The sequence below is a fragment of the Lepisosteus platostomus genome, chromosome 24, assembly GCF_059453375.1.
Source record: "Lepisosteus platostomus isolate fLepPlt1 chromosome 24, fLepPlt1.hap1, whole genome shotgun sequence".
NCBI classification, from domain to species: Eukaryota; Metazoa; Chordata; class Actinopteri; order Semionotiformes; family Lepisosteidae; genus Lepisosteus; species Lepisosteus platostomus.
Genome location: NC_142634.1, coordinates 2,290,151 through 2,362,239, shown reverse-complemented (window position 1 = coordinate 2,362,239; position 72,089 = coordinate 2,290,151).

Below are 72,089 nucleotides of genomic sequence, written 5' to 3'. Positions count from 1 at the left end.
CGCGTTTATTTCGGGCTGAAAAACACGTTTTGAAAAGTGTGATGTTACTGCCCCATAACTTACATGGGGTTGACCAAACTTGCAGAAACATGTTTATTTCTGCTGAAAAACACGTTTTGACCCTTTCTGCACACTGGGGTTAAGGGCTGAGTGTGTGGGCTCTTCTGAGCCTTGCTGTTACAAGGAGATTCAGTAGTCTGAAAAAACGCGTTTATTTCGGGCTGAAAAACACGTTTTGAAAAGTGTGATGTTACTGCCCCATAACTTACATGGGGTTGACCAAACTTGCAGAAACATGTTTATTTCTGCTGAAAAACACGTTTTGACCCTTTCTGCACACTGGGGTTAAGGGCTGAGTGTGTGGGCACTTCTGAGCCTTGCTGTTACAAGGAGATTCAGTTGTCTGAAAAAATGCGTTTATTTCGGGCTGAAAAACACGTTTTGAAAAGTGTGATGTTACTGCCCCATAACTTACATGGGGTTGACCAAACTTGCAGAAACATGTTTATTTCTGCTGAAAAACACGTTTTGACCCTTTCTGCACACTGGGGTTAAGGGCTGAGTGTGTGGGCACTTCTGAGCCTTGCTGTTACAAGTAGATTCAGCTGTCTGAAAAAACGAGTTTATTTCGGGCTGAAAAACACGTTTTGAAAAGTGTGATGTTACTGCCCCATAACTTACATGGGGTTGACCAAACTTGCAGAAACATGTTTATTTCTGCTGAAAAACACGTTTTGACCCTTTCTGCACACTGGGGTTAAGGGCTTAGTGTGTGGGCTCTTCTGAGCCTTGCTGTTACAAGGAGATTCAGTTGTCTGAAAAAACGCGTTTATTTCGGGCTGAAAAACACGTTTTGAAAAGTGTGATGTTACTGCCCCATAACTTATATGGGGTTGACCAAACTTGCAGAAACATGTTTATTTCTGCTGAAAAACACGTTTTGACCCTTTCTGCACACTGGGGTTAAAGGCTGAGTGTGTGGGCACTTCTGAGCCTTGCTGTTACAAGTAGATTCAGCTGTTTGAAAAAACGCGTTTATTTCGGGCTGAAAAACACGTTTTGAAAAGTGTGATGTTACTGCCCCATAACTTACATGGGGTTGACCAAACTTGCAGAAACATGTTTATTTCTGCTGAAAAACACGTTTTGACCCTTTCTGCACACTGGGGTTAAGGGCTTAGTGTGTGGGCTCTTCTGAGCCTTGCTGTTACAAGGAGATTCAGTTGTCTGAAAAAACGCGTTTATTTCGGGCTGAAAAACACGTTTTGAAAAGTGTGCTGTTACTGCCCCATAACTTACATGGGGTTGACCAAACTTGCAGAAACATGTTTATTTCTGCTGAAAAACACGTTTTGACCCTTTCTGCACACTGGGGTTAAGGGATGAGTGTGTGGGAACTTCTGAGCCTTGCTGTTACTAGTAGATTCAGCTGTCTGAAAAAACGCGTTTATTTCGGGCTGAAAAACACGTTTTGAAAAGTGTGATGTTACTGCCCCATAACTTACATGGGGTTGACCAAACTTGCAGAAACATGTTTATTTCTGCTGAAAAACACGTTTTGACCCTTTCTGCACACTGGGGTTAAGGGCTGAGTGTGTGGGCTCTTCTGAGCCTTGCTGTTACAAGGAGATTCAGTAGTCTGAAAAAACGCGTTTATTTCGGGCTGAAAAACACGTTTTGAAAAGTGTGATGTTACTGCCCCATAACTTACATGGGGTTGACCAAACTTGCAGAAACATGTTTATTTCTGCTGAAAAACACGTTTTGACCCTTTCTGCAAACTGGGGTTAAGGGCTTAGTGTGTGGGCTCTTCTGAGCCTTGCTGTTACAAGGAGATTCAGTTGTCTGAAAAAACGCGTTTATTTCGGGCTGAAAAACACGTTTTGAAAAGTGTGATGTTACTGCCCCATAACTTACATGGGGTTGACCAAACTTGCAGAAACATGTTTATTTCTGCTGAAAAACACGTTTTGACCCTTTCTGCACACTGGGGTTAAGGGCTGAGTGTGTGGGCTCTTCTGAGCCTTGCTGTTACAAGGAGATTCAGTTGTCTGAAAAAACGCGTTTATTTCGGGCTGAAAAACACGTTTTGAAAAGTGTGATGTTACTGCCCCATAACTTACATGGGGTTGACCAAACTTGCAGAAACATGTTTATTTCTGCTGAAAAACACGTTTTGACCCTTTCTGCACACTGGGGTTAAGGGCTGAGTGTGTGGGCACTTCTGAGCCTTGCTGTTACAAGGAGATTCAGTTGTCTGAAAAAACGCGTTTATTTCGGGCTGAAAAACACGTTTTGAAAAGTGTGATGTTACTGCCACATAACTTACATGGGGTTGACCAAACTTGCAGAAACATGTTTATTTCTGCTGAAAAACACGTTTTGACCCTTTCTGCACACTGGGGTTAAGGGCTGAGTGTGTGGGCTCTTCTGAGCCTTGCTGTTACAAGGAGATTCAGTTGTCTGAAAAAACGCGTTTATTTCGGGCTGAAAAACACGTTTTGAAAAGTGTGATGTTACTGCCCCATAACTTACATGGGGTTGACCAAACTTGCAGAAACATGTTTATTTCTGCTGAAAAACACGTTTTGACCCTTTCTGCACACTGGGGTTAAGGGCTGAGTGTGTGGGCACTTCTGAGCCTTGCTGTTACAAGGAGATTCAGTTGTCTGAAAAAACGCGTTTATTTCGGGCTGAAAAACACGTTTTGAAAAGTGTGATGTTACTGCCCCATAACTTACATGGGGTTGACCAAACTTGCAGAAACATGTTTATTTCTGCTGAAAAACACGTTTTGACCCTTTCTGCACACTGGGGTTAAGGGCTGAGTGTGTGGGCTCTTCTGAGCCTTGCTGTTACAAGGAGATTCAGTTGTCTGAAAAAACGCGTTTATTTCGGGCTGAAAAACACGTTTTGAAAAGTGTGATGTTACTGCCCCATAACTTACATGGGGTTGACCAAACTTGCAGAAACATGTTTATTTCTGCTGAAAAACACGTTTTGACCCTTTCTGCACACTGGGGTTAAGGGCTGAGTGTGTGGGCTCTTCTGAGCCTTGCTGTTACAAGGAGATTCAGTTGTCTGAAAAAACGCGTTTATTTCGGGCTGAAAAACACGTTTTGAAAAGTGTGATGTTACTGCCCCATAACTTACATGGGGTTGACCAAACTTGCAGAAACATGTTTATTTCTGCTGAAAAACACGTTTTGACCCTTTCTGCACACTGGGGTTAAGGGCTGAGTGTGTGGGCACTTCTGAGCCTTGCTGTTACAAGGAGATTCAGTTGTCTGAAAAAACGCGTTTATTTCGGGCTGAAAAACACGTTTTGAAAAGTGTGATGTTACTGCCCCATAACTTACATGGGGTTGACCAAACTTGCAGAAACATGTTTATTTCTGCTGAAAAACACGTTTTGACCCTTTCTGCACACTGGGGTTAAGGGCTGAGTGTGTGGGCACTTCTGAGCCTTGCTGTTACAAGGAGATTCAGTTGTCTGAAAAAACGCGTTTATTTCGGGCTGAAAAACACGTTTTGAAAAGTGTGCTGTTACTGCCCCATAACTTACATGGGGTTGACCAAACTTGCAGAAACATGTTTATTTCTGCTGAAAAACACGTTTTGACCCTTTCTGCACACTGGGGTTAAGGGATGAGTGTGTGGGAACTTCTGAGCCTTGCTGTTACTAGTAGATTCAGCTGTCTGAAAAAACGCGTTTATTTCGGGCTGAAAAACACGTTTTGAAAAGTGTGATGTTACTGCCCCATAACTTACATGGGGTTGACCAAACTTGCAGAAACATGTTTATTTCTGCTGAAAAACACGTTTTGACCCTTTCTGCACACTGGGGTTAAGGGCTGAGTGTGTGGGCTCTTCTGAGCCTTGCTGTTACAAGGAGATTCAGTAGTCTGAAAAAACGCGTTTATTTCGGGCTGAAAAACACGTTTTGAAAAGTGTGATGTTACTGCCCCATAACTTACATGGGGTTGACCAAACTTGCAGAAACATGTTTATTTCTGCTGAAAAACACGTTTTGACCCTTTCTGCAAACTGGGGTTAAGGGCTTAGTGTGTGGGCTCTTCTGAGCCTTGCTGTTACAAGGAGATTCAGTAGTCTGAAAAAACGCGTTTATTTCGGGCTGAAAAACACGTTTTGAAAAGTGTGATGTTACTGCCCCATAACTTACATGGGGTTGACCAAACTTGCAGAAACATGTTTATTTCTGCTGAAAAACACGTTTTGACCCTTTCTGCAAACTGGGGTTAAGGGCTTAGTGTGTGGGCTCTTCTGAGCCTTGCTGTTACAAGGAGATTCAGTTGTCTGAAAAAACGCGTTTATTTCGGGCTGAAAAACACGTTTTGAAAAGTGTGATGTTACTGCCCCATAACTTACATGGGGTTGACCAAACTTGCAGAAACATGTTTATTTCTGCTGAAAAACACGTTTTGACCCTTTCTGCACACTGGGGTTAAGGGCTGAGTGTGTGGGCTCTTCTGAGCCTTGCTGTTACAAGGAGATTCAGTTGTCTGAAAAAACGCGTTTATTTCGGGCTGAAAAACACGTTTTGAAAAGTGTGATGTTACTGCCCCATAACTTACATGGGGTTGACCAAACTTGCAGAAACATGTTTATTTCTGCTGAAAAACACGTTTTGACCCTTTCTGCACACTGGGGTTAAGGGCTGAGTGTGTGGGCACTTCTGAGCCTTGCTGTTACAAGGAGATTCAGTTGTCTGAAAAAACGCGTTTATTTCGGGCTGAAAAACACGTTTTGAAAAGTGTGATGTTACTGCCACATAACTTACATGGGGTTGACCAAACTTGCAGAAACATGTTTATTTCTGCTGAAAAACACGTTTTGACCCTTTCTGCACACTGGGGTTAAGGGCTGAGTGTGTGGGCTCTTCTGAGCCTTGCTGTTACAAGGAGATTCAGTTGTCTGAAAAAACGCGTTTATTTCGGGCTGAAAAACACGTTTTGAAAAGTGTGATGTTACTGCCCCATAACTTACATGGGGTTGACCAAACTTGCAGAAACATGTTTATTTCTGCTGAAAAACACGTTTTGACCCTTTCTGCACACTGGGGTTAAGGGCTGAGTGTGTGGGCACTTCTGAGCCTTGCTGTTACAAGGAGATTCAGTTGTCTGAAAAAACGCGTTTATTTCGGGCTGAAAAACACGTTTTGAAAAGTGTGATGTTACTGCCCCATAACTTACATGGGGTTGACCAAACTTGCAGAAACATGTTTATTTCTGCTGAAAAACACGTTTTGACCCTTTCTGCACACTGGGGTTAAGGGCTGAGTGTGTGGGCTCTTCTGAGCCTTGCTGTTACAAGGAGATTCAGTTGTCTGAAAAAACGCGTTTATTTCGGGCTGAAAAACACGTTTTGAAAAGTGTGATGTTACTGCCCCATAACTTACATGGGGTTGACCAAACTTGCAGAAACATGTTTATTTCTGCTGAAAAACACGTTTTGACCCTTTCTGCACACTGGGGTTAAGGGCTGAGTGTGTGGGCTCTTCTGAGCCTTGCTGTTACAAGGAGATTCAGTTGTCTGAAAAAACGCGTTTATTTCGGGCTGAAAAACACGTTTTGAAAAGTGTGATGTTACTGCCCCATAACTTACATGGGGTTGACCAAACTTGCAGAAACATGTTTATTTCTGCTGAAAAACACGTTTTGACCCTTTCTGCACACTGGGGTTAAGGGCTGAGTGTGTGGGCACTTCTGAGCCTTGCTGTTACAAGGAGATTCAGTTGTCTGAAAAAACGCGTTTATTTCGGGCTGAAAAACACGTTTTGAAAAGTGTGATGTTACTGCCCCATAACTTACATGGGGTTGACCAAACTTGCAGAAACATGTTTATTTCTGCTGAAAAACACGTTTTGACCCTTTCTGCACACTGGGGTTAAGGGCTGAGTGTGTGGGCACTTCTGAGCCTTGCTGTTACAAGGAGATTCAGTTGTCTGAAAAAACGCGTTTATTTCGGGCTGAAAAACACGTTTTGAAAAGTGTGATGTTACTGCCCCATAACTTACATGGGGTTGACCAAACTTGCAGAAACATGTTTATTTCTGCTGAAAAACACGTTTTGACCCTTTCTGCACACTGGGGTTAAGGGCTTAGTGTGTGGGCTCTTCTGAGCCTTGCTGTTACAAGGAGATTCAGTTGTCTGAAAAAACGCGTTTATTTCGGGCTGAAAAACACGTTTTGAAAAGTGTGATGTTACTGCCCCATAACTTATATGGGGTTGACCAAACTTGCAGAAACATGTTTATTTCTGCTGAAAAACACGTTTTGACCCTTTCTGCACACTGGGGTTAAAGGCTGAGTGTGTGGGCACTTCTGAGCCTTGCTGTTACAAGTAGATTCAGCTGTTTGAAAAAACGCGTTTATTTCGGGCTGAAAAACACGTTTTGAAAAGTGTGATGTTACTGCCCCATAACTTACATGGGGTTGACCAAACTTGCAGAAACATGTTTATTTCTGCTGAAAAACACGTTTTGACCCTTTCTGCACACTGGGGTTAAGGGCTGAGTGTGTGGGCACTTCTGAGCCTTGCTGTTACAAGTAGATTCAGCTGTCTGAAAAAACGAGTTTATTTCGGGCTGAAAAACACGTTTTGAAAAGTGTGATGTTACTGCCCCATAACTTACATGGGGTTGACCAAACTTGCAGAAACATGTTTATTTCTGCTGAAAAACACGTTTTGACCCTTTCTGCACACTGGGGTTAAGGGCTGAGTGTGTGGGCACTTCTGAGCCTTGCTGTTACAAGGAGATTCAGTTGTCTGAAAAAACGCGTTTATTTCGGGCTGAAAAACACGTTTTGAAAAGTGTGATGTTACTGCCCCATAACTTACATGGGGTTGACCAAACTTGCAGAAACATGTTTATTTCTGCTGAAAAACACGTTTTGACCCTTTCTGCACACTGGGGTTAAGGGCTGAGTGTGTGGGCACTTCTGAGCCTTGCTGTTACAAGTAGATTCAGCTGTCTGAAAAAACGCGTTTATTTCGGGCTGAAAAACACGTTTTGAAAAGTGTGATGTTACTGCCCCATAACTTACATGGGGTTGACCAAACTTGCAGAAACATGTTTATTTCTGCTGAAAAACACGTTTTGACCCTTTCTGCACACTGGGGTTAAGGGCTGAGTGTGTGGTCACTTCTGAGCCTTGCTGTTACAAGGAGATTCAGTTGTCTGAAAAAACGCGTTTATTTCTGCTGAAAAACACGTTTTGACCCTTTCTGCACACTGGGGTTAAGGGCTGAGTGTGTGGGCACTTCTGAGCCTTGCTGTTACAAGGAGATTCAGTTGTCTGAAAAAACGCGTTTATTTCGGGCTGAAAAACACGTTTTGAAAAGTGTGATGTTACTGCCCCATAACTTACATGGGGTTGACCAAACTTGCAGAAACATGTTTATTTCTGCTGAAAAACACGTTTTGACCCTTTCTGCACACTGGGGTTAAGGGCTGAGTGTGTGGGCACTTCTGAGCCTTGCTGTTACAAGTAGATTCAGCTGTCTGAAAAAACGCGTTTATTTCGGGCTGAAAAACACGTTTTGAAAAGTGTGATGTTACTGCCCCATAACTTACATGGGGTTGACCAAACTTGCAGAAACATGTTTATTTCTGCTGAAAAACACGTTTTGACCCTTTCTGCACACTGGGGTTAAGGGCTGAGTGTGTGGGCACTTCTGAGCCTTGCTGTTACAAGTAGATTCAGCTGTCTGAAAAAACGAGTTTATTTCGGGCTGAAAAACACGTTTTGAAAAGTGTGATGTTACTGCCCCATAACTTACATGGGGTTGACCAAACTTGCAGAAACATGTTTATTTCTGCTGAAAAACACGTTTTGACCCTTTCTGCACACTGGGGTTAAGGGCTTAGTGTGTGGGCTCTTCTGAGCCTTGCTGTTACAAGGAGATTCAGTTGTCTGAAAAAACGCGTTTATTTCGGGCTGAAAAACACGTTTTGAAAAGTGTGATGTTACTGCCCCATAACTTATATGGGGTTGACCAAACTTGCAGAAACATGTTTATTTCTGCTGAAAAACACGTTTTGACCCTTTCTGCACACTGGGGTTAAAGGCTGAGTGTGTGGGCACTTCTGAGCCTTGCTGTTACAAGTAGATTCAGCTGTTTGAAAAAACGCGTTTATTTCGGGCTGAAAAACACGTTTTGAAAAGTGTGATGTTACTGCCCCATAACTTACATGGGGTTGACCAAACTTGCAGAAACATGTTTATTTCTGCTGAAAAACACGTTTTGACCCTTTCTGCACACTGGGGTTAAGGGCTTAGTGTGTGGGCTCTTCTGAGCCTTGCTGTTACAAGGAGATTCAGTTGTCTGAAAAAACGCGTTTATTTCGGGCTGAAAAACACGTTTTGAAAAGTGTGCTGTTACTGCCCCATAACTTACATGGGGTTGACCAAACTTGCAGAAACATGTTTATTTCTGCTGAAAAACACGTTTTGACCCTTTCTGCACACTGGGGTTAAGGGATGAGTGTGTGGGAACTTCTGAGCCTTGCTGTTACTAGTAGATTCAGCTGTCTGAAAAAACGCGTTTATTTCGGGCTGAAAAACACGTTTTGAAAAGTGTGATGTTACTGCCCCATAACTTACATGGGGTTGACCAAACTTGCAGAAACATGTTTATTTCTGCTGAAAAACACGTTTTGACCCTTTCTGCACACTGGGGTTAAGGGCTGAGTGTGTGGGCACTTCTGAGCCTTGCTGTTACAAGGAGATTCAGCTGTCTGAAAAAACGAGTTTATTTCGGGCTGAAAAACACGTTTTGAAAAGTGTGATGTTACAGCCCCATAACTTACATGGGGTTGACCAAACTTGCAGAAACATGTTTATTTCTGCTGAAAAACACGTTTTGACCCTTTCTGCACACTGGGGTTAACTGGTGAGTGTGTGGGCACTTCTGAGCCTTGCTGTTACAAGGAGATTCAGTTGTCTGAAAAAACGCGTTTATTTCGGGCTGAAAAACACGTTTTGAAAAGTGTGATGTTACTGCCCCATAACTTACATGGGGTTGACCAAACTTGCAGAAACATGTTTATTTCTGCTGAAAAACACGTTTTGACCCTTTCTGCACACTGGGGTTAAGGGCTGAGTGTGTGGGCACTTCTGAGCCTTGCTGTTACAAGGAGATTCAGTTGTCTGAAAAAACGCGTTTATTTCGGGCTGAAAAACACGTTTTGAAAAGTGTGATGTTACTGCCCCATAACTTACATGGGGTTGACCAAACTTGCAGAAACATGTTTATTTCTGCTGAAAAACACGTTTTGACCCTTTCTGCACACTGGGGTTAAGGGCTGAGTGTGTGGGCACTTCTGAGCCTTGCTGTTACAAGTAGATTCAGCTGTCTGAAAAAACGCGTTTATTTCGGGCTGAAAAACACGTTTTGAAAAGTGTGATGTTACTGCCCCATAACTTACATGGGGTTGACCAAACTTGCAGAAACATGTTTATTTCTGCTGAAAAACACGTTTTGACCCTTTCTGCACACTGGGGTTAAGGGCTGAGTGTGTGGGCACTTCTGAGCCTTGCTGTTACAAGGAGATTCAGTTGTCTGAAAAAACGCGTTTATTTCTGCTGAAAAACACGTTTTGACCCTTTCTGCACACTGGGGTTAAGGGCTGAGTGTGTGGGCACTTCTGAGCCTTGCTGTTACAAGGAGATTCAGTTGTCTGAAAAAACGCGTTTATTTCGGGCTGAAAAACACGTTTTGAAAAGTGTGATGTTACTGCCCCATAACTTACATGGGGTTGACCAAACTTGCAGAAACATGTTTATTTCTGCTGAAAAACACGTTTTGACCCTTTCTGCACACTGGGGTTAAGGGCTGAGTGTGTGGGCACTTCTGAGCCTTGCTGTTACAAGTAGATTCAGCTGTCTGAAAAAACGCGTTTATTTCGGGCTGAAAAACACGTTTTGAAAAGTGTGATGTTACTGCCCCATAACTTACATGGGGTTGACCAAACTTGCAGAAACATGTTTATTTCTGCTGAAAAACACGTTTTGACCCTTTCTGCACACTGGGGTTAAGGGCTGAGTGTGTGGGCACTTCTGAGCCTTGCTGTTACAAGTAGATTCAGCTGTCTGAAAAAACGAGTTTATTTCGGGCTGAAAAACACGTTTTGAAAAGTGTGATGTTACTGCCCCATAACTTACATGGGGTTGACCAAACTTGCAGAAACATGTTTATTTCTGCTGAAAAACACGTTTTGACCCTTTCTGCACACTGGGGTTAAGGGCTTAGTGTGTGGGCTCTTCTGAGCCTTGCTGTTACAAGGAGATTCAGTTGTCTGAAAAAACGCGTTTATTTCGGGCTGAAAAACACGTTTTGAAAAGTGTGATGTTACTGCCCCATAACTTATATGGGGTTGACCAAACTTGCAGAAACATGTTTATTTCTGCTGAAAAACACGTTTTGACCCTTTCTGCACACTGGGGTTAAAGGCTGAGTGTGTGGGCACTTCTGAGCCTTGCTGTTACAAGTAGATTCAGCTGTTTGAAAAAACGCGTTTATTTCGGGCTGAAAAACACGTTTTGAAAAGTGTGATGTTACTGCCCCATAACTTACATGGGGTTGACCAAACTTGCAGAAACATGTTTATTTCTGCTGAAAAACACGTTTTGACCCTTTCTGCACACTGGGGTTAAGGGCTTAGTGTGTGGGCTCTTCTGAGCCTTGCTGTTACAAGGAGATTCAGTTGTCTGAAAAAACGCGTTTATTTCGGGCTGAAAAACACGTTTTGAAAAGTGTGCTGTTACTGCCCCATAACTTACATGGGGTTGACCAAACTTGCAGAAACATGTTTATTTCTGCTGAAAAACACGTTTTGACCCTTTCTGCACACTGGGGTTAAGGGATGAGTGTGTGGGAACTTCTGAGCCTTGCTGTTACTAGTAGATTCAGCTGTCTGAAAAAACGCGTTTATTTCGGGCTGAAAAACACGTTTTGAAAAGTGTGATGTTACTGCCCCATAACTTACATGGGGTTGACCAAACTTGCAGAAACATGTTTATTTCTGCTGAAAAACACGTTTTGACCCTTTCTGCACACTGGGGTTAAGGGCTGAGTGTGTGGGCACTTCTGAGCCTTGCTGTTACAAGGAGATTCAGCTGTCTGAAAAAACGAGTTTATTTCGGGCTGAAAAACACGTTTTGAAAAGTGTGATGTTACAGCCCCATAACTTACATGGGGTTGACCAAACTTGCAGAAACATGTTTATTTCTGCTGAAAAACACGTTTTGACCCTTTCTGCACACTGGGGTTAAGGGGTGAGTGTGTGGGCACTTCTGAGCCTTGCTGTTACAAGGAGATTCAGTTGTCTGAAAAAACGCGTTTATTTCGGGCTGAAAAACACGTTTTGAAAAGTGTGATGTTACTGCCCCATAACTTACATGGGGTTGACCAAACTTGCAGAAACATGTTTATTTCTGCTGAAAAACACGTTTTGACCCTTTCTGCACACTGGGGTTAAGGGCTGAGTGTGTGGGCTCTTCTGAGCCTTGCTGTTACAAGGAGATTCAGTAGTCTGAAAAAACGCGTTTATTTCGGGCTGAAAAACACGTTTTGAAAAGTGTGATGTTACTGCCCCATAACTTACATGGGGTTGACCAAACTTGCAGAAACATGTTTATTTCTGCTGAAAAACACGTTTTGACCCTTTCTGCACACTGGGGTTAAGGGCTGAGTGTGTGGGCACTTCTGAGCCTTGCTGTTACAAGGAGATTCAGTTGTCTGAAAAAATGCGTTTATTTCGGGCTGAAAAACACGTTTTGAAAAGTGTGATGTTACTGCCCCATAACTTACATGGGGTTGACCAAACTTGCAGAAACATGTTTATTTCTGCTGAAAAACACGTTTTGACCCTTTCTGCACACTGGGGTTAAGGGCTGAGTGTGTGGGCACTTCTGAGCCTTGCTGTTACAAGTAGATTCAGCTGTCTGAAAAAACGAGTTTATTTCGGGCTGAAAAACACGTTTTGAAAAGTGTGATGTTACTGCCCCATAACTTACATGGGGTTGACCAAACTTGCAGAAACATGTTTATTTCTGCTGAAAAACATGTTTTGACCCTTTCTGCACACTGGGGTTAAGGGCTTAGTGTGTGGGCTCTTCTGAGCCTTGCTGTTACAAGGAGATTCAGTTGTCTGAAAAAACGCGTTTATTTCGGGCTGAAAAACACGTTTTGAAAAGTGTGATGTTACTGCCCAATAACTTATATGGGGTTGACCAAACTTGCAGAAACATGTTTATTTCTGCTGAAAAACACGTTTTGACCCTTTCTGCACACTGGGGTTAAAGGCTGAGTGTGTGGGCACTTCTGAGCCTTGCTGTTACAAGTAGATTCAGCTGTTTGAAAAAACGCGTTTATTTCGGGCTGAAAAACACGTTTTGAAAAGTGTGATGTTACTGCCCCATAACTTACATGGGGTTGACCAAACTTGCAGAAACATGTTTATTTCTGCTGAAAAACACGTTTTGACCCTTTCTGCACACTGGGGTTAAGGGCTGAGTGTGTGGGCACTTCTGAGCCTTGCTGTTACAAGTAGATTCAGCTGTCTGAAAAAACGAGTTTATTTCGGGCTGAAAAACACGTTTTGAAAAGTGTGATGTTACTGCCCCATAACTTACATGGGGTTGACCAAACTTGCAGAAACATGTTTATTTCTGCTGAAAAACACGTTTTGACCCTTTCTGCACACTGGGGTTAAGGGCTGAGTGTGTGGGCACTTCTGAGCCTTGCTGTTACAAGGAGATTCAGTTGTCTGAAAAAACGCGTTTATTTCGGGCTGAAAAACACGTTTTGAAAAGTGTGATGTTACTGCCCCATAACTTACATGGGGTTGACCAAACTTGCAGAAACATGTTTATTTCTGCTGAAAAACACGTTTTGACCCTTTCTGCACACTGGGGTTAAGGGCTGAGTGTGTGGGCACTTCTGAGCCTTGCTGTTACAAGTAGATTCAGCTGTCTGAAAAAACGCGTTTATTTCGGGCTGAAAAACACGTTTTGAAAAGTGTGATGTTACTGCCCCATAACTTACATGGGGTTGACCAAACTTGCAGAAACATGTTTATTTCTGCTGAAAAACACGTTTTGACCCTTTCTGCACACTGGGGTTAAGGGCTGAGTGTGTGGGCACTTCTGAGCCTTGCTGTTACAAGGAGATTCAGTTGTCTGAAAAAACGCGTTTATTTCGGGCTGAAAAACAGGTTTTGAAAAGTGTGATGTTACTGCCCCATAACTTACATGGGGTTGACCAAACTTGCAGAAACATGTTTATTTATGCTGAAAAACACGTTTTGACCCTTTCTGCACACTGGGGTTAAGGGCTGAGTGTGTGGGCTCTTCTGAGCCTTGCTGTTACAAGGAGATAAAGTAGTCTGAAAAAACACGTTTATTTCGGGCTGAAAAACACGTTTTGAAAAGTGTGATGTTACTGCCCCATAACTTACATGGGGTTGACCAAACTTGCAGAAACATGTTTATTTCTGCTGAAAAACACGTTTTGACCCTTTCTGCACACTGGGGTTAAGGGCTGAGTGTGTGGGCACTTCTGAGCCTTGCTGTTACAAGTAGATTCAGCTGTCTGAAAAAACGAGTTTATTTCGGGCTGAAAAACACGTTTTGAAAAGTGTGATGTTACTGCCCCATAACTTACATGGGGTTGACCAAACTTGCAGAAACATGTTTATTTCTGCTGAAAAACACGTTTTGACCCTTTCTGCACACTGGGGTTAAGGGCTTAGTGTGTGGGCTCTTCTGAGCCTTGCTGTTACAAGGAGATTCAGTTGTCTGAAAAAACGCGTTTATTTCGGGCTGAAAAACACGTTTTGAAAAGTGTGATGTTACTGCCCCATAACTTATATGGGGTTGACCAAACTTGCAGAAACATGTTTATTTCTGCTGAAAAACACGTTTTGACCCTTTCTGCACACTGGGGTTAAAGGCTGAGTGTGTGGGCACTTCTGAGCCTTGCTGTTACAAGTAGATTCAGCTGTTTGAAAAAACGCGTTTATTTCGGGCTGAAAAACACGTTTTGAAAAGTGTGATGTTACTGCCCCATAACTTACATGGGGTTGACCAAAATTGCAGAAACATGTTTATTTCTGCTGAAAAACACGTTTTGACCCTTTCTGCACACTGGGGTTAAGGGCTGAGTGTGTGGGCACTTCTGAGCCTTGCTGTTACAAGTAGATTCAGCTGTCTGAAAAAACGCGTTTATTTCGGGCTGAAAAACACGTTTTGAAAAGTGTGATGTTACTGCCCCATAACTTACATGGGGTTGACCAAACTTGCAGAAACATGTTTATTTCTGCTGAAAAACACGTTTTGACCCTTTCTGCACACTGGGGTTAAGGGCTGAGTGTGTGGGCTCTTCTGAGCCTTGCTGTTACAAGGAGATTCAGTAGTCTGAAAAAACGCGTTTATTTCGGGCTGAAAAACACGTTTTGAAAAGTGTGATGTTACTGCCCCATAACTTACATGGGGTTGACCAAACTTGCAGAAACATGTTTATTTCTGCTGAAAAACACGTTTTGACCCTTTCTGCACACTGGGGTTAAGGGCTGAGTGTGTGGGCACTTCTGAGCCTTGCTGTTACAAGGAGATTCAGTTGTCTGAAAAATGCGTTTATTTCGGGCTGAAAAACACGTTTTGAAAAGTGTGATGTTACTGCCCCATAACTTACATGGGGTTGACCAAACTTGCAGAAACATGTTTATTTCTGCTGAAAAACACGTTTTGACCCTTTCTGCACACGGGGGTTAAGGGCTGAGTGTGTGGGCACTTCTGAGCCTTGCTGTTACAAGTAGATTCAGCTGTCTGAAAAAACGAGTTTATTTCGGGCTGAAAAACACGTTTTGAAAAGTGTGATGTTACTGCCCCATAACTTACATGGGGTTGACCAAACTTGCAGAAACATGTTTATTTCTGCTTCAAAACACGTTTTGACCCTTTCTGCACACTGGGGTTAAGGGCTGAGTGTGTGGGCACTTCTGAGCCTTGCTGTTACAAGGAGATTCAGTTGTCTGAAAAAACGCGTTTATTTCGGGCTGAAAAACACGTTTTGAAAAGTGTGATGTTACTGCCCCATAACTTACATGGGGTTGACCAAACTTGCAGAAACATGTTTATTTCTGCTGAAAAACACGTTTTGACCCTTTCTGCACACTGGGGTTAAGGGCTTAGTGTGTGGGCTCTTCTGAGCCTTGCTGTTACAAGGAGATTCAGTTGTCTGAAAAAACGCGTTTATTTCGGGCTGAAAAACACGTTTTGAAAAGTGTGATGTTACTGCCCCATAACTTATATGGGGTTGACCAAACTTGCAGAAACATGTTTATTTCTGCTGAAAAACACGTTTTGACCCTTTCTGCACACTGGGGTTAAAGGCTGAGTGTGTGGGCACTTCTGAGCCTTGCTGTTACAAGTAGATTCAGCTGTTTGAAAAAACGCGTTTATTTCGGGCTGAAAAACACGTTTTGAAAAGTGTGATGTTACTGCCCCATAACTTACATGGGGTTGACCAAACTTGCAGAAACATGTTTATTTCTGCTGAAAAACACGTTTTGACCCTTTCTGCACACTGGGGTTAAGGGCTTAGTGTGTGGGCTCTTCTGAGCCTTGCTGTTACAAGGAGATTCAGTTGTCTGAAAAAACGCGTTTATTTCGGGCTAAAAAACACGTTTTGAAAAGTGTGCTGTTACTGCCCCATAACTTACATGGGGTTGACCAAACTTGCAGAAACATGTTTATTTCTGCTGAAAAACACGTTTTGACCCTTTCTGCACACTGGGGTTAAGGGCTTAGTGTGTGGGCTCTTCTGAGCCTTGCTGTTACAAGTAGATTCAGCTGTTTGAAAAAACGCGTTTATTTCGGGCTGAAAAACACGTTTTGAAAAGTGTGATGTTACTGCCCCATAACTTACATGGGGTTGACCAAACTTGCAGAAACATGTTTATTTCTGCTGAAAAACACGTTTTGACCCTTTCTGCACACTGGGGTTAAGGGCTGAGTGTGTGGGCACTTCTGAGCCTTGCTGTTACAAGGAGATTCAGCTGTCTGAAAAAACGCGTTTATTTCGGGCTGAAAAACACGTTTTGAAAAGTGTGATGTTACTGCCCCATAACTTACATGGGGTTGACCAAACTTGCAGAAACATGTTTATTTCTGCTGAAAAACATGTTTTGACCCTTTCTGCACACTGGGGTTAAGGGCTGAGTGTGTGGGCACTTCTGAGCCTTGCTGTTACAAGGAGATTCAGTTGTCTGAAAAAACGCGTTTATTTCGGGCTGAAAAACACGTTTTGAAAAGTGTGATGTTACTGCCCCATAACTTACATGGGGTTGACCAAACTTGCAGAAACATGTTTATTTCTGCTGAAAAACACGTTTTGACCCTTTCTGCACACTGGGGTTAAGGGCTGAGTGTGTGGGCACTTCTGAGCCTTGCTGTTACAAGTAGATTCAGCTGTCTGAAAAAACGAGTTTATTTCGGGCTGAAAAACACGTTTTGAAAAGTGTGATGTTACTGCCCCATAACTTACATGGGGTTGACCAAACTTGCAGAAACATGTTTATTTCTGCTGAAAAACACGTTTTGACCCTTTCTGCACACTGGGGTTAAGGGCTTAGTGTGTGGGCTCTTCTGAGCCTTGCTGTTACAAGGAGATTCAGTTGTCTGAAAAAACGCGTTTATTTCGGGCTGAAAAACACGTTTTGAAAAGTGTGATGTTACTGCCCCATAACTTATATGGGGTTGACCAAACTTGCAGAAACATGTTTATTTCTGCTGAAAAACACGTTTTGACCCTTTCTGCACACTGGGGTTAAAGGCTGAGTGTGTGGGCACTTCTGAGCCTTGCTGTTACAAGTAGATTCAGCTGTTTGAAAAAACGCGTTTATTTCGGGCTGAAAAACACGTTTTGAAAAGTGTGATGTTACTGCCCCATAACTTACATGGGGTTGACCAAACTTGCAGAAACATGTTTATTTCTGCTGAAAAACACGTTTTGACCCTTTCTGCACACTGGGGTTAAGGGCTTAGTGTGTGGGCTCTTCTGAGCCTTGCTGTTACAAGGAGATTCAGTTGTCTGAAAAAACGCGTTTATTTCGGGCTGAAAAACACGTTTTGAAAAGTGTGCTGTTACTGCCCCATAACTTACATGGGGTTGACCAAACTTGCAGAAACATGTTTATTTCTGCTGAAAAACACGTTTTGACCCTTTCTGCACACTGGGGTTAAGGGATGAGTGTGTGGGAACTTCTGAGCCTTGCTGTTACTAGTAGATTCAGCTGTCTGAAAAAACGCGTTTATTTCGGGCTGAAAAACACGTTTTGAAAAGTGTGATGTTACTGCCCCATAACTCTACATGGGGTTGACCAAACTTGCAGAAACATGTTTATTTCTGCTGAAAAACACGTTTTGACCCTTTCTGCACACTGGGGTTAAGGGCTGAGTGTGTGGGCACTTCTGAGCCTTGCTGTTACAAGGAGATTCAGTTGTCTGAAAAAACGCGTTTATTTCGGGCTGAAAAACACGTTTTGAAAAGTGTGATGTTACAGCCCCATAACTTACATGGGGTTGACCAAACTTGCAGAAACATGTTTATTTCTGCTGAAAAACACGTTTTGACCCTTTCTGCACACTGGGGTTAAGGGCTGAGTGTGTGGGCACTTCTGAGCCTTGCTGTTACAAGTAGATTCAGCTGTCTGAAAAAACGAGTTTATTTCGGGCTGAAAAACACGTTTTGAAAAGTGTGATGTTACTGCCCCATAACTTACATGGGGTTGACCAATCTTGCAGAAACATGTTTATTTCTGCTGAAAAACATGTTTTGACCCTTTCTGCACACTGGGGTTAAGGGCTGAGTGTGTGGGCACTTCTGAGCCTTGCTGTTACAAGGAGATTCAGTTGTCTGAAAAAACGCGTTTATTTCGGGCTGAAAAACACGTTTTGAAAAGTGTGATGTTACTGCCCCATAACTTACATGGGGTTGACCAAACTTGCAGAAACATGTTTATTTCTGCTGAAAAACACGTTTTGACCCTTTCTGCACACTGGGGTTAAGGGTTGAGTGTGTGGGCTCTTCTGAGCCTTGCTGTTACAAGGAGATTCAGTTGTCTGAAAAAACGCGTTTATTTCGGGCTGAAAAACACGTTTTGAAAAGTGTGATGTTACTGCCCCATAACTTACATGGGGTTGACCAAACTTGCAGAAACATGTTTATTTCTGCTGAAAAACACGTTTTGACCCTTTCTGCACACTGGGGTTAAGGGCTGAGTGTGTGGGCACTTCTGAGCCTTGCTGTTACAAGGAGATTCAGTTGTCTGAAAAAACGCTTTTATGTCGGGCTGAAAAACACGTTTTGAAAAGTGTGATGTTACTGCCCCATAACTTACATGGGGTTGACCAAACTTGCAGAAACATGTTTATTTCTGCTGAAAAACACGTTTTGACCCTTTCTGCACACTGGGGTTAAGGGCTGAGTGTGTGGGCTCTTCTGAGCCTTGCTGTTACAAGGAGATTCAGTTGTCTGAAAAAACGCGTTTATTTCGGGCTGAAAAACACGTTTTGAAAAGTGTGATGTTACTGCCCCATAACTTACATGGGGTTGACCAAACTTGCAGAAACATGTTTATTTCTGCTGAAAAAACACGTTTTGACCCTTTCTGCACACTGGGGTTAAGGGCTGAGTGTGTGGGCACTTCTGAGCCTTGCTGTTACAAGGAGATTCAGTTGTCTGAAAAAACGCGTTTATTTCGGGCTGAAAAACACGTTTTGAAAAGTGTGATGTTACTGCCCCATAACTTACATGGGGTTGACCAAACTTGCAGAAACATGTTTATTTCTGCTGAAAAACACGTTTTGACCCTTTCTGCACACTGGGGTTAAGGGCTGAGTGTGTGGGCTCTTCTGAGCCTTGCTGTTACAAGGAGATTCAGTAGTCTGAAAAAACGCGTTTATTTCGGGCTGAAAAACACGTTTTGAAAAGTGTGATGTTACTGCCCCATAACTTACATGGGGTTGACCAAACTTGCAGAAACATGTTTATTTCTGCTGAAAAACACGTTTTGACCCTTTCTGCACACTGGGGTTAAGGGCTGAGTGTGTGGGCACTTCTGAGCCTTGCTGTTACAAGGAGATTCAGCTGTCTGAAAAAACGCGTTTTTTTCGGGCTGAAAAACACGTTTTGAAAAGTGTGATGTTACTGCCCCATAACTTACATGGGGTTGACCAATCTTGCAGAAACATGTTTATTTCTGCTGAAAAACATGTTTTGACCCTTTCTGCACACTGGGGTTAAGGGCTGAGTGTGTGGGCACTTCTGAGCCTTGCTGTTACAAGGAGATTCAGTTGTCTGAAAAAACGCGTTTATTTCGGGCTGAAAAACACGTTTTGAAAAGTGTGATGTTACTGCCCCATAACTTACATGGGGTTGACCAAACTTGCAGAAACATGTTTATTTCTGCTGAAAAACACGTTTTGACCCTTTCTGCACACTGGGGTTAAGGGCTGAGTGTGTGGGCTCTTCTGAGCCTTGCTGTTACAAGGAGATTCAGTAGTCTGAAAAAACGCGTTAATTTCGGGCTGAAAAACACGTTTTGAAAAGTGTGATGTTACTGCCCCATAACTTACATGGGGTTGACCAAACTTGCAGAAACATGTTTATTTCTGCTGAAAAACACGTTTTGACCCTTTCTGCACACTGGGGTTAAGGGCTTAGTGTGTGGGCTCTTCTGAGCCTTGCTGTTACAAGGAGATTCAGTTGTCTGAAAAAACGCGTTTATTTCGGGCTGAAAAACACGTTTTGAAAAGTGTGATGTTACTGCCCCATAACTTATATGGGGTTGACCAAACTTGCAGAAACATGTTTATTTCTGCTGAAAAACACGTTTTGACCCTTTCTGCACACTGGGGTTAAAGGCTGAGTGTGTGGGCACTTCTGAGCCTTGCTGTTACAAGTAGATTCAGCTGTTTGAAAAAACGCGTTTATTTCGGGCTGAAAAACACGTTTTGAAAAGTGTGATGTTACTGCCCCATAACTTACATGGGGTTGACCAAACTTGCAGAAACATGTTTATTTCTGCTGAAAAACACGTTTTGACCCTTTCTGCACACTGGGGTTAAGGGCTTAGTGTGTGGGCTCTTCTGAGCCTTGCTGTTACAAGGAGATTCAGTTGTCTGAAAAAACGCGTTTATTTCGGGCTGAAAAACACGTTTTGAAAAGTGTGATGTTACTGCCCCATAACTTACATGGGGTTGACCAAACTTGCAGAAACATGTTTATTTCTGCTGAAAAACACGTTTTGACCCTTTCTGCACACTGGGGTTAAGGGCTGAGTGTGTGGGCACTTCTGAGCCTTGCTGTTACAAGGAGATTCAGTTGTCTGAAAAAACGCGTTTATTTCGGGCTGAAAAACACGTTTTGAAAAGTGTGATGTTACTGCCCCATAACTTACATGGGGTTGACCAAACTTGCAGAAACATGTTTATTTCTGCTGAAAAACACGTTTTGACCCTTTCTGCACACTGGGGTTAAGGGCTTAGTGTGTGGGCTCTTCTGAGCCTTGCTGTTACAAGGAGATTCAGTTGTCTGAAAAAACGCGTTTATTTCGGGCTGAAAAACACGTTTTGAAAAGTGTGATGTTACTGCCCCATAACTTACATGGGGTTGACCAAACTTGCAGAAACATGTTTATTTCTGCTGAAAAACACGTTTTGACCCTTTCTGCACACTGGGGTTAAGGGCTGAGTGTGTGGGCACTTCTGAGCCTTGCTGTTACAAGTAGATTCAGCTGTCTGAAAAAACGAGTTTATTTCGGGCTGAAAAACACGTTTTGAAAAGTGTGATGTTACTGCCCCATAACTTACATGGGGTTGACCAAACTTGCAGAAACATGTTTATTTCTGCTGAAAAACACGTTTTGACCCTTTCTGCACACTGGGGTTAAGGGCTGAGTGTGTGGGCACTTCTGAGCCTTGCTGTTACAAGGAGATTCAGTTGTCTGAAAAAACGCGTTTATTTCGGGCTGAAAAACACGTTTTGAAAAGTGTGATGTTACTGCCCCATAACTTACATGGGGTTGACCAAACTTGCAGAAACATGTTTATTTCTGCTGAAAAACACGTTTTGACCCTTTCTGCACACTGGGGTTAAGGGCTGAGTGTGTGGGCACTTCTGAGCCTTGCTGTTACAAGTAGATTCAGCTGTCTGAAAAAACGCGTTTATTTCGGGCTGAAAAACACGTTTTGAAAAGTGTGATGTTACTGCCCCATAACTTACATGGGGTTGACCAAACTTGCAGAAACATGTTTATTTCTGCTGAAAAACACGTTTTGACCCTTTCTGCACACTGGGGTTAAGGGCTGAGTGTGTGGGCACTTCTGAGCCTTGCTGTTACAAGGAGATTCAGTTGTCTGAAAAAACGCGTTTATTTCTGCTGAAAAACACGTTTTGACCCTTTCTGCACACTGGGGTTAAGGGCTGAGTGTGTGGGCACTTCTGAGCCTTGCTGTTACAAGGAGATTCAGTTGTCTGAAAAAACGCGTTTATTTCGGGCTGAAAAACACGTTTTGAAAAGTGTGATGTTACTGCCCCATAACTTACATGGGGTTGACCAAACTTGCAGAAACATGTTTATTTCTGCTGAAAAACACGTTTTGACCCTTTCTGCACACTGGGGTTAAGGGCTGAGTGTGTGGGCACTTCTGAGCCTTGCTGTTACAAGTAGATTCAGCTGTCTGAAAAAACGCGTTTATTTCGGGCTGAAAAACACGTTTTGAAAAGTGTGATGTTACTGCCCCATAACTTACATGGGGTTGACCAAACTTGCAGAAACATGTTTATTTCTGCTGAAAAACACGTTTTGACCCTTTCTGCACACTGGGGTTAAGGGCTGAGTGTGTGGGCACTTCTGAGCCTTGCTGTTACAAGTAGATTCAGCTGTCTGAAAAAACGAGTTTATTTCGGGCTGAAAAACACGTTTTGAAAAGTGTGATGTTACTGCCCCATAACTTACATGGGGTTGACCAAACTTGCAGAAACATGTTTATTTCTGCTGAAAAACACGTTTTGACCCTTTCTGCACACTGGGGTTAAGGGCTTAGTGTGTGGGCTCTTCTGAGCCTTGCTGTTACAAGGAGATTCAGTTGTCTGAAAAAACGCGTTTATTTCGGGCTGAAAAACACGTTTTGAAAAGTGTGATGTTACTGCCCCATAACTTATATGGGGTTGACCAAACTTGCAGAAACATGTTTATTTCTGCTGAAAAACACGTTTTGACCCTTTCTGCACACTGGGGTTAAAGGCTGAGTGTGTGGGCACTTCTGAGCCTTGCTGTTACAAGTAGATTCAGCTGTTTGAAAAAACGCGTTTATTTCGGGCTGAAAAACACGTTTTGAAAAGTGTGATGTTACTGCCCCATAACTTACATGGGGTTGACCAAACTTGCAGAAACATGTTTATTTCTGCTGAAAAACACGTTTTGACCCTTTCTGCACACTGGGGTTAAGGGCTTAGTGTGTGGGCTCTTCTGAGCCTTGCTGTTACAAGGAGATTCAGTTGTCTGAAAAAACGCGTTTATTTCGGGCTGAAAAACACGTTTTGAAAAGTGTGCTGTTACTGCCCCATAACTTACATGGGGTTGACCAAACTTGCAGAAACATGTTTATTTCTGCTGAAAAACACGTTTTGACCCTTTCTGCACACTGGGGTTAAGGGATGAGTGTGTGGGAACTTCTGAGCCTTGCTGTTACTAGTAGATTCAGCTGTCTGAAAAAACGCGTTTATTTCGGGCTGAAAAACACGTTTTGAAAAGTGTGATGTTACTGCCCCATAACTTACATGGGGTTGACCAAACTTGCAGAAACATGTTTATTTCTGCTGAAAAACACGTTTTGACCCTTTCTGCACACTGGGGTTAAGGGCTGAGTGTGTGGGCACTTCTGAGCCTTGCTGTTACAAGGAGATTCAGCTGTCTGAAAAAACGAGTTTATTTCGGGCTGAAAAACACGTTTTGAAAAGTGTGATGTTACAGCCCCATAACTTACATGGGGTTGACCAAACTTGCAGAAACATGTTTATTTCTGCTGAAAAACACGTTTTGACCCTTTCTGCACACTGGGGTTAACTGGTGAGTGTGTGGGCACTTCTGAGCCTTGCTGTTACAAGGAGATTCAGTTGTCTGAAAAAACGCGTTTATTTCGGGCTGAAAAACACGTTTTGAAAAGTGTGATGTTACTGCCCCATAACTTACATGGGGTTGACCAAACTTGCAGAAACATGTTTATTTCTGCTGAAAAACACGTTTTGACCCTTTCTGCACACTGGGGTTAAGGGCTGAGTGTGTGGGCACTTCTGAGCCTTGCTGTTACAAGGAGATTCAGTTGTCTGAAAAAACGCGTTTATTTCGGGCTGAAAAACACGTTTTGAAAAGTGTGATGTTACTGCCCCATAACTTACATGGGGTTGACCAAACTTGCAGAAACATGTTTATTTCTGCTGAAAAACACGTTTTGACCCTTTCTGCACACTGGGGTTAAGGGCTGAGTGTGTGGGCACTTCTGAGCCTTGCTGTTACAAGTAGATTCAGCTGTCTGAAAAAACGCGTTTATTTCGGGCTGAAAAACACGTTTTGAAAAGTGTGATGTTACTGCCCCATAACTTACATGGGGTTGACCAAACTTGCAGAAACATGTTTATTTCTGCTGAAAAACACGTTTTGACCCTTTCTGCACACTGGGGTTAAGGGCTGAGTGTGTGGGCACTTCTGAGCCTTGCTGTTACAAGGAGATTCAGTTGTCTGAAAAAACGCGTTTATTTCTGCTGAAAAACACGTTTTGACCCTTTCTGCACACTGGGGTTAAGGGCTGAGTGTGTGGGCACTTCTGAGCCTTGCTGTTACAAGGAGATTCAGTTGTCTGAAAAAACGCGTTTATTTCGGGCTGAAAAACACGTTTTGAAAAGTGTGATGTTACTGCCCCATAACTTACATGGGGTTGACCAAACTTGCAGAAACATGTTTATTTCTGCTGAAAAACACGTTTTGACCCTTTCTGCACACTGGGGTTAAGGGCTGAGTGTGTGGGCACTTCTGAGCCTTGCTGTTACAAGTAGATTCAGCTGTCTGAAAAAACGCGTTTATTTCGGGCTGAAAAACACGTTTTGAAAAGTGTGATGTTACTGCCCCATAACTTACATGGGGTTGACCAAACTTGCAGAAACATGTTTATTTCTGCTGAAAAACACGTTTTGACCCTTTCTGCACACTGGGGTTAAGGGCTGAGTGTGTGGGCACTTCTGAGCCTTGCTGTTACAAGTAGATTCAGCTGTCTGAAAAAACGAGTTTATTTCGGGCTGAAAAACACGTTTTGAAAAGTGTGATGTTACTGCCCCATAACTTACATGGGGTTGACCAAACTTGCAGAAACATGTTTATTTCTGCTGAAAAACACGTTTTGACCCTTTCTGCACACTGGGGTTAAGGGCTTAGTGTGTGGGCTCTTCTGAGCCTTGCTGTTACAAGGAGATTCAGTTGTCTGAAAAAACGCGTTTATTTCGGGCTGAAAAACACGTTTTGAAAAGTGTGATGTTACTGCCCCATAACTTATATGGGGTTGACCAAACTTGCAGAAACATGTTTATTTCTGCTGAAAAACACGTTTTGACCCTTTCTGCACACTGGGGTTAAAGGCTGAGTGTGTGGGCACTTCTGAGCCTTGCTGTTACAAGTAGATTCAGCTGTTTGAAAAAACGCGTTTATTTCGGGCTGAAAAACACGTTTTGAAAAGTGTGATGTTACTGCCCCATAACTTACATGGGGTTGACCAAACTTGCAGAAACATGTTTATTTCTGCTGAAAAACACGTTTTGACCCTTTCTGCACACTGGGGTTAAGGGCTTAGTGTGTGGGCTCTTCTGAGCCTTGCTGTTACAAGGAGATTCAGTTGTCTGAAAAAACGCGTTTATTTCGGGCTGAAAAACACGTTTTGAAAAGTGTGCTGTTACTGCCCCATAACTTACATGGGGTTGACCAAACTTGCAGAAACATGTTTATTTCTGCTGAAAAACACGTTTTGACCCTTTCTGCACACTGGGGTTAAGGGATGAGTGTGTGGGAACTTCTGAGCCTTGCTGTTACTAGTAGATTCAGCTGTCTGAAAAAACGCGTTTATTTCGGGCTGAAAAACACGTTTTGAAAAGTGTGATGTTACTGCCCCATAACTTACATGGGGTTGACCAAACTTGCAGAAACATGTTTATTTCTGCTGAAAAACACGTTTTGACCCTTTCTGCACACTGGGGTTAAGGGCTGAGTGTGTGGGCACTTCTGAGCCTTGCTGTTACAAGGAGATTCAGCTGTCTGAAAAAACGAGTTTATTTCGGGCTGAAAAACACGTTTTGAAAAGTGTGATGTTACAGCCCCATAACTTACATGGGGTTGACCAAACTTGCAGAAACATGTTTATTTCTGCTGAAAAACACGTTTTGACCCTTTCTGCACACTGGGGTTAAGGGGTGAGTGTGTGGGCACTTCTGAGCCTTGCTGTTACAAGGAGATTCAGTTGTCTGAAAAAACGCGTTTATTTCGGGCTGAAAAACACGTTTTGAAAAGTGTGATGTTACTGCCCCATAACTTACATGGGGTTGACCAAACTTGCAGAAACATGTTTATTTCTGCTGAAAAACACGTTTTGACCCTTTCTGCACACTGGGGTTAAGGGCTGAGTGTGTGGGCTCTTCTGAGCCTTGCTGTTACAAGGAGATTCAGTAGTCTGAAAAAACGCGTTTATTTCGGGCTGAAAAACACGTTTTGAAAAGTGTGATGTTACTGCCCCATAACTTACATGGGGTTGACCAAACTTGCAGAAACATGTTTATTTCTGCTGAAAAACACGTTTTGACCCTTTCTGCACACTGGGGTTAAGGGCTGAGTGTGTGGGCACTTCTGAGCCTTGCTGTTACAAGGAGATTCAGTTGTCTGAAAAAATGCGTTTATTTCGGGCTGAAAAACACGTTTTGAAAAGTGTGATGTTACTGCCCCATAACTTACATGGGGTTGACCAAACTTGCAGAAACATGTTTATTTCTGCTGAAAAACACGTTTTGACCCTTTCTGCACACTGGGGTTAAGGGCTGAGTGTGTGGGCACTTCTGAGCCTTGCTGTTACAAGTAGATTCAGCTGTCTGAAAAAACGAGTTTATTTCGGGCTGAAAAACACGTTTTGAAAAGTGTGATGTTACTGCCCCATAACTTACATGGGGTTGACCAAACTTGCAGAAACATGTTTATTTCTGCTGAAAAACATGTTTTGACCCTTTCTGCACACTGGGGTTAAGGGCTTAGTGTGTGGGCTCTTCTGAGCCTTGCTGTTACAAGGAGATTCAGTTGTCTGAAAAAACGCGTTTATTTCGGGCTGAAAAACACGTTTTGAAAAGTGTGATGTTACTGCCCAATAACTTATATGGGGTTGACCAAACTTGCAGAAACATGTTTATTTCTGCTGAAAAACACGTTTTGACCCTTTCTGCACACTGGGGTTAAAGGCTGAGTGTGTGGGCACTTCTGAGCCTTGCTGTTACAAGTAGATTCAGCTGTTTGAAAAAACGCGTTTATTTCGGGCTGAAAAACACGTTTTGAAAAGTGTGATGTTACTGCCCCATAACTTACATGGGGTTGACCAAACTTGCAGAAACATGTTTATTTCTGCTGAAAAACACGTTTTGACCCTTTCTGCACACTGGGGTTAAGGGCTGAGTGTGTGGGCACTTCTGAGCCTTGCTGTTACAAGTAGATTCAGCTGTCTGAAAAAACGAGTTTATTTCGGGCTGAAAAACACGTTTTGAAAAGTGTGATGTTACTGCCCCATAACTTACATGGGGTTGACCAAACTTGCAGAAACATGTTTATTTCTGCTGAAAAACACGTTTTGACCCTTTCTGCACACTGGGGTTAAGGGCTGAGTGTGTGGGCACTTCTGAGCCTTGCTGTTACAAGGAGATTCAGTTGTCTGAAAAAACGCGTTTATTTCGGGCTGAAAAACACGTTTTGAAAAGTGTGATGTTACTGCCCCATAACTTACATGGGGTTGACCAAACTTGCAGAAACATGTTTATTTCTGCTGAAAAACACGTTTTGACCCTTTCTGCACACTGGGGTTAAGGGCTGAGTGTGTGGGCACTTCTGAGCCTTGCTGTTACAAGTAGATTCAGCTGTCTGAAAAAACGCGTTTATTTCGGGCTGAAAAACACGTTTTGAAAAGTGTGATGTTACTGCCCCATAACTTACATGGGGTTGACCAAACTTGCAGAAACATGTTTATTTCTGCTGAAAAACACGTTTTGACCCTTTCTGCACACTGGGGTTAAGGGCTGAGTGTGTGGGCACTTCTGAGCCTTGCTGTTACAAGGAGATTCAGTTGTCTGAAAAAACGCGTTTATTTCGGGCTGAAAAACAGGTTTTGAAAAGTGTGATGTTACTGCCCCATAACTTACATGGGGTTGACCAAACTTGCAGAAACATGTTTATTTATGCTGAAAAACACGTTTTGACCCTTTCTGCACACTGGGGTTAAGGGCTGAGTGTGTGGGCTCTTCTGAGCCTTGCTGTTACAAGGAGATAAAGTAGTCTGAAAAAACACGTTTATTTCGGGCTGAAAAACACGTTTTGAAAAGTGTGATGTTACTGCCCCATAACTTACATGGGGTTGACCAAACTTGCAGAAACATGTTTATTTCTGCTGAAAAACACGTTTTGACCCTTTCTGCACACTGGGGTTAAGGGCTGAGTGTGTGGGCACTTCTGAGCCTTGCTGTTACAAGTAGATTCAGCTGTCTGAAAAAACGAGTTTATTTCGGGCTGAAAAACACGTTTTGAAAAGTGTGATGTTACTGCCCCATAACTTACATGGGGTTGACCAAACTTGCAGAAACATGTTTATTTCTGCTGAAAAACACGTTTTGACCCTTTCTGCACACTGGGGTTAAGGGCTTAGTGTGTGGGCTCTTCTGAGCCTTGCTGTTACAAGGAGATTCAGTTGTCTGAAAAAACGCGTTTATTTCGGGCTGAAAAACACGTTTTGAAAAGTGTGATGTTACTGCCCCATAACTTATATGGGGTTGACCAAACTTGCAGAAACATGTTTATTTCTGCTGAAAAACACGTTTTGACCCTTTCTGCACACTGGGGTTAAAGGCTGAGTGTGTGGGCACTTCTGAGCCTTGCTGTTACAAGTAGATTCAGCTGTTTGAAAAAACGCGTTTATTTCGGGCTGAAAAACACGTTTTGAAAAGTGTGATGTTACTGCCCTATAACTTACATGGGGTTGACCAAAATTGCAGAAACATGTTTATTTCTGCTGAAAAACACGTTTTGACCCTTTCTGCACACTGGGGTTAAGGGCTGAGTGTGTGGGCACTTCTGAGCCTTGCTGTTACAAGTAGATTCAGCTGTCTGAAAAAACGCGTTTATTTCGGGCTGAAAAACACGTTTTGAAAAGTGTGATGTTACTGCCCCATAACTTACATGGGGTTGACCAAACTTGCAGAAACATGTTTATTTCTGCTGAAAAACACGTTTTGACCCTTTCTGCACACTGGGGTTAAGGGCTGAGTGTGTGGGCTCTTCTGAGCCTTGCTGTTACAAGGAGATTCAGTAGTCTGAAAAAACGCGTTTATTTCGGGCTGAAAAACACGTTTTGAAAAGTGTGATGTTACTGCCCCATAACTTACATGGGGTTGACCAAACTTGCAGAAACATGTTTATTTCTGCTGAAAAACACGTTTTGACCCTTTCTGCACACTGGGGTTAAGGGCTGAGTGTGTGGGCACTTCTGAGCCTTGCTGTTACAAGGAGATTCAGTTGTCTGAAAAATGCGTTTATTTCGGGCTGAAAAACACGTTTTGAAAAGTGTGATGTTACTGCCCCATAACTTACATGGGGTTGACCAAACTTGCAGAAACATGTTTATTTCTGCTGAAAAACACGTTTTGACCCTTTCTGCACACGGGGGTTAAGGGCTGAGTGTGTGGGCACTTCTGAGCCTTGCTGTTACAAGTAGATTCAGCTGTCTGAAAAAACGAGTTTATTTCGGGCTGAAAAACACGTTTTGAAAAGTGTGATGTTACTGCCCCATAACTTACATGGGGTTGACCAAACTTGCAGAAACATGTTTATTTCTGCTTCAAAACACGTTTTGACCCTTTCTGCACACTGGGGTTAAGGGCTGAGTGTGTGGGCACTTCTGAGCCTTGCTGTTACAAGGAGATTCAGTTGTCTGAAAAAACGCGTTTATTTCGGGCTGAAAAACACGTTTTGAAAAGTGTGATGTTACTGCCCCATAACTTACATGGGGTTGACCAAACTTGCAGAAACATGTTTATTTCTGCTGAAAAACACGTTTTGACCCTTTCTGCACACTGGGGTTAAGGGCTTAGTGTGTGGGCTCTTCTGAGCCTTGCTGTTACAAGGAGATTCAGTTGTCTGAAAAAACGCGTTTATTTCGGGCTGAAAAACACGTTTTGAAAAGTGTGATGTTACTGCCCCATAACTTATATGGGGTTGACCAAACTTGCAGAAACATGTTTATTTCTGCTGAAAAACACGTTTTGACCCTTTCTGCACACTGGGGTTAAAGGCTGAGTGTGTGGGCACTTCTGAGCCTTGCTGTTACAAGTAGATTCAGCTGTTTGAAAAAACGCGTTTATTTCGGGCTGAAAAACACGTTTTGAAAAGTGTGATGTTACTGCCCCATAACTTACATGGGGTTGACCAAACTTGCAGAAACATGTTTATTTCTGCTGAAAAACACGTTTTGACCCTTTCTGCACACTGGGGTTAAGGGCTTAGTGTGTGGGCTCTTCTGAGCCTTGCTGTTACAAGGAGATTCAGTTGTCTGAAAAAACGCGTTTATTTCGGGCTAAAAAACACGTTTTGAAAAGTGTGCTGTTACTGCCCCATAACTTACATGGGGTTGACCAAACTTGCAGAAACATGTTTATTTCTGCTGAAAAACACGTTTTGACCCTTTCTGCACACTGGGGTTAAGGGCTTAGTGTGTGGGCTCTTCTGAGCCTTGCTGTTACAAGTAGATTCAGCTGTTTGAAAAAACGCGTTTATTTCGGGCTGAAAAACACGTTTTGAAAAGTGTGATGTTACTGCCCCATAACTTACATGGGGTTGACCAAACTTGCAGAAACATGTTTATTTCTGCTGAAAAACACGTTTTGACCCTTTCTGCACACTGGGGTTAAGGGCTGAGTGTGTGGGCACTTCTGAGCCTTGCTGTTACAAGGAGATTCAGCTGTCTGAAAAAACGCGTTTATTTCGGGCTGAAAAACACGTTTTGAAAAGTGTGATGTTACTGCCCCATAACTTACATGGGGTTGACCAAACTTGCAGAAACATGTTTATTTCTGCTGAAAAACATGTTTTGACCCTTTCTGCACACTGGGGTTAAGGGCTGAGTGTGTGGGCACTTCTGAGCCTTGCTGTTACAAGGAGATTCAGTTGTCTGAAAAAACGCGTTTATTTCGGGCTGAAAAACACGTTTTGAAAAGTGTGATGTTACTGCCCCATAACTTACATGGGGTTGACCAAACTTGCAGAAACATGTTTATTTCTGCTGAAAAACACGTTTTGACCCTTTCTGCACACTGGGGTTAAGGGCTGAGTGTGTGGGCTCTTCTGAGCCTTGCTGTTACAAGGAGATTCAGTAGTCTGAAAAAACGCGTTTATTTCGGGCTGAAAAACACGTTTTGAAAAGTGTGATGTTACTGCCCCATAACTTACATGGGGTTGACCAAACTTGCAGAAACATGTTTATTTCTGCTGAAAAACACGTTTTGACCCTTTCTGCACACTGGGGTTAAGGGCTGAGTGTGTGGGCACTTCTGAGCCTTGCTGTTACAAGTAGATTCAGCTGTCTGAAAAAACGAGTTTATTTCGGGCTGAAAAACACGTTTTGAAAAGTGTGATGTTACTGCCCCATAACTTACATGGGGTTGACCAAACTTGCAGAAACATGTTTATTTCTGCTGAAAAACACGTTTTGACCCTTTCTGCACACTGGGGTTAAGGGCTTAGTGTGTGGGCTCTTCTGAGCCTTGCTGTTACAAGGAGATTCAGTTGTCTGAAAAAACGCGTTTATTTCGGGCTGAAAAACACGTTTTGAAAAGTGTGATGTTACTGCCCCATAACTTATATGGGGTTGACCAAACTTGCAGAAACATGTTTATTTCTGCTGAAAAACACGTTTTGACCCTTTCTGCACACTGGGGTTAAAGGCTGAGTGTGTGGGCACTTCTGAGCCTTGCTGTTACAAGTAGATTCAGCTGTTTGAAAAAACGCGTTTATTTCGGGCTGAAAAACACGTTTTGAAAAGTGTGATGTTACTGCCCCATAACTTACATGGGGTTGACCAAACTTGCAGAAACATGTTTATTTCTGCTGAAAAACACGTTTTGACCCTTTCTGCACACTGGGGTTAAGGGCTTAGTGTGTGGGCTCTTCTGAGCCTTGCTGTTACAAGGAGATTCAGTTGTCTGAAAAAACGCGTTTATTTCGGGCTGAAAAACACGTTTTGAAAAGTGTGCTGTTACTGCCCCATAACTTACATGGGGTTGACCAAACTTGCAGAAACATGTTTATTTCTGCTGAAAAACACGTTTTGACCCTTTCTGCACACTGGGGTTAAGGGATGAGTGTGTGGGAACTTCTGAGCCTTGCTGTTACTAGTAGATTCAGCTGTCTGAAAAAACGCGTTTATTTCGGGCTGAAAAACACGTTTTGAAAAGTGTGATGTTACTGCCCCATAACTTACATGGGGTTGACCAAACTTGCAGAAACATGTTTATTTCTGCTGAAAAACACGTTTTGACCCTTTCTGCACACTGGGGTTAAGGGCTGAGTGTGTGGGCACTTCTGAGCCTTGCTGTTACAAGGAGATTCAGTTGTCTGAAAAAACGCGTTTATTTCGGGCTGAAAAACACGTTTTGAAAAGTGTGATGTTACAGCCCCATAACTTACATGGGGTTGACCAAACTTGCAGAAACATGTTTATTTCTGCTGAAAAACACGTTTTGACCCTTTCTGCACACTGGGGTTAAGGGCTGAGTGTGTGGGCACTTCTGAGCCTTGCTGTTACAAGTAGATTCAGCTGTCTGAAAAAACGAGTTTATTTCGGGCTGAAAAACACGTTTTGAAAAGTGTGATGTTACTGCCCCATAACTTACATGGGGTTGACCAAACTTGCAGAAACATGTTTATTTCTGCTGAAAAACATGTTTTGACCCTTTCTGCACACTGGGGTTAAGGGCTGAGTGTGTGGGCACTTCTGAGCCTTGCTGTTACAAGGAGATTCAGTTGTCTGAAAAAACGCGTTTATTTCGGGCTGAAAAACACGTTTTGAAAAGTGTGATGTTACTGCCCCATAACTTACATGGGGTTGACCAAACTTGCAGAAACATGTTTATTTCTGCTGAAAAACACGTTTTGACCCTTTCTGCACACTGGGGTTAAGGGTTGAGTGTGTGGGCTCTTCTGAGCCTTGCTGTTACAAGGAGATTCAGTTGTCTGAAAAAACGCGTTTATTTCGGGCTGAAAAACACGTTTTGAAAAGTGTGATGTTACTGCCCCATAACTTACATGGGGTTGACCAAACTTGCAGAAACATGTTTATTTCTGCTGAAAAACACGTTTTGACCCTTTCTGCACACTGGGGTTAAGGGCTGAGTGTGTGGGCACTTCTGAGCCTTGCTGTTACAAGGAGATTCAGTTGTCTGAAAAAACGCTTTTATGTCGGGCTGAAAAACACGTTTTGAAAAGTGTGATGTTACTGCCCCATAACTTACATGGGGTTGACCAAACTTGCAGAAACATGTTTATTTCTGCTGAAAAACACGTTTTGACCCTTTCTGCACACTGGGGTTAAGGGCTGAGTGTGTGGGCTCTTCTGAGCCTTGCTGTTACAAGGAGATTCAGTTGTCTGAAAAAACGCGTTTATTTCGGGCTGAAAAACACGTTTTGAAAAGTGTGATGTTACTGCCCCATAACTTACATGGGGTTGACCAAACTTGCAGAAACATGTTTATTTCTGCTGAAAAAACACGTTTTGACCCTTTCTGCACACTGGGGTTAAGGGCTGAGTGTGTGGGCACTTCTGAGCCTTGCTGTTACAAGGAGATTCAGTTGTCTGAAAAAACGCGTTTATTTCGGGCTGAAAAACACGTTTTGAAAAGTGTGATGTTACTGCCCCATAACTTACATGGGGTTGACCAAACTTGCAGAAACATGTTTATTTCTGCTGAAAAACACGTTTTGACCCTTTCTGCACACTGGGGTTAAGGGCTGAGTGTGTGGGCTCTTCTGAGCCTTGCTGTTACAAGGAGATTCAGTAGTCTGAAAAAACGCGTTTATTTCGGGCTGAAAAACACGTTTTGAAAAGTGTGATGTTACTGCCCCATAACTTACATGGGGTTGACCAAACTTGCAGAAACATGTTTATTTCTGCTGAAAAACACGTTTTGACCCTTTCTGCACACTGGGGTTAAGGGCTGAGTGTGTGGGCACTTCTGAGCCTTGCTGTTACAAGGAGATTCAGCTGTCTGAAAAAACGCGTTTTTTTCGGGCTGAAAAACACGTTTTGAAAAGTGTGATGTTACTGCCCCATAACTTACATGGGGTTGACCAATCTTGCAGAAACATGTTTATTTCTGCTGAAAAACATGTTTTGACCCTTTCTGCACACTGGGGTTAAGGGCTGAGTGTGTGGGCACTTCTGAGCCTTGCTGTTACAAGGAGATTCAGTTGTCTGAAAAAACGCGTTTATTTCGGGCTGAAAAACACGTTTTGAAAAGTGTGATGTTACTGCCCCATAACTTACATGGGGTTGACCAAACTTGCAGAAACATGTTTATTTCTGCTGAAAAACACGTTTTGACCCTTTCTGCACACTGGGGTTAAGGGCTGAGTGTGTGGGCTCTTCTGAGCCTTGCTGTTACAAGGAGATTCAGTAGTCTGAAAAAACGCGTTTATTTCGGGCTGAAAAACACGTTTTGAAAAGTGTGATGTTACTGCCCCATAACTTACATGGGGTTGACCAAACTTGCAGAAACATGTTTATTTCTGCTGAAAAACACGTTTTGACCCTTTCTGCACACTGGGGTTAAGGGCTTAGTGTGTGGGCTCTTCTGAGCCTTGCTGTTACAAGGAGATTCAGTTGTCTGAAAAAACGCGTTTATTTCGGGCTGAAAAACACGTTTTGAAAAGTGTGATGTTACTGCCCCATAACTTATATGGGGTTGACCAAACTTGCAGAAACATGTTTATTTCTGCTGAAAAACACGTTTTGACCCTTTCTGCACACTGGGGTTAAAGGCTGAGTGTGTGGGCACTTCTGAGCCTTGCTGTTACAAGTAGATTCAGCTGTTTGAAAAAACGCGTTTATTTCGGGCTGAAAAACACGTTTTGAAAAGTGTGATGTTACTGCCCCATAACTTACATGGGGTTGACCAAACTTGCAGAAACATGTTTATTTCTGCTGAAAAACACGTTTTGACCCTTTCTGCACACTGGGGTTAAGGGCTGAGTGTGTGGGCACTTCTGAGCCTTGCTGTTACAAGTAGATTCAGCTGTCTGAAAAAACGAGTTTATTTCGGGCTGAAAAACACGTTTTGAAAAGTGTGATGTTACTGCCCCATAACTTACATGGGGTTGACCAAACTTGCAGAAACATGTTTATTTCTGCTGAAAAACACGTTTTGACCCTTTCTGCACACTGGGGTTAAGGGCTTAGTGTGTGGGCTCTTCTGAGCCTTGCTGTTACAAGGAGATTCAGTTGTCTGAAAAAACGCGTTTATTTCGGGCTGAAAAACACGTTTTGAAAAGTGTGATGTTACTGCCCCATAACTTATATGGGGTTGACCAAACTTGCAGAAACATGTTTATTTCTGCTGAAAAACACGTTTTGACCCTTTCTGCACACTGGGGTTAAGGGCTGAGTGTGTGGGCTCTTCTGAGCCTTGCTGTTACAAGGAGATTCAGTAGTCTGAAAAAACGCGTTTATTTCGGGCTGAAAAACACGTTTTGAAAAGTGTGATGTTACTGCCCCATAACTTACATGGGGTTGACCAAACTTGCAGAAACATGTTTATTTCTGCTGAAAAACACGTTTTGACCCTTTCTGCACACTGGGGTTAAGGGCTGAGTGTGTGGGCACTTCTGAGCCTTGCTGTTACAAGGAGATTCAGCTGTCTGAAAAAACGCGTTTTTTTCGGGCTGAAAAACACGTTTTGAAAAGTGTGATGTTACTGCCCCATAACTTACATGGGGTTGACCAATCTTGCAGAAACATGTTTATTTCTGCTGAAAAACATGTTTTGACCCTTTCTGCACACTGGGGTTAAGGGCTGAGTGTGTGGGCACTTCTGAGCCTTGCTGTTACAAGGAGATTCAGTTGTCTGAAAAAACGCGTTTATTTCGGGCTGAAAAACACGTTTTGAAAAGTGTGATGTTACTGCCCCATAACTTACATGGGGTTGACCAAACTTGCAGAAACATGTTTATTTCTGCTGAAAAACACGTTTTGACCCTTTCTGCACACTGGGGTTAAGGGCTGAGTGTGTGGGCTCTTCTGAGCCTTGCTGTTACAAGGAGATTCAGTAGTCTGAAAAAACGCGTTTATTTCGGGCTGAAAAACACGTTTTGAAAAGTGTGATGTTACTGCCCCATAACTTACATGGGGTTGACCAAACTTGCAGAAACATGTTTATTTCTGCTGAAAAACACGTTTTGACCCTTTCTGCACACTGGGGTTAAGGGCTGAGTGTGTGGGCACTTCTGAGCCTTGCTGTTACAAGTAGATTCAGCTGTCTGAAAAAACGAGTTTATTTCGGGCTGAAAAACACGTTTTGAAAAGTGTGATGTTACTGCCCCATAACTTACATGGGGTTGACCAAACTTGCAGAAACATGTTTATTTCTGCTGAAAAACACGTTTTGACCCTTTCTGCACACTGGGGTTAAGGGCTTAGTGTGTGGGCTCTTCTGAGCCTTGCTGTTACAAGGAGATTCAGTTGTCTGAAAAAACGCGTTTATTTCGGGCTGAAAAACACGTTTTGAAAAGTGTGATGTTACTGCCCCATAACTTATATGGGGTTGACCAAACTTGCAGAAACATGTTTATTTCTGCTGAAAAACACGTTTTGACCCTTTCTGCACACTGGGGTTAAAGGCTGAGTGTGTGGGCACTTCTGAGCCTTGCTGTTACAAGTAGATTCAGCTGTTTGAAAAAACGCGTTTATTTCGGGCTGAAAAACACGTTTTGAAAAGTGTGATGTTACTGCCCCATAACTTACATGGGGTTGACCAAACTTGCAGAAACATGTTTATTTCTGCTGAAAAACACGTTTTGACCCTTTCTGCACACTGGGGTTAAGGGCTTAGTGTGTGGGCTCTTCTGAGCCTTGCTGTTACAAGGAGATTCAGTTGTCTGAAAAAACGCGTTTATTTCGGGCTGAAAAACACGTTTTGAAAAGTGTGCTGTTACTGCCCCATAACTTACATGGGGTTGACCAAACTTGCAGAAACATGTTTATTTCTGCTGAAAAACACGTTTTGACCCTTTCTGCACACTGGGGTTAAGGGATGAGTGTGTGGGAACTTCTGAGCCTTGCTGTTACTAGTAGATTCAGCTGTCTGAAAAAACGCGTTTATTTCGGGCTGAAAAACACGTTTTGAAAAGTGTGATGTTACTGCCCCATAACTTACATGGGGTTGACCAAACTTGCAGAAACATGTTTATTTCTGCTGAAAAACACGTTTTGACCCTTTCTGCACACTGGGGTTAAGGGCTGAGTGTGTGGGCACTTCTGAGCCTTGCTGTTACAAGGAGATTCAGTTGTCTGAAAAAACGCGTTTATTTCGGGCTGAAAAACACGTTTTGAAAAGTGTGATGTTACAGCCCCATAACTTACATGGGGTTGACCAAACTTGCAGAAACATGTTTATTTCTGCTGAAAAACACGTTTTGACCCTTTCTGCACACTGGGGTTAAGGGCTGAGTGTGTGGGCACTTCTGAGCCTTGCTGTTACAAGTAGATTCAGCTGTCTGAAAAAACGAGTTTATTTCGGGCTGAAAAACACGTTTTGAAAAGTGTGATGTTACTGCCCCATAACTTACATGGGGTTGACCAAACTTGCAGAAACATGTTTATTTCTGCTGAAAAACATGTTTTGACCCTTTCTGCACACTGGGGTTAAGGGCTGAGTGTGTGGGCACTTCTGAGCCTTGCTGTTACAAGGAGATTCAGTTGTCTGAAAAAACGCGTTTATTTCGGGCTGAAAAACACGTTTTGAAAAGTGTGATGTTACTGCCCCATAACTTACATGGGGTTGACCAAACTTGCAGAAACATGTTTATTTCTGCTGAAAAACACGTTTTGACCCTTTCTGCACACTGGGGTTAAGGGCTGAGTGTGTGGGCTCTTCTGAGCCTTGCTGTTACAAGGAGATTCAGTAGTCTGAAAAAACGCGTTTATTTCGGGCTGAAAAACACGTTTTGAAAAGTGTGGTTACTGCCCCATAACTTACATGGGGTTGACCAAACTTGCAGAAACATGTTTATTTCTGCTGAAAAACACGTTTTGACCCTTTCTGCACACTGGGGTTAAGGGCTGAGTGTGTGGGCACTTCTGAGCCTTGCTGTTACAAGGAGATTCAGTTGTCTGAAAAAATGCGTTTATTTCGGGCTGAAAAACACGTTTTGAAAAGTGTGATGTTACTGCCCCATAACTTACATGGGGTTGACCAAACTTGCAGAAACATGTTTATTTCTGCTGAAAAACACGTTTTGACCCTTTCTGCACACTGGGGTTAAGGGCTGAGTGTGTGGGCACTTCTGAGCCTTGCTGTTACAAGTAGATTCAGCTGTCTGAAAAAACGAGTTTATTTCGGGCTGAAAAACACGTTTTGAAAAGTGTGATGTTACTGCCCCATAACTTACATGGGGTTGACCAAACTTGCAGAAACATGTTTATTTCTGCTGAAAAACACGTTTTGACCCTTTCTGCACACTGGGGTTAAGGGCTGAGTGTGTGGGCACTTCTGAGCCTTGCTGTTACAAGGAGATTCAGCTGTCTGAAAAAACGCGTTTTTTTCGGGCTGAAAAACACGTTTTGAAAAGTGTGATGTTACTGCCCCATAACTTACATGGGGTTGACCAAACTTGCAGAAACATGTTTATTTCTGCTGAAAAACATGTTTTGACCCTTTCTGCACACTGGGGTTAAGGGCTGAGTGTGTGGGCACTTCTGAGCCTTGCTGTTACAAGGAGATTCAGTTGTCTGAAAAAACGCGTTTATTTCGGGCTGAAAAACACGTTTTGAAAAGTGTGATGTTACTGCCCCATAACTTACATGGGGTTGACCAAACTTGCAGAAACATGTTTATTTCTGCTGAAAAACACGTTTTGACCCTTTCTGCACACTGGGGTTAAGGGCTGAGTGTGTGGGCTCTTCTGAGCCTTGCTGTTACAAGGAGATTCAGTAGTCTGAAAAAACGCGTTTATTTCGGGCTGAAAAACACGTTTTGAAAAGTGTGATGTTACTGCCCCATAACTTACATGGGGTTGACCAAACTTGCAGAAACATGTTTATTTCTGCTGAAAAACACGTTTTGACCCTTTCTGCACACTGGGGTTAAGGGCTGAGTGTGTGGGCACTTCTGAGCCTTGCTGTTACAAGTAGATTCAGCTGTCTGAAAAAACGAGTTTATTTCGGGCTGAAAAACACGTTTTGAAAAGTGTGATGTTACTGCCCCATAACTTACATGGGGTTGACCAAACTTGCAGAAACATGTTTATTTCTGCTGAAAAACACGTTTTGACCCTTTCTGCACACTGGGGTTAAGGGCTTAGTGTGTGGGCTCTTCTGAGCCTTGCTGTTACAAGGAGATTCAGTTGTCTGAAAAAACGCGTTTATTTCGGGCTGAAAAACACGTTTTGAAAAGTGTGATGTTACTGCCCCATAACTTATATGGGGTTGACCAAACTTGCAGAAACATGTTTATTTCTGCTGAAAAACACGTTTTGACCCTTTCTGCACACTGGGGTTAAAGGCTGAGTGTGTGGGCACTTCTGAGCCTTGCTGTTACAAGTAGATTCAGCTGTTTGAAAAAACGCGTTTATTTCGGGCTGAAAAACACGTTTTGAAAAGTGTGATGTTACTGCCCCATAACTTACATGGGGTTGACCAAACTTGCAGAAACATGTTTATTTCTGCTGAAAAACACGTTTTGACCCTTTCTGCACACTGGGGTTAAGGGCTGAGTGTGTGGGCACTTCTGAGCCTTGCTGTTACAAGGAGATTCAGTTGTCTGAAAAAACGCGTTTATTTCGGGCTGAAAAACACGTTTTGAAAAGTGTGATGTTACAGCCCCATAACTTACATGGGGTTGACCAAACTTGCAGAAACATGTTTATTTCTGCTGAAAAACACGTTTTGACCCTTTCTGCACACTGGGGTTAAGGGCTGAGTGTGTGGGCACTTCTGAGCCTTGCTGTTACAAGTAGATTCAGCTGTCTGAAAAAACGAGTTTATTTCGGGCTGAAAAACACGTTTTGAAAAGTGTGATGTTACTGCCCCATAACTTACATGGGGTTGACCAAACTTGCAGAAAAATGTTTATTTCTGCTGAAAAACATGTTTTGACCCTTTCTGCACACTGGGGTTAAGGGCTGAGTGTGTGGGCACTTCTGAGCCTTGCTGTTACAAGGAGATTCAGTTGTCTGAAAAAACGCGTTTATTTCGGGCTGAAAAACACGTTTTGAAAAGTGTGATGTTACTGCCCCATAACTTACATGGGGTTGACCAAACTTGCAGAAACATGTTTATTTCTGCTGAAAAACACGTTTTGACCCTTTCTGCACACTGGGGTTAAGGGCTGAGTGTGTGGGCTCTTCTGAGCCTTGCTGTTACAAGGAGATTCAGTAGTCTGAAAAAACGCGTTTATTTCGGGCTGAAAAACACGTTTTGAAAAGTGTGGTTACTGCCCCATAACTTACATGGGGTTGACCAAACTTGCAGAAACATGTTTATTTCTGCTGAAAAACACGTTTTGACCCTTTCTGCACACTGGGGTTAAGGGCTGAGTGTGTGGGCACTTCTGAGCCTTGCTGTTACAAGGAGATTCAGTTGTCTGAAAAAATGTGTTTATTTCGGGCTGAAAAACACGTTTTGAAAAGTGTGATGTTACTGCCCCATAACTTACATGGGGTTGACCAAACTTGCAGAAACATGTTTATTTCTGCTGAAAAACACGTTTTGACCCTTTCTGCACACTGGGGTTAAGGGCTGAGTGTGTGGGCACTTCTGAGCCTTGCTGTTACAAGTAGATTCAGCTGTCTGAAAAAACGAGTTTATTTCGGGCTGAAAAACACGTTTTGAAAAGTGTGATGTTACTGCCCCATAACTTACATGGGGTTGACCAAACTTGCAGAAACATGTTTATTTCTGCTGAAAAACACGTTTTGACCCTTTCTGCACACTGGGGTTAAGGGCTTAGTGTGTGGGCTCTTCTGAGCCTTGCTGTTACAAGGAGATTCAGTTGTCTGAAAAAACGCGTTTATTTCGGGCTGAAAAACACGTTTTGAAAAGTGTGATGTTACTGCCCCATAACTTATATGGGGTTGACCAAACTTGCAGAAACATGTTTATTTCTGCTGAAAAACACGTTTTGACCCTTTCTGCACACTGGGGTTAAAGGCTGAGTGTGTGGGCACTTCTGAGCCTTGCTGTTACAAGTAGATTCAGCTGTTTGAAAAAACGCGTTTATTTCGGGCTGAAAAACACGTTTTGAAAAGTGTGATGTTACTGCCCCATAACTTACATGGGGTTGACCAAACTTGCAGAAACATGTTTATTTCTGCTGAAAAACACGTTTTGACCCTTTCTGCACACTGGGGTTAAGGGCTTAGTGTGTGGGCTCTTCTGAGCCTTGCTGTTACAAGGAGATTCAGTTGTCTGAAAAAACGCGTTTATTTCGGGCTGAAAAACACGTTTTGAAAAGTGTGCTGTTACTGCCCCATAACTTACATGGGGTTGACCAAACTTGCAGAAACATGTTTATTTCTGCTGAAAAACACGTTTTGACCCTTTCTGCACACTGGGGTTAAGGGATGAGTGTGTGGGAACTTCTGAGCCTTGCTGTTACTAGTAGATTCAGTTGTCTGAAAAAACGCGTTTATTTCGGGCTGAAAAACACGTTTTGAAAAGTGTGATGTTACTGCCCCATAACTTACATGGGGTTGACCAAACTTGCAGAAACATGTTTATTTCTGCTGAAAAACACGTTTTGACCCTTTCTGCACACTGGGGTTAAGGGCTGAGTGTGTGGGCACTTCTGAGCCTTGCTGTTATAAGTAGATTCAGCTGTCTGAAAAAACGAGTTTATTTCGGGCTGAAAAACACGTTTTGAAAAGTGTGATGTTACTGCCCCATAACTTACATGGGGTTGACCAAACTTGCAGAAACATGTTTATTTCTGCTGAAAAACACGTTTTGACCCTTTCTGCACACTGGGGTTAAGGGCTTAGTGTGTGGGCTCTTCTGAGCCTTGCTGTTACAAGGAGATTCAGTTGTCTGAAAAAACGCGTTTATTTCGGGCTGAAAAACACGTTTTGAAAAGTGTGATGTTACTGCCCCATAACTTATATGGGGTTGACCAAACTTGCAGAAACATGTTTATTTCTGCTGAAAAACACGTTTTGACCCTTTCTGCACACTGGGGTTAAAGGCTGAGTGTGTGGGCACTTCTGAGCCTTGCTGTTACAAGTAGATTCAGCTGTTTGAAAAAACGCGTTTATTTCGGGCTGAAAAACACGTTTTGAAAAGTGTGATGTTACTGCCCCATAACTTACATGGGGTTGACCAAACTTGCAGAAACATGTTTATTTCTGCTGAAAAACACGTTTTGACCCTTTCTGCACACTGGGGTTAAGGGCTGAGTGTGTGGGCACTTCTGAGCCTTGCTGTTATAAGTAGATTCAGCTGTCTGAAAAAACGAGTTTATTTCGGGCTGAAAAACACGTTTTGAAAAGTGTGATGTTACTGCCCCATAACTTACATGGGGTTGACCAAACTTGCAGAAACATGTTTATTTCTGCTGAAAAACACGTTTTGACCCTTTCTGCACACTGGGGTTAAGGGCTGAGTGTGTGGGCACTTCTGAGCCTTGCTGTTACAAGGAGATTCAGTTGTCTGAAAAAACGCGTTTATTTCGGGCTGAAAAACACGTTTTGAAAAGTGTGATGTTACTGCCCCATAACTTACATGGGGTTGACCAAACTTGCAGAAACATGTTTATTTCTGCTGAAAAACACGTTTTGACCCTTTCTGCACACTGGGGTTAAGGGCTGAGTGTGTGGGCTCTTCTGAGCCTTGCTGTTACAAGGAGATTCAGTTGTCTGAAAAAACGCGTTTATTTCGGGCTGAAAAACACGTTTTGAAAAGTGTGATGTTACTGCCCCATAACTTACATGGGGTTGACCAAACTTGCAGAAACATGTTTATTTCTGCTGAAAAACACGTTTTGACCCTTTCTGCACACTGGGGTTAAGGGCTGAGTGTGTGGGCACTTCTGAGCCTTGCTGTTACAAGGAGATTCAGTTGTCTGAAAAAACGCGTTTATTTCGGGCTGAAAAACACGTTTTGAAAAGTGTGATGTTACTGCCCCATAACTTATATGGGGTTGACCAAACTTGCAGAAACATGTTTATTTCTGCTGAAAAACACGTTTTGACCCTTTCTGCACACTGGGGTTAAAGGCTGAGTGTGTGGGCACTTCTGAGCCTTGCTGTTACAAGTAGATTCAGCTGTTTGAAAAAACGCGTTTATTTCGGGCTGAAAAACACGTTTTGAAAAGTGTGATGTTACTGCCCCATAACTTACATGGGGTTGACCAAACTTGCAGAAACATGTTTATTTCTGCTGAAAAACACGTTTTGACCCTTTCTGCACACTGGGGTTAAGGGCTTAGTGTGTGGGCTCTTCTGAGCCTTGCTGTTACAAGGAGATTCAGTTGTCTGAAAAAACGCGTTTATTTCGGGCTGAAAAACACGTTTTGAAAAGTGTGCTGTTACTGCCCCATAACTTACATGGGGTTGACCAAACTTGCAGAAACATGTTTATTTCTGCTGAAAAACACGTTTTGACCCTTTCTGCACACTGGGGTTAAGGGATGAGTGTGTGGGAACTTCTGAGCCTTGCTGTTACTAGTAGATTCAGCTGTCTGAAAAAACGCGTTTATTTCGGGCTGAAAAACACGTTTTGAAAAGTGTGATGTTACTGCCCCATAACTTACATGGGGTTGACCAAACTTGCAGAAACATGTTTATTTCTGCTGAAAAACACGTTTTGACCCTTTCTGCACACTGGGGTTAAGGGCTGAGTGTGTGGGCACTTCTGAGCCTTGCTGTTACAAGGAGATTCAGTTGTCTGAAAAAACGCGTTTATTTCGGGCTGAAAAACACGTTTTGAAAAGTGTGATGTTACAGCCCCATAACTTACATGGGGTTGACCAAACTTGCAGAAACATGTTTATTTCTGCTGAAAAACACGTTTTGACCCTTTCTGCACACTGGGGTTAAGGGCTGAGTGTGTGGGCACTTCTGAGCCTTGCTGTTACAAGTAGATTCAGCTGTCTGAAAAAACGAGTTTATTTCGGGCTGAAAAACACGTTTTGAAAAGTGTGATGTTACTGCCCCATAACTTACATGGGGTTGACCAAACTTGCAGAAACATGTTTATTTCTGCTGAAAAACATGTTTTGACCCTTTCTGCACACTGGGGTTAAGGGCTGAGTGTGTGGGCACTTCTGAGCCTTGCTGTTACAAGGAGATTCAGTAGTCTGAAAAAACGCGTTTATTTCGGGCTGAAAAACACGTTTTGAAAAGTGTGGTTACTGCCCCATAACTTACATGGGGTTGACCAAACTTGCAGAAACATGTTTATTTCTGCTGAAAAACACGTTTTGACCCTTTCTGCACACTGGGGTTAAGGGCTGAGTGTGTGGGCACTTCTGAGCCTTGCTGTTACAAGGAGATTCAGTTGTCTGAAAAAATGCGTTTATTTCGGGCTGAAAAACACGTTTTGAAAAGTGTGATGTTACTGCCCCATAACTTACATGGGGTTGACCAAACTTGCAGAAACATGTTTATTTCTGCTGAAAAACACGTTTTGACCCTTTCTGCACACTGGGGTTTAGGGCTGAGTGTGTGGGCACTTCTGAGCCTTGCTGTTACAAGTAGATTCAGCTGTCTGAAAAAACGAGTTTATTTCGGGCTGAAAAACACGTTTTGAAAAGTGTGATGTTACTGCCCCATAACTTACATGGGGTTGACCAAACTTGCAGAAACATGTTTATTTCTGCTGAAAAACACGTTTTGACCCTTTCTGCACACTGGGGTTAAGGGCTTAGTGTGTGGGCTCTTCTGAGCCTTGCTGTTACAAGGAGATTCAGTTGTCTGAAAAAACGCGTTTATTTCGGGCTGAAAAACACGTTTTGAAAAGTGTGATGTTACTGCCCCATAACTTATATGGGGTTGACCAAACTTGCAGAAACATGTTTATTTCTGCTGAAAAACACGTTTTGACCCTTTCTGCACACTGGGGTTAAAGGCTGAGTGTGTGGGCACTTCTGAGCCTTGCTGTTACAAGTAGATTCAGCTGTTTGAAAAAACGCGTTTATTTCGGGCTGAAAAACACGTTTTGAAAAGTGTGATGTTACTGCCCCATAACTTACATGGGGTTGACCAAACTTGCAGAAACATGTTTATTTCTGCTGAAAAACACGTTTTGACCCTTTCTGCACACTGGGGTTAAGGGCTTAGTGTGTGGGCTCTTCTGAGCCTTGCTGTTACAAGGAGATTCAGTTGTCTGAAAAAACGCGTTTATTTCGGGCTGAAAAACACGTTTTGAAAAGTGTGCTGTTACTGCCCCATAACTTACATGGGGTTGACCAAACTTGCAGAAACATGTTTATTTCTGCTGAAAAACACGTTTTGACCCTTTCTGCACACTGGGGTTAAGGGATGAGTGTGTGGGAACTTCTGAGCCTTGCTGTTACTAGTAGATTCAGCTGTCTGAAAAAACGCGTTTATTTCGGGCTGAAAAACACGTTTTGAAAAGTGTGATGTTACTGCCCCATAACTTACATGGGGTTGACCAAACTTGCAGAAACATGTTTATTTCTGCTGAAAAACACGTTTTGACCCTTTCTGCACACTGGGGTTAAGGGCTGAGTATGTGGGCACTTCTGAGCCTTGCTGTTACAAGGAGATTCAGTTGTCTGAAAAAACGCGTTTATTTCGGGCTGAAAAACACGTTTTGAAAAGTGTGATGTTACTGCCCCATAACTTACATGGGGTTGACCAAACTTGCAGAAACATGTTTATTTCTGCTGAAAAACACGTTTTGACCCTTTCTGCACACTGGGGTTAAGGGCTTAGTGTGTGGGCTCTTCTGAGCCTTGCTGTTACAAGGAGATTCAGTTGTCTGAAAAAACGCGTTTATTTCGGGCTGAAAAACACGTTTTGAAAAGTGTGATGTTACTGCCCCATAACTTATATGGGGTTGACCAAACTTGCAGAAACATGTTTATTTCTGCTGAAAAACACGTGTTGACCCTTTCTGCACACTGGGGTTAAAGGCTGAGTGTGTGGGCACTTCTGAGCCTTGCTGTTACAAGTAGATTCAGCTGTTTGAAAAAACGCGTTTATTTCGGGCTGAAAAACACGTTTTGAAAAGTGTGATGTTACTGCCCCATAACTTACATGGGGTTGACCAAACTTGCAGAAACATGTTTATTTCTGCTGAAAAACACGTTTTGACCCTTTCTGCACACTGGGGTTAAGGGCTGAGTGTGTGGGCACTTCTGAGCCTTGCTGTTACAAGGAGATTCAGTTGTCTGAAAAAACGCGTTTATTTCGGGCTGAAAAACACGTTTTGAAAAGTGTGATGTTACTGCCCCATAACTTACATGGGGTTGACCAAACTTGCAGAAACATGTTTATTTCTGCTGAAAAACACGTTTTGACCCTTTCTGCACACTGGGGTTAAGGGCTGAGTGTGTGGGCTCTTCTGAGCCTTGCTGTTACAAGGAGATTCAGTTGTCTGAAAAAACGCGTTTATTTCGGGCTGAAAAACACGTTTTGAAAAGTGTGATGTTACTGCCCCATAACTTACATGGGGTTGACCAAACTTGCAGAAACATGTTTATTTCTGCTGAAAAACACGTTTTGACCCTTTCTGCACACTGGGGTTAAGGGCTGAGTGTGTGGGCACTTCTGAGCCTTGCTGTTACAAGGAGATTCAGTTGTCTGAAAAAACGCTTTTATGTCGGGCTGAAAAACACGTTTTGAAAAGTGTGATGTTACTGCCCCATAACTTACATGGGGTTGACCAAACTTGCAGAAACATGTTTATTTCTGCTGAAAAACACGTTTTGACCCTTTCTGCACACTGGGGTTAAGGGCTGAGTGTGTGGGCACTTCTGAGCCTTGCTGTTACAAGGAGATTCAGTTGTCTGAAAAAACGCGTTTATTTCGGGCTGAAAAACACGTTTTGAAAAGTGTGATGTTACTGCCCCATAACTTACATGGGGTTGACCAAACTTGCAGAAACATGTTTATTTCTGCTGAAAAACACGTTTCGACCCTTTCTGCACACTGGGGTTAAGGGCTGAGTGTGTGGGCTCTTCTGAGCCTTGCTGTTACAAGGAGATTCAGTTGTCTGAAAAAACGCGTTTATTTCGGGCTGAAAAACACGTTTTGAAAAGTGTGCTGTTACTGCCCCATAACTTACATGGGGTTGACCAAACTTGCAGAAACATGTTTATTTCTGCTGAAAAACACGTTTTGACCCTTTCTGCACACTGGGGTTAAGGGATGAGTGTGTGGGAACTTCTGAGCCTTGCTGTTACTAGTAGATTCAGCTGTCTGAAAAAACGCGTTTATTTCGGGCTGAAAAACACGTTTTGAAAAGTGTGATGTTACTGCCCCATAACTTACATGGGGTTGACCAAACTTGCAGAAACATGTTTATTTCTGCTGAAAAACACGTTTTGACCCTTTCTGCACACTGGGGTTAAGGGCTGAGTATGTGGGCACTTCTGAGCCTTGCTGTTACAAGGAGATTCAGTTGTCTGAAAAAACGCGTTTATTTCGGGCTGAAAAACACGTTTTGAAAAGTGTGATGTTACTGCCCCATAACTTACATGGGGTTGACCAAACTTGCAGAAACATGTTTATTTCTGCTGAAAAACACGTTTTGACCCTTTCTGCACACTGGGGTTAAGGGCTTAGTGTGTGGGCTCTTCTGAGCCTTGCTGTTACAAGGAGATTCAGTTGTCTGAAAAAACGCGTTTATTTCGGGCTGAAAAACACGTTTTGAAAAGTGTGATGTTACTGCCCCATAACTTATATGGGGTTGACCAAACTTGCAGAAACATGTTTATTTCTGCTGAAAAACACGTGTTGACCCTTTCTGCACACTGGGGTTAAAGGCTGAGTGTGTGGGCACTTCTGAGCCTTGCTGTTACAAGTAGATTCAGCTGTTTGAAAAAACGCGTTTATTTCGGGCTGAAAAACACGTTTTGAAAAGTGTGATGTTACTGCCCCATAACTTACATGGGGTTGACCAAACTTGCAGAAACATGTTTATTTCTGCTGAAAAACACGTTTTGACCCTTTCTGCACACTGGGGTTAAGGGCTGAGTGTGTGGGCACTTCTGAGCCTTGCTGTTACAAGGAGATTCAGTTGTCTGAAAAAACGCGTTTATTTCGGGCTGAAAAACACGTTTTGAAAAGTGTGATGTTACTGCCCCATAACTTACATGGGGTTGACCAAACTTGCAGAAACATGTTTATTTCTGCTGAAAAACACGTTTTGACCCTTTCTGCACACTGGGGTTAAGGGCTGAGTGTGTGGGCTCTTCTGAGCCTTGCTGTTACAAGGAGATTCAGTTGTCTGAAAAAACGCGTTTATTTCGGGCTGAAAAACACGTTTTGAAAAGTGTGATGTTACTGCCCCATAACTTACATGGGGTTGACCAAACTTGCAGAAACATGTTTATTTCTGCTGAAAAACACGTTTTGACCCTTTCTGCACACTGGGGTTAAGGGCTGAGTGTGTGGGCACTTCTGAGCCTTGCTGTTACAAGGAGATTCAGTTGTCTGAAAAAACGCTTTTATGTCGGGCTGAAAAACACGTTTTGAAAAGTGTGATGTTACTGCCCCATAACTTACATGGGGTTGACCAAACTTGCAGAAACATGTTTATTTCTGCTGAAAAACACGTTTTGACCCTTTCTGCACACTGGGGTTAAGGGCTGAGTGTGTGGGCTCTTCTGAGCCTTGCTGTTACAAGGAGATTCAGTTGTCTGAAAAAACGCGTTTATTTCGGGCTGAAAAACACGTTTTGAAAAGTGTGATGTTACTGCCCCATAACTTACATGGGGTTGACCAAACTTGCAGAAACATGTTTATTTCTGCTGAAAAACACGTTTTGACCCTTTCTGCACACTGGGGTTAAGGGCTGAGTGTGTGGGCACTTCTGAGCCTTGCTGTTACAAGGAGATTCAGTTGTCTGAAAAAACGCGTTTATTTCGGGCTGAAAAACACGTTTTGAAAAGTGTGATGTTACTGCCCCATAACTTACATGGGGTTGACCAAACTTGCAGAAACATGTTTATTTCTGCTGAAAAACACGTTTCGACCCTTTCTGCACACTGGGGTTAAGGGCTGAGTGTGTGGGCTCTTCTGAGCCTTGCTGTTACAAGGAGATTCAGTTGTCTGAAAAAACGCGTTTATTTCGGGCTGAAAAACACGTTTTGAAAAGTGTGATGTTACTGCCCCATAACTTACATGGGGTTGACCAAACTTGCAGAAACATGTTTATTTCTGCTGAAAAACACGTTTTGACCCTTTCTGCACACTGGGGTTAAGGGCTGAGTGTGTGGGCACTTCTGAGCCTTGCTGTTACAAGGAGAATCAGTTGTCTGAAAAAACGCGTTTATTTCGGGCTGAAAAACACGTTTTGAAAAGTGTGATGTTACTGCCCCATAACTTACATGGGGTTGACCAAACTTGCAGAAACATGTTTATTTCTGCTGAAAAACACGTTTTGACCCTTTCTGCACACTGGGGTTAAGGGCTGAGTGTGTGGGCTCTTCTGAGCCTTGCTGTTACAAGGAGATTCAGTTGTCTGAAAAAACGCGTTTATTTCGGGCTGAAAAACACGTTTTGAAAAGTGTGATGTTACTGCCCCATAACTTACATGGGGTTGACCAAACTTGCAGAAACATGTTTATTTCTGCTGAAAAACACGTTTTGACCCTTTCTGCACACTGGGGTTAAGGGCTGAGTGTGTGGGCTCTTCTGAGCCTTGCTGTTACAAGGAGATTCAGTTGTCTGAAAAAACGCTTTTATGTCGGGCTGAAAAACACGTTTTGAAAAGTGTGATGTTACTGCCCCATAACTTACATGGGGTTGACCAAACTTGCAGAAACATGTTTATTTCTGCTGAAAAACACGTTTTGACCCTTTCTGCACACTGGGGTTAAGGGCTGAGTGTGTGGGCTCTTCTGAGCCTTGCTGTTACAAGGAGATTCAGTAGTCTGAAAAAACGCGTTTATTTCGGGCTGAAAAACACGTTTTGAAAAGTGTGATGTTACTGCCCCATAACTTACATGGGGTTGACCAAACTTGCAGAAACATGTTTATTTCTGCTGAAAAACACGTTTTGACCCTTTCTGCACACTGGGGTTAAGGGCTGAGTGTGTGGGCACTTCTGAGCCTTGCTGTTACAAGGAGATTCAGTTGTCTGAAAAAACGCGTTTATTTCGGGCTGAAAAACACGTTTTGAAAAGTGTGATGTTACTGCCCCATAACTTATATGGGGTTGACCAAACTTGCAGAAACATGTTTATTTCTGCTGAAAAACACGTTTTGACCCTTTCTGCACACTGGGGTTAAAGGCTGAGTGTGTGGGCACTTCTGAGCCTTGCTGTTACAAGTAGATTCAGCTGTTTGAAAAAACGCGTTTATTTCGGGCTGAAAAACACGTTTTGAAAAGTGTGATGTTACTGCCCCATAACTTACATGGGGTTGACCAAACTTGCAGAAACATGTTTATTTCTGCTGAAAAACACGTTTTGACCCTTTCTGCACACTGGGGTTAAGGGCTGAGTGTGTGGGCACTTCTGAGCCTTGCTGTTACAAGTAGATTCAGCTGTCTGAAAAAACGCGTTTATTTCGGGCTGAAAAACACGTTTTGAAAAGTGTGATGTTACTGCCCCATAACTTACATGGGGTTGACCAAACTTGCAGAAACATGTTTATTTCTGCTGAAAAACACGTTTTGACCCTTTCTGCACACTGGGGTTAAGGGCTGAGTGTGTGGGCACTTCTGAGCCTTGCTGTTACAAGGAGATTCAGTTGTCTGAAAAAACGCGTTTATTTCGGGCTGAAAAACACGTTTTGAAAAGTGTGATGTTACTGCCCCATAACTTACATGGGGTTGACCAAACTTGCAGAAACATGTTTATTTCTGCTGAAAAACACGTTTTGACCCTTTCTGCACACTGGGGTTAAGGGCTGAGTGTGTGGGCACTTCTGAGCCTTGCTGTTACAAGTAGATTCAGCTGTCTGAAAAAACGAGTTTATTTCGGGCTGAAAAACACGTTTTGAAAAGTGTGATGTTACTGCCCCATAACTTACATGGGGTTGACCAAACTTGCAGAAACATGTTTATTTCTGCTGAAAAACACGTTTTGACCCTTTCTGCACACTGGGGTTAAGGGCTTAGTGTGTGGGCTCTTCTGAGCCTTGCTGTTACAAGGAGATTCAGTTGTCTGAAAAAACGCGTTTATTTCGGGCTGAAAAACACGTTTTGAAAAGTGTGATGTTACTGCCCCATAACTTATATGGGGTTGACCAAACTTGCAGAAACATGTTTATTTCTGCTGAAAAACACGTTTTGACCCTTTCTGCACACTGGGGTTAAAGGCTGAGTGTGAGGGCACTTCTGAGCCTTGCTGTTACAAGTAGATTCAGCTGTTTGAAAAAACGCGTTTATTTCGGGCTGAAAAACACGTTTTGAAAAGTGTGATGTTACTGCCCCATAACTTACATGGGGTTGACCAAAATTGCAGAAACATGTTTATTTCTGCTGAAAAACACGTTTTGACCCTTTCTGCACACTGGGGTTAAGGGCTGAGTGTGTGGGCACTTCTGAGCCTTGCTGTTACAAGGAGATTCAGTTGTCTGAAAAAACGCGTTTATTTCGGGCTGAAAAACACGTTTTGAAAAGTGTGATGTTACTGCCCCATAACTTACATGGGGTTGACCAAACTTGCAGAAACATGTTTATTTCTGCTGAAAAACACGTTTTGACCCTTTCTGCACACTGGGGTTAAGGGCTGAGTGTGTGGGCACTTCTGAGCCTTGCTGTTACAAGGAGATTCAGTTGTCTGAAAAAACGCGTTTATTTCGGGCTGAAAAACACGTTTTGAAAAGTGTGATGTTACTGCCCCATAACTTACATGGGGTTGACCAAACTTGCAGAAACATGTTTATTTCTGCTGAAAAACACGTTTTGACCCTTTCTGCACACGGGGGTTAAGGGCTGAGTGTGTGGGCACTTCTGAGCCTTGCTGTTACAAGTAGATTCAGCTGTCTGAAAAAACGAGTTTATTTCGGGCTGAAAAACACGTTTTGAAAAGTGTGATGTTACTGCCCCATAACTTACATGGGGTTGACCAAACTTGCAGAAACATGTTTATTTCTGCTTCAAAACACGTTTTGACCCTTTCTGCACACTGGGGTTAAGGGCTGAGTGTGTGGGCACTTCTGAGCCTTGCTGTTACAAGGAGATTCAGTTGTCTGAAAAAACGCGTTTATTTCGGGCTGAAAAACACGTTTTGAAAAGTGTGATGTTACTGCCCCATAACTTACATGGGGTTGACCAAACTTGCAGAAACATGTTTATTTCTGCTGAAAAACACGTTTTGACCCTTTCTGCACACTGGGGTTAAGGGCTTAGTGTGTGGGCTCTTCTGAGCCTTGCTGTTACAAGGAGATTCAGTTGTCTGAAAAAACGCGTTTATTTCGGGCTGAAAAACACGTTTTGAAAAGTGTGATGTTACTGCCCCATAACTTATATGGGGTTGACCAAACTTGCAGAAACATGTTTATTTCTGCTGAAAAACACGTTTTGACCCTTTCTGCACACTGGGGTTAAAGGCTGAGTGTGTGGGCACTTCTGAGCCTTGCTGTTACAAGTAGATTCAGCTGTTTGAAAAAACGCGTTTATTTCGGGCTGAAAAACACGTTTTGAAAAGTGTGATGTTACTGCCCCATAACTTACATGGGGTTGACCAAACTTGCAGAAACATGTTTATTTCTGCTGAAAAACACGTTTTGACCCTTTCTGCACACTGGGGTTAAGGGCTTAGTGTGTGGGCTCTTCTGAGCCTTGCTGTTACAAGGAGATTCAGTTGTCTGAAAAAACGCGTTTATTTCGGGCTAAAAAACACGTTTTGAAAAGTGTGCTGTTACTGCCCCATAACTTACATGGGGTTGACCAAACTTGCAGAAACATGTTTATTTCTGCTGAAAAACACGTTTTGACCCTTTCTGCACACTGGGGTTAAGGGATGAGTGTGTGGGAACTTCTGAGCCTTGCTGTTACAAGGAGATTCAGTTGTCTGAAAAAACGCGTTTATTTCAGGCTGAAAAACACGTTTTGAAAAGTGTGATGTTACTGCCCCATAACTTACATGGGGTTGACCAAACTTGCAGAAACATGTTTATTTCTGCTGAAAAACACGTTTTGACCCTTTCTGCACACTGGGGTTAAGGGCTGAGTGTGTGGGCTCTTCTGAGCCTTGCTGTTACAAGGAGATTCAGTAGTCTGAAAAAACGCGTTTATTTCGGGCTGAAAAACACGTTTTGAAAAGTGTGATGTTACTGCCCCATAACTTACATGGGGTTGACCAAACTTGCAGAAACATGTTTATTTCTGCTGAAAAACACGTTTTGACCCTTTCTGCACACTGGGGTTAAGGGCTGAGTGTGTGGGCACTTCTGAGCCTTGCTGTTACAAGTAGATTCAGCTGTCTGAAAAAACGAGTTTATTTCGGGCTGAAAAACACGTTTTGAAAAGTGTGATGTTACTGCCCCATAACTTACATGGGGTTGACCAAACTTGCAGAAACATGTTTATTTCTGCTGAAAAACACGTTTTGACCCTTTCTGCACACTGGGGTTAAGGGCTGAGTGTGTGGGCACTTCTGAGCCTTGCTGTTACAAGGAGATTCAGCTGTCTGAAAAAACGCGTTTTTTTCGCGCTGAAAAACACGTTTTGAAAAGTGTGATGTTACTGCCCCATAACTTACATGGGGTTGACCAAACTTGCAGAAACATGTTTATTTCTGCTGAAAAACACGTTTTGACCCTTTCTGCACACTGGGGTTAAGGGCTGAGTGTGTGGGCACTTCTGAGCCTTGCTGTTACAAGTAGATTCAGCTGTCTGAAAAAACGAGTTTATTTCGGGCTGAAAAACACGTTTTGAAAAGTGTGATGTTACTGCCCCATAACTTACATGGGGTTGACCAAACTTGCAGAAACATGTTTATTTCTGCTGAAAAACACGTTTTGACCCTTTCTGCACACTGGGGTTAAGGGCTGAGTGTGTGGGCACTTCTGAGCCTTGCTGTTACAAGGAGATTCAGTTGTCTGAAAAAACGCGTTTATTTCGGGCTGAAAAACACGTTTTGAAAAGTGTGATGTTACAGCCCCATAACTTACATGGGGTTGACCAAACTTGCAGAAACATGTTTATTTCTGCTGAAAAACACGTTTTGACCCTTTCTGCACACTGGGGTTAAGGGCTGAGTGTGTGGGCACTTCTGAGCCTTGCTGTTACAAGTAGATTCAGCTGTCTGAAAAAACGAGTTTATTTCGGGCTGAAAAACACGTTTTGAAAAGTGTGATGTTACTGCCCCATAACTTACATGGGGTTGACCAAACTTGCAGAAACATATTTATTTCTGCTGAAAAACATGTTTTGACCCTTTCTGCACACTGGGGTTAAGGGCTGAGTGTGTGGGCACTTCTGAGCCTTGCTGTTACAAGGAGATTCAGTTGTCTGAAAAAACGCGTTTATTTCGGGCTGAAAAACACGTTTTGAAAAGTGTGATGTTACTGCCCCATAACTTACATGGGGTTGACCAAACTTGCAGAAACATGTTTATTTCTGCTGAAAAACACGTTTTGACCCTTTCTGCACACTGGGGTTAAGGGCTGAGTGTGTGGGCTCTTCTGAGCCTTGCTGTTACAAGGAGATTCAGTAGTCTGAAAAAACGCGTTTATTTCGGGCTGAAAAACACGTTTTGAAAAGTGTGATGTTACTGCCCCATAACTTACATGGGGTTGACCAAACTTGCAGAAACATGTTTATTTCTGCTGAAAAACACGTTTTGACCCTTTCTGCACACTGGGGTTAAGGGCTGAGTGTGTGGGCACTTCTGAGCCTTGCTGTTACAAGGAGATTCAGTTGTCTGAAAAAATGCGTTTATTTCGGGCTGAAAAACACGTTTTGAAAAGTGTGATGTTACTGCCCCATAACTTACATGGGGTTGACCAAACTTGCAGAAACATGTTTATTTCTGCTGAAAAACACGTTTTGACCCTTTCTGCACACTGGGGTTAAGGGCTGAGTGTGTGGGCACTTCTGAGCCTTGCTGTTACAAGTAGATTCAGCTGTCTGAAAAAACGAGTTTATTTCGGGCTGAAAAACACGTTTTGAAAAGTGTGATGTTACTGCCCCATAACTTACATGGGGTTGACCAAACTTGCAGAAACATGTTTATTTCTGCTGAAAAACACGTTTTGACCCTTTCTGCACACTGGGGTTAAGGGCTTAGTGTGTGGGCTCTTCTGAGCCTTGCTGTTACAAGGAGATTCAGTTGTCTGAAAAAACGCGTTTATTTCGGGCTGAAAAACACGTTTTGAAAAGTGTGATGTTACTGCCCCATAACTTATATGGGGTTGACCAAACTTGCAGAAACATGTTTATTTCTGCTGAAAAACACGTTTTGACCCTTTCTGCACACTGGGGTTAAAGGCTGAGTGTGTGGGCACTTCTGAGCCTTGCTGTTACAAGTAGATTCAGCTGTTTGAAAAAACGCGTTTATTTCGGGCTGAAAAACACGTTTTGAAAAGTGTGATGTTACTGCCCCATAACTTACATGGGGTTGACCAAACTTGCAGAAACATGTTTATTTCTGCTGAAAAACACGTTTTGACCCTTTCTGCACACTGGGGTTAAGGGCTGAGTGTGTGGGCACTTCTGAGCCTTGCTGTTACAAGTAGATTCAGCTGTCTGAAGAAACGAGTTTATTTCGGGCTGAAAAACACGTTTTGAAAAGTGTGATGTTACTGCCCCATAACTTACATGGGGTTGACCAAACTTGCAGAAACATGTTTATTTCTGCTGAAAAACACGTTTTGACCCTTTCTGCACACTGGGGTTAAGGGCTGAGTGTGTGGGCACTTCTGAGCCTTGCTGTTACAAGGAGATTCAGTTGTCTGAAAAAACGCGTTTATTTCGGGCTGAAAAACACGTTTTGAAAAGTGTGATGTTACTGCCCCATAACTTACATGGGGTTGACCAAACTTGCAGAAACATGTTTATTTCTGCTGAAAAACACGTTTTGACCCTTTCTGCACACTGGGGTTAAGGGCTGAGTGTGTGGGCACTTCTGAGCCTTGCTGTTACAAGTAGATTCAGCTGTCTGAAAAAACGCGTTTATTTCGGGCTGAAAAACACGTTTTGAAAAGTGTGATGTTACTGCCCCATAACTTACATGGGGTTGACCAAACTTGCAGAAACATGTTTATTTCTGCTGAAAAACACGTTTTGACCCTTTCTGCACACTGGGGTTAAGGGCTGAGTGTGTGGGCACTTCTGAGCCTTGCTGTTACAAGGAGATTCAGCTGTCTGAAAAAACGCGTTTTTTTCGCGCTGAAAAACACGTTTTGAAAAGTGTGATGTTACTGCCCCATAACTTACATGGGGTTGACCAAACTTGCAGAAACATGTTTATTTCTGCTGAAAAACACGTTTTGACCCTTTCTGCACACTGGGGTTAAGGGCTGAGTGTGTGGGCTCTTCTGAGCCTTGCTGTTACAAGGAGATTCAGTAGTCTGAAAAAACGCGTTTATTTCGGGCTGAAAAACACGTTTTGAAAAGTGTGATGTTACTGCCCCATAACTTACATGGGGTTGACCAAACTTGCAGAAACATGTTTATTTCTGCTGAAAAACACGTTTTGACCCTTTCTGCACACTGGGGTTAAGGGCTGAGTGTGTGGGCACTTCTGAGCCTTGCTGTTACAAGTAGATTCAGCTGTCTGAAAAAACGAGTTTATTTCGGGCTGAAAAACACGTTTTGAAAAGTGTGATGTTACTGCCCCATAACTTACATGGGGTTGACCAAACTTGCAGAAACATGTTTATTTCTGCTGAAAAACACGTTTTGACCCTTTCTGCACACTGGGGTTAAGGGCTGAGTGTGTGGGCACTTCTGAGCCTTGCTGTTACAAGGAGATTCAGTTGTCTGAAAAAACGCGTTTATTTCGGGCTGAAAAACACGTTTTGAAAAGTGTGATGTTACAGCCCCATAACTTACATGGGGTTGACCAAACTTGCAGAAACATGTTTATTTCTGCTGAAAAACACGTTTTGACCCTTTCTGCACACTGGGGTTAAGGGCTGAGTGTGTGGGCACTTCTGAGCCTTGCTGTTACAAGTAGATTCAGCTGTCTGAAAAAACGAGTTTATTTCGGGCTGAAAAACACGTTTTGAAAAGTGTGATGTTACTGCCCCATAACTTACATGGGGTTGACCAAACTTGCAGAAACATATTTATTTCTGCTGAAAAACATGTTTTGACCATTTCTGCACACTGGGGTTAAGGGCTGAGTGTGTGGGCACTTCTGAGCCTTGCTGTTACAAGGAGATTCAGTTGTCTGAAAAAACGCGTTTATTTCGGGCTGAAAAACACGTTTTGAAAAGTGTGATGTTACTGCCCCATAACTTACATGGGGTTGACCAAACTTGCAGAAACATGTTTATTTCTGCTGAAAAACACGTTTTGACCCTTTCTGCACACTGGGGTTAAGGGCTGAGTGTGTGGGCTCTTCTGAGCCTTGCTGTTACAAGGAGATTCAGTAGTCTGAAAAAACGCGTTTATTTCGGGCTGAAAAACACGTTTTGAAAAGTGTGATGTTACTGCCCCATAACTTACATGGGGTTGACCAAACTTGCAGAAACATGTTTATTTCTGCTGAAAAACACGTTTTGACCCTTTCTGCACACTGGGGTTAAGGGCTGAGTGTGTGGGCACTTCTGAGCCTTGCTGTTACAAGGAGATTCAGTTGTCTGAAAAAATGCGTTTATTTCGGGCTGAAAAACACGTTTTGAAAGTGTGATGTTACTGCCCCATAACTTACATGGGGTTGACCAAACTTGCAGAAACATGTTTATTTCTGCTGAAAAACACGTTTTGACCCTTTCTGCACACTGGGGTTAAGGGCTGAGTGTGTGGGCACTTCTGAGCCTTGCTGTTACAAGTAGATTCAGCTGTCTGAAAAAACGAGTTTATTTCGGGCTGAAAAACACGTTTTGAAAAGTGTGATGTTACTGCCCCATAACTTACATGGGGTTGACCAAACTTGCAGAAACATGTTTATTTCTGCTGAAAAACACGTTTTGACCCTTTCTGCACACTGGGGTTAAGGGCTTAGTGTGTGGGCTCTTCTGAGCCTTGCTGTTACAAGGAGATTCAGTTGTCTGAAAAAACGCGTTTATTTCGGGCTGAAAAACACGTTTTGAAAAGTGTGATGTTACTGCCCCATAACTTATATGGGGTTGACCAAACTTGCAGAAACATGTTTATTTCTGCTGAAAAACACGTTTTGACCCTTTCTGCACACTGGGGTTAAAGGCTGAGTGTGTGGGCACTTCTGAGCCTTGCTGTTACAAGTAGATTCAGCTGTTTGAAAAAACGCGTTTATTTCGGGCTGAAAAACACGTTTTGAAAAGTGTGATGTTACTGCCCCATAACTTACATGGGGTTGACCAAACTTGCAGAAACATGTTTATTTCTGCTGAAAAACACGTTTTGACCCTTTCTGCACACTGGGGTTAAGGGCTGAGTGTGTGGGCACTTCTGAGCCTTGCTGTTACAAGTAGATTCAGCTGTCTGAAGAAACGAGTTTATTTCGGGCTGAAAAACACGTTTTGAAAAGTGTGATGTTACTGCCCCATAACTTACATGGGGTTGACCAAACTTGCAGAAACATGTTTATTTCTGCTGAAAAACACGTTTTGACCCTTTCTGCACACTGGGGTTAAGGGCTGAGTGTGTGGGCACTTCTGAGCCTTGCTGTTACAAGGAGATTCAGTTGTCTGAAAAAACGCGTTTATTTCGGGCTGAAAAACACGTTTTGAAAAGTGTGATGTTACTGCCCCATAACTTACATGGGGTTGACCAAACTTGCAGAAACATGTTTATTTCTGCTGAAAAACACGTTTTGACCCTTTCTGCACACTGGGGTTAAGGGCTGAGTGTGTGGGCACTTCTGAGCCTTGCTGTTACAAGTAGATTCAGCTGTCTGAAAAAACGCGTTTATTTCGGGCTGAAAAACACGTTTTGAAAAGTGTGATGTTACTGCCCCATAACTTACATGGGGTTGACCAAACTTGCAGAAACATGTTTATTTCTGCTGAAAAACACGTTTTGACCCTTTCTGCACACTGGGGTTAAGGGCTGAGTGTGTGGGCACTTCTGAGCCTTGCTGTTACAAGGAGATTCAGTTGTCTGAAAAAACGCGTTTATTTCGGGCTGAAAAACACGTTTTGAAAAGTGTGATGTTACTGCCCCATAACTTACATGGGGTTGACCAAACTTGCAGAAACATGTTTATTTCTGCTGAAAAACACGTTTTGACCCTTTCTGCACACTGGGGTTAAGGGCTTAGTGTGTGGGCTCTTCTGAGCCTTGCTGTTACAAGGAGATTCAGTTGTCTGAAAAAACGCGTTTATTTCGGGCTGAAAAACACGTTTTGAAAAGTGTGATGTTACTGCCCCATAACTTATATGGGGTTGACCAAAATTGCAGAAACATGTTTATTTCTGCTGAAAAACACGTTTTGACCCTTTCTGCACACTGGGGTTAAAGGCTGAGTGTGAGGGCACTTCTGAGCCTTGCTGTTACAAGTAGATTCAGCTGTTTGAAAAAACGCGTTAATTTCGGGCTGAAAAACACGTTTTGAAAAGTGTGATGTTACTGCCCCATAACTTACATGGGGTTGACCAAAATTGCAGAAACATGTTTATTTCTGCTGAAAAACACGTTTTGACCCTTTCTGCACACTGGGGTTAAGGGCTGAGTGTGTGGGCACTTCTGAGCCTTGCTGTTACAAGGAGATTCAGTTGTCTGAAAAAACGCGTTTATTTCGGGCTGAAAAACACGTTTTGAAAAGTGTGATGTTACTGCCCCATAACTTACATGGGGTTGACCAAACTTGCAGAAACATGTTTATTTCTGCTGAAAAACACGTTTTGACCCTTTCTGCACACTGGGGTTAAGGGCTGAGTGTGTGGGCACTTCTGAGCCTTGCTGTTACAAGGAGATTCAGTTGTCTGAAAAAACGCGTTTATTTCGGGCTGAAAAACACGTTTTGAAAAGTGTGATGTTACTGCCCCATAACTTACATGGGGTTGACCAAACTTGCAGAAACATGTTTATTTCTGCTGAAAAACACGTTTTGACCCTTTCTGCACACGGGGGTTAAGGGCTGAGTGTGTGGGCACTTCTGAGCCTTGCTGTTACAAGTAGATTCAGCTGTCTGAAAAAACGAGTTTATTTCGGGCTGAAAAACACGTTTTGAAAAGTGTGATGTTACTGCCCCATAACTTACATGGGGTTGACCAAACTTGCAGAAACATGTTTATTTCTGCTTCAAAACACGTTTTGACCCTTTCTGCACACTGGGGTTAAGGGCTGAGTGTGTGGGCACTTCTGAGCCTTGCTGTTACAAGGAGATTCAGTTGTCTGAAAAAACGCGTTTATTTCGGGCTGAAAAACACGTTTTGAAAAGTGTGATGTTACTGCCCCATAACTTACATGGGGTTGACCAAACTTGCAGAAACATGTTTATTTCTGCTGAAAAACACGTTTTGACCCTTTCTGCACACTGGGGTTAAGGGCTTAGTGTGTGGGCTCTTCTGAGCCTTGCTGTTACAAGGAGATTCAGTTGTCTGAAAAAACGCGTTTTTTTCGGGCTGAAAAACACGTTTTGAAAAGTGTGATGTTACTGCCCCATAACTTATATGGGGTTGACCAAACTTGCAGAAACATGTTTATTTCTGCTGAAAAACACGTTTTGACCCTTTCTGCACACTGGGGTTAAAGGCTGAGTGTGTGGGCACTTCTGAGCCTTGCTGTTACAAGTAGATTCAGCTGTTTGAAAAAACGCGTTTATTTCGGGCTGAAAAACACGTTTTGAAAAGTGTGATGTTACTGCCCCATAACTTACATGGGGTTGACCAAACTTGCAGAAACATGTTTATTTCTGCTGAAAAACACGTTTTGACCCTTTCTGCACACTGGGGTTAAGGGCTTAGTGTGTGGGCTCTTCTGAGCCTTGCTGTTACAAGGAGATTCAGTTGTCTGAAAAAACGCGTTTATTTCGGGCTAAAAAACACGTTTTGAAAAGTGTGCTGTTACTGCCCCATAACTTACATGGGGTTGACCAAACTTGCAGAAACATGTTTATTTCTGCTGAAAAACACGTTTTGACCCTTTCTGCACACTGGGGTTAAGGGATGAGTGTGTGGGAACTTCTGAGCCTTGCTGTTACAAGGAGATTCAGTTGTCTGAAAAAACGCGTTTATTTCAGGCTGAAAAACACGTTTTGAAAAGTGTGATGTTACTGCCCCATAACTTACATGGGGTTGACCAAACTTGCAGAAACATGTTTATTTCTGCTGAAAAACACGTTTTGACCCTTTCTGCACACTGGGGTTAAGGGCTGAGTGTGTGGGCACTTCTGAGCCTTGCTGTTACAAGGAGATTCAGTTGTCTGAAAAAACGCGTTTATTTCGGGCTGAAAAACACGTTTTGAAAAGTGTGATGTTACTGCCCCATAACTTATATGGGGTTGACCAAACTTGCAGAAACATGTTTATTTCTGCTGAAAAACACGTTTTGACCCTTTCTGCACACTGGGGTTAAAGGCTGAGTGTGTGGGCACTTCTGAGCCTTGCTGTTACAAGTAGATTCAGCTGTTTGAAAAAACGCGTTTATTTCGGGCTGAAAAACACGTTTTGAAAAGTGTGATGTTACTGCCCCATAACTTACATGGGGTTGACCAAACTTGCAGAAACATGTTTATTTCTGCTGAAAAACACGTTTTGACCCTTTCTGCACACTGGGGTTAAGGGCTTAGTGTGTGGGCTCTTCTGAGCCTTGCTGTTACAAGGAGATTCAGTTGTCTGAAAAAACGCGTTTATTTCGGGCTAAAAAACACGTTTTGAAAAGTGTGCTGTTACTGCCCCATAACTTACATGGGGTTGACCAAACTTGCAGAAACATGTTTATTTCTGCTGAAAAACACGTTTTGACCCTTTCTGCACACTGGGGTTAAGGGATGAGTGTGTGGGAACTTCTGAGCCTTGCTGTTACAAGGAGATTCAGTTGTCTGAAAAAACGCGTTTATTTCAGGCTGAAAAACACGTTTTGAAAAGTGTGATGTTACTGCCCCATAACTTACATGGGGTTGACCAAACTTGCAGAAACATGTTTATTTCTGCTGAAAAACACGTTTTGACCCTTTCTGCACACTGGGGTTAAGGGCTGAGTGTGTGGGCACTTCTGAGCCTTGCTGTTACAAGGAGATTCAGTTGTCTGAAAAAACGCGTTTATTTCGGGCTGAAAAACACGTTTTGAAAAGTGTGATGTTACTGCCCCATAACTTACATGGGGTTGACCAAACTTGCAGAAACATGTTTATTTCTGCTGAAAAACACGTTTTGACCCTTTCTGCACACTGGGGTTAAGGGCTGAGTGTGTGGGCACTTCTGAGCCTTGCTGTTACAAGTAGATTCAGCTGTCTGAAAAAACGAGTTTATTTCGGGCTGAAAAACACGTTTTGAAAAGTGTGATGTTACTGCCCCATAACTTACATGGGGTTGACCAAACTTGCAGAAACATGTTTATTTCTGCTGAAAAACACGTTTTGACCCTTTCTGCACACTGGGGTTAAGGGCTGAGTGTGTGGGCACTTCTGAGCCTTGCTGTTACAAGGAGATTCAGCTGTCTGAAAAAACGCGTTTTTTTCGCGCTGAAAAACACGTTTTGAAAAGTGTGATGTTACTGCCCCATAACTTACATGGGGTTGACCAAACTTGCAGAAACATGTTTATTTCTGCTGAAAAACACGTTTTGACCCTTTCTGCACACTGGGGTTAAGGGCTGAGTGTGTGGGCTCTTCTGAGCCTTGCTGTTACAAGGAGATTCAGTAGTCTGAAAAAACGCGTTTATTTCGGGCTGAAAAACACGTTTTGAAAAGTGTGATGTTACTGCCCCATAACTTACATGGGGTTGACCAAACTTGCAGAAACATGTTTATTTCTGCTGAAAAACACGTTTTGACCCTTTCTGCACACTGGGGTTAAGGGCTGAGTGTGTGGGCACTTCTGAGCCTTGCTGTTACAAGTAGATTCAGCTGTCTGAAAAAACGAGTTTATTTCGGGCTGAAAAACACGTTTTGAAAAGTGTGATGTTACTGCCCCATAACTTACATGGGGTTGACCAAACTTGCAGAAACATGTTTATTTCTGCTGAAAAACACGTTTTGACCCTTTCTGCACACTGGGGTTAAGGGCTGAGTGTGTGGGCACTTCTGAGCCTTGCTGTTACAAGGAGATTCAGTTGTCTGAAAAAACGCGTTTATTTCGGGCTGAAAAACACGTTTTGAAAAGTGTGATGTTACAGCCCCATAACTTACATGGGGTTGACCAAACTTGCAGAAACATGTTTATTTCTGCTGAAAAACACGTTTTGACCCTTTCTGCACACTGGGGTTAAGGGCTGAGTGTGTGGGCACTTCTGAGCCTTGCTGTTACAAGTAGATTCAGCTGTCTGAAAAAACGAGTTTATTTCGGGCTGAAAAACACGTTTTGAAAAGTGTGATGTTACTGCCCCATAACTTACATGGGGTTGACCAAACTTGCAGAAACATATTTATTTCTGCTGAAAAACATGTTTTGACCCTTTCTGCACACTGGGGTTAAGGGCTGAGTGTGTGGGCACTTCTGAGCCTTGCTGTTACAAGGAGATTCAGTTGTCTGAAAAAACGCGTTTATTTCGGGCTGAAAAACACGTTTTGAAAAGTGTGATGTTACTGCCCCATAACTTACATGGGGTTGACCAAACTTGCAGAAACATGTTTATTTCTGCTGAAAAACACGTTTTGACCCTTTCTGCACACTGGGGTTAAGGGCTGAGTGTGTGGGCTCTTCTGAGCCTTGCTGTTACAAGGAGATTCAGTAGTCTGAAAAAACGCGTTTATTTCGGGCTGAAAAACACGTTTTGAAAAGTGTGATGTTACTGCCCCATAACTTACATGGGGTTGACCAAACTTGCAGAAACATGTTTATTTCTGCTGAAAAACACGTTTTGACCCTTTCTGCACACTGGGGTTAAGGGCTGAGTGTGTGGGCACTTCTGAGCCTTGCTGTTACAAGGAGATTCAGTTGTCTGAAAAAATGCGTTTATTTCGGGCTGAAAAACACGTTTTGAAAAGTGTGATGTTACTGCCCCATAACTTACATGGGGTTGACCAAACTTGCAGAAACATGTTTATTTCTGCTGAAAAACACGTTTTGACCCTTTCTGCACACTGGGGTTAAGGGCTGAGTGTGTGGGCACTTCTGAGCCTTGCTGTTACAAGTAGATTCAGCTGTCTGAAAAAACGAGTTTATTTCGGGCTGAAAAACACGTTTTGAAAAGTGTGATGTTACTGCCCCATAACTTACATGGGGTTGACCAAACTTGCAGAAACATGTTTATTTCTGCTGAAAAACACGTTTTGACCCTTTCTGCACACTGGGGTTAAGGGCTTAGTGTGTGGGCTCTTCTGAGCCTTGCTGTTACAAGGAGATTCAGTTGTCTGAAAAAACGCGTTTATTTCGGGCTGAAAAACACGTTTTGAAAAGTGTGATGTTACTGCCCCATAACTTATATGGGGTTGACCAAACTTGCAGAAACATGTTTATTTCTGCTGAAAAACACGTTTTGACCCTTTCTGCACACTGGGGTTAAAGGCTGAGTGTGTGGGCACTTCTGAGCCTTGCTGTTACAAGTAGATTCAGCTGTTTGAAAAAACGCGTTTATTTCGGGCTGAAAAACACGTTTTGAAAAGTGTGATGTTACTGCCCCATAACTTACATGGGGTTGACCAAACTTGCAGAAACATGTTTATTTCTGCCGAAAAACAGGTTTTGACCCTTTCTGCACACTGGGGTTAAGGGCTGAGTGTGTGGGCACTTCTGAGCCTTGCTGTTACAAGTAGATTCAGCTGTCTTAAGAAACGAGTTTATTTCGGGCTGAAAAACACGTTTTGAAAAGTGTGATGTTACTGCCCCATAACTTACATGGGGTTGACCAAACTTGCAGAAACATGTTTATTTCTGCTGAAAAACACGTTTTGACCCTTTCTGCACACTGGGGTTAAGGGCTGAGTGTGTGGGCACTTCTGAGCCTTGCTGTTACAAGGAGATTCAGTTGTCTGAAAAAACGCGTTTATTTCGGGCTGAAAAACACGTTTTGAAAAGTGTGATGTTACTGCCCCATAACTTACATGGGGTTGACCAAACTTGCAGAAACATGTTTATTTCTGCTGAAAAACACGTTTTGACCCTTTCTGCACACTGGGGTTAAGGGCTGAGTGTGTGGGCACTTCTGAGCCTTGCTGTAACAAGTAGATTCAGCTGTCTGAAAAAACGCGTTTATTTCGGGCTGAAAAACACGTTTTGAAAAGTGTGATGTTACTGCCCCATAACTTACATGGGGTTGACCAAACTTGCAGAAACATGTTTATTTCTGCTGAAAAACACGTTTTGACCCTTTCTGCACACTGGGGTTAAGGGCTGAGTGTGTGGGCACTTCTGAGCCTTGCTGTTACAAGGAGATTCAGTTGTCTGAAAAAACGCGTTTATTTCGGGCTGAAAAACACGTTTTGAAAAGTGTGATGTTACTGCCCCATAACTTACATGGGGTTGACCAAACTTGCAGAAACATGTTTATTTCTGCTGAAAAACACGTTTTGACCCTTTCTGCACACTGGGGTTAAGGGCTGAGTGTGTGGGCTCTTCTGAGCCTTGCTGTTACAAGGAGATAAAGTAGTCTGAAAAAACGCGTTTATTTCGGGCTGAAAAACACGTTTTGAAAAGTGTGATGTTACTGCCCCATAACTTACATGGGGTTGACCAAACTTGCAGAAACATGTTTATTTCTGCTGAAAAACACGTTTTGACCCTTTCTGCACACTGGGGTTAAGGGCTGAGTGTGTGGGCACTTCTGAGCCTTGCTGTTACAAGTAGATTCAGCTGTCTGAAAAAACGAGTTTATTTCGGGCTGAAAAACACGTTTTGAAAAGTGTGATGTTACTGCCCCATAACTTACATGGGGTTGACCAAACTTGCAGAAACATGTTTATTTCTGCTGAAAAACACGTTTTGACCCTTTCTGCACACTGGGGTTAAGGGCTTAGTGTGTGGGCTCTTCTGAGCCTTGCTGTTACAAGGAGATTCAGTTGTCTGAAAAAACGCGTTTATTTCGGGCTGAAAAACACGTTTTGAAAAGTGTGATGTTACTGCCCCATAACTTATATGGGGTTGACCAAACTTGCAGAAACATGTTTATTTCTGCTGAAAAACACGTTTTGACCCTTTCTGCACACTGGGGTTAAAGGCTGAGTGTGTGGGCACTTCTGAGCCTTGCTGTTACAAGTAGATTCAGCTGTTTGAAAAAACGCGTTTATTTCGGGCTGAAAAACACGTTTTGAAAAGTGTGATGTTACTGCCCCATAACTTACATGGGGTTGACCAAACTTGCAGAAACATGTTTATTTCTGCCGAAAAACAGGTTTTGACCCTTTCTGCACACTGGGGTTAAGGGCTGAGTGTGTGGGCACTTCTGAGCCTTGCTGTTACAAGTAGATTCAGCTGTCTTAAGAAACGAGTTTATTTCGGGCTGAAAAACACGTTTTGAAAAGTGTGATGTTACTGCCCCATAACTTACATGGGGTTGACCAAACTTGCAGAAACATGTTTATTTCTGCTGAAAAACACGTTTTGACCCTTTCTGCACACTGGGGTTAAGGGCTGAGTGTGTGGGCACTTCTGAGCCTTGCTGTTACAAGGAGATTCAGTTGTCTGAAAAAACGCGTTTATTTCGGGCTGAAAAACACGTTTTGAAAAGTGTGATGTTACTGCCCCATAACTTACATGGGGTTGACCAAACTTGCAGAAACATGTTTATTTCTGCTGAAAAACACGTTTTGACCCTTTCTGCACACTGGGGTTAAGGGCTGAGTGTGTGGGCACTTCTGAGCCTTGCTGTAACAAGTAGATTCAGCTGTCTGAAAAAACGCGTTTATTTCGGGCTGAAAAACACGTTTTGAAAAGTGTGATGTTACTGCCCCATAACTTACATGGGGTTGACCAAACTTGCAGAAACATGTTTATTTCTGCTGAAAAACACGTTTTGACCCTTTCTGCACACTGGGGTTAAGGGCTGAGTGTGTGGGCACTTCTGAGCCTTGCTGTTACAAGGAGATTCAGTTGTCTGAAAAAACGCGTTTATTTCGGGCTGAAAAACACGTTTTGAAAAGTGTGATGTTACTGCCCCATAACTTACATGGGGTTGACCAAACTTGCAGAAACATGTTTATTTCTGCTGAAAAACACGTTTTGACCCTTTCTGCACACTGGGGTTAAGGGCTGAGTGTGTGGGCTCTTCTGAGCCTTGCTGTTACAAGGAGATAAAGTAGTCTGAAAAAACGCGTTTATTTCGGGCTGAAAAACACGTTTTGAAAAGTGTGATGTTACTGCCCCATAACTTACATGGGGTTGACCAAACTTGCAGAAACATGTTTATTTCTGCTGAAAAACACGTTTTGACCCTTTCTGCACACTGGGGTTAAGGGCTGAGTGTGTGGGCACTTCTGAGCCTTGCTGTTACAAGTAGATTCAGCTGTCTGAAAAAACGAGTTTATTTCGGGCTGAAAAACACGTTTTGAAAAGTGTGATGTTACTGCCCCATAACTTACATGGGGTTGACCAAACTTGCAGAAACATGTTTATTTCTGCTGAAAAACACGTTTTGACCCTTTCTGCACACTGGGGTTAAGGGCTTAGTGTGTGGGCTCTTCTGAGCCTTGCTGTTACAAGGAGATTCAGTTGTCTGAAAAAACGCGTTTATTTCGGGCTGAAAAACACGTTTTGAAAAGTGTGATGTTACTGCCCCATAACTTATATGGGGTTGACCAAACTTGCAGAAACATGTTTATTTCTGCTGAAAAACACGTTTTGACCCTTTCTGCACACTGGGGTTAAAGGCTGAGTGTGTGGGCACTTCTGAGCCTTGCTGTTACAAGTAGATTCAGCTGTCTGAAAAAACGCGTTTATTTCGGGCTGAAAAACACGTTTTGAAAAGTGTGATGTTACTGCCCCATAACTTACATGGGGTTGACCAAACTTGCAGAAACATGTTTATTTCTGCTGAAAAACACGTTTTGACCCTTTCTGCACACTGGGGTTAAGGGCTGAGTGTGTGGGCACTTCTGAGCCTTGCTGTTACAAGGAGATTCAGTTGTCTGAAAAAACGCGTTTATTTCGGGCTGAAAAACACGTTTTGAAAAGTGTGATGTTACTGCCCCATAACTTATATGGGGTTGACCAAACTTGCAGAAACATGTTTATTTCTGCTGAAAAACACGTTTTGACCCTTTCTGCACACTGGGGTTAAGGGCTTAGTGTGTGGGCTCTTCTGAGCCTTGCTGTTACAAGGAGATTCAGTTGTCTGAAAAAACGCGTTTATTTCGGGCTGAAAAACACGTTTTGAAAAGTGTGATGTTACTGCCCCATAACTTATATGGGGTTGACCAAACTTGCAGAAACATGTTTATTTCTGCTGAAAAACACGTTTTGACCCTTTCTGCACACTGGGGTTAAAGGCTGAGTGTGTGGGCACTTCTGAGCCTTGCTGTTACAAGTAGATTCAGCTGTTTGAAAAAACGCGTTTATTTCGGGCTGAAAAACACGTTTTGAAAAGTGTGATGTTACTGCCCCATAACTTACATGGGGTTGACCAAACTTGCAGAAACATGTTTATTTCTGCTGAAAAACACGTTTTGACCCTTTCTGCACACTGGGGTTAAGGGCTGAGTGTGTGGGCACTTCTGAGCCTTGCTGTTACAAGTAGATTCAGCTGTCTGAAGAAACGAGTTTATTTCGGGCTGAAAAACACGTTTTGAAAAGTGTGATGTTACTGCCCCATAACTTACATGGGGTTGACCAAACTTGCAGAAACATGTTTATTTCTGCTGAAAAACACGTTTTGACCCTTTCTGCACACTGGGGTTAAGGGCTGAGTGTGTGGGCACTTCTGAGCCTTGCTGTTACAAGGAGATTCAGTTGTCTGAAAAAACGCGTTTATTTCGGGCTGAAAAACACGTTTTGAAAAGTGTGATGTTACTGCCCCATAACTTACATGGGGTTGACCAAACTTGCAGAAACATGTTTATTTCTGCTGAAAAACACGTTTTGACCCTTTCTGCACACTGGGGTTAAGGGCTGAGTGTGTGGGCACTTCTGAGCCTTGCTGTTACAAGTAGATTCAGCTGTCTGAAAAAACGCGTTTATTTCGGGCTGAAAAACACGTTTTGAAAAGTGTGATGTTACTGCCCCATAACTTACATGGGGTTGACCAAACATGCAGAAACATGTTTATTTCTGCTGAAAAACACGTTTTGACCCTTTCTGCACACTGGGGTTAAGGGCTGAGTGTGTGGGCACTTCTGAGCCTTGCTGTTACAAGGAGATTCAGTTGTCTGAAAAAACGCGTTTATTTCGGGCTGAAAAACACGTTTTGAAAAGTGTGATGTTACTGCCCCATAACTTACATGGGGTTGACCAAACTTGCAGAAACATGTTTATTTCTGCTGAAAAACACGTTTTGACCCTTTCTGCACACTGGGGTTAAGGGCTGAGTGTGTGGGCTCTTCTGAGCCTTGCTGTTACAAGGAGATAAAGTAGTCTGAAAAAACGCGTTTATTTCGGGCTGAAAAACACGTTTTGAAAAGTGTGATGTTACTGCCCCATAACTTACATGGGGTTGACCAAACTTGCAGAAACATGTTTATTTCTGCTGAAAAACACGTTTTGACCATTTCTGCACACTGGGGTTAAGGGCTGAGTGTGTGGGCACTTCTGAGCCTTGCTGTTACAAGTAGATTCAGCTGTCTGAAAAAACGAGTTTATTTCGGGCTGAAAAACACGTTTTGAAAAGTGTGATGTTACTGCCCCATAACTTACATGGGGTTGACCAAACTTGCAGAAACATGTTTATTTCTGCTGAAAAACACGTTTTGACCCTTTCTGCACACTGGGGTTAAGGGCTTAGTGTGTGGGCTCTTCTGAGCCTTGCTGTTACAAGGAGATTCAGTTGTCTGAAAAAACGCGTTTATTTCGGGCTGAAAAACACGTTTTGAAAAGTGTGATGTTACTGCCCCATAACTTATATGGGGTTGACCAAACTTGCAGAAACATGTTTATTTCTGCTGAAAAACACGTTTTGACCCTTTCTGCACACTGGGGTTAAAGGCTGAGTGTGTGGGCACTTCTGAGCCTTGCTGTTACAAGTAGATTCAGCTGTCTGAAAAAACGCGTTTATTTCGGGCTGAAAAACACGTTTTGAAAAGTGTGATGTTACTGCCCCATAACTTACATGGGGTTGACCAAACTTGCAGAAACATGTTTATTTCTGCTGAAAAACACGTTTTGACCCTTTCTGCACACTGGGGTTAAGGGCTGAGTGTGTGGGCACTTCTGAGCCTTGCTGTTACAAGGAGATTCAGTTGTCTGAAAAAACGCGTTTATTTCGGGCTGAAAAACACGTTTTGAAAAGTGTGATGTTACTGCCCCATAACTTATATGGGGTTGACCAAACTTGCAGAAACATGTTTATTTCTGCTGAAAAACACGTTTTGACCCTTTCTGCACACTGGGGTTAAGGGCTGAGTGTGTGGGCTCTTCTGAGCCTTGCTGTTACAAGGAGATTCAGTAGTCTGAAAAAACGCGTTTATTTCGGGCTGAAAAACACGTTTTGAAAAGTGTGATGTTACTGCCCCATAACTTACATGGGGTTGACCAAACTTGCAGAAACATGTTTATTTCTGCTGAAAAACACGTTTTGACCCTTTCTGCACACTGGGGTTAAGGGCTGAGTGTGTGGGCACTTCTGAGCCTTGCTGTTACAAGTAGATTCAGTTGTCTGAAAAAACGCGTTTATTTCGGGCTGAAAAACACGTTTTGAAAAGTGTGATGTTACTGCCCCATAACTTACATGGGGTTGACCAAACTTGCAGAAACATGTTTATTTCTGCTGAAAAACACGTTTTGACCCTTTCTGCACACGGGGGTTAAGGGCTGAGTGTGTGGGCACTTCTGAGCCTTGCTGTTACAAGTAGATTCAGCTGTCTGAAAAAACGAGTTTATTTCGGGCTGAAAAACACGTTTTGAAAAGTGTGATGTTACTGCCCCATAACTTACATGGGGTTGACCAAACTTGCAGAAACATGTTTATTTCTGCTTCAAAACACGTTTTGACCCTTTCTGCACACTGGGGTTAAGGGCTGAGTGTGTGGGCACTTCTGAGCCTTGCTGTTACAAGGAGATTCAGTTGTCTGAAAAAACGCGTTTATTTCGGGCTGAAAAACACGTTTTGAAAAGTGTGATGTTACTGCCCCATAACTTACATGGGGTTGACCAAACTTGCAGAAACATGTTTATTTCTGCTGAAAAACACGTTTTGACCCTTTCTGCACACTGGGGTTAAGGGCTTAGTGTGTGGGCTCTTCTGAGCCTTGCTGTTACAAGGAGATTCAGTTGTCTGAAAAAACGCGTTTATTTCGGGCTGAAAAACACGTTTTGAAAAGTGTGATGTTACTGCCCCATAACTTATATGGGGTTGACCAAACTTGCAGAAACATGTTTATTTCTGCTGAAAAACACGTTTTGACCCTTTCTGCACACTGGGGTTAAAGGCTGAGTGTGTGGGCACTTCTGAGCCTTGCTGTTACAAGTAGATTCAGCTGTTTGAAAAAACGCGTTTATTTCGGGCTGAAAAACACGTTTTGAAAAGTGTGATGTTACTGCCCCATAACTTACATGGGGTTGACCAAACTTGCAGAAACATGTTTATTTCTGCTGAAAAACACGTTTTGACCCTTTCTGCACACTGGGGTTAAGGGCTGAGTGTGTGGGCACTTCTGAGCCTTGCTGTTACAAGGAGATTCAGTAGTCTGAAAAAACGCGTTTATTTCGGGCTGAAAAACACGTTTTGAAAAGTGTGATGTTACTGCCCCATAACTTACATGGGGTTGACCAAACTTGCAGAAACATGTTTATTTCTGCTGAAAAACACGTTTTGACCCTTTCTGCACACTGGGGTTAAGGGATGAGTGTGTGGGCACTTCTGAGCCTTGCTGTTACAAGGAGATTCAGTTGTCTGAAAAAACGCGTTTATTTCGGGCTGAAAAACACGTTTTGAAAAGTGTGATGTTACTGCCCCATAACTTACATGGGGTTGACCAAACTTGCAGAAACATGTTTATTTCTGCTGAAAAACACGTTTTGACCCTTTCTGCACACTGGGGTT